This window comes from Myxine glutinosa, chromosome 1 (assembly GCF_964187855.1).
Source record: "Myxine glutinosa chromosome 1, kmMyxGlut1.1, whole genome shotgun sequence".
NCBI lineage: Eukaryota > Metazoa > Chordata > Myxini > Myxiniformes > Myxinidae > Myxine > Myxine glutinosa.
Genome location: NC_136261.1, coordinates 415,030,165 through 415,102,253, shown reverse-complemented (window position 1 = coordinate 415,102,253; position 72,089 = coordinate 415,030,165). Strand labels below are relative to the sequence as shown.

The window sequence follows — 72,089 nt, the reverse complement described above, 5'->3', positions numbered from 1 at the left end:
TTCACAATCAGGCCATGCTGACCCAGGCATTCGAAGAGCGTGCGGAGGTGGCGTAGGTGCTCTTCGCGGGACGCGCTGGCGATGAGGATATCGTCCAGGTAGACGTAGACAAAGTCCAAGTCGCGCAGGACGCTGTCCATCAGTCGCTGGAATGCCTGAGCCGCATTCTTCAGACCGAAGGGCATGCACAGGAACTCAAAGAGTCCGAATGGCGTGATGACCGCCGTCTTCGGGACGTCCTCCGGCCTGACGTGGACCTGATGGTAGCCGCGTATGAGGTCCACCTTCGAGAAGAAGGACATGCCCGCCAAACGGGCGGAAAAGTCCTGAATGTGGGGGACGGGGTAGCGGTCGGGAGTCGTGGCGTCATTGAGACGGCGATAGTCCCCGCACGGTCGCCATCCCCCGCCGGGCTTCGGCACGATGTGCAGCGGCGACGCCCAAGCGCTCTCTGAGCACCGAACGATGCCGAGTCGCTCCAGGGTAGCGAACACCGCTTTTGCCGCCGCCAGCTTCGTCGGCTCGAGGCGGCGTGCCCGGGCGTAGACCGGTGGCCCGACGGTGGGGATGTGATGGGCCACCCCGTGCTTAACAGCCCCCGCCGAGAAGGTGGGCCGCGTGAGGCCCGGGAAGCCGGCGAGGAGGCGGGTGAATGCGTCCGCTGCCGGAAGCGTACAGATCAACGTGGCCGGAACCGAACCGTTTGGCAAGCCGCTTGGCAAGCCGCTCGTTGAGCTGCTCGACGAGCTGGGCAACGCACAAGCGAGCGAGCTGAACGTCTCGGCCTGGACAAGATGTCTGCGCTTGACGTCGACCAGGAGCCCATTAGCGCACAGGAAGTCCGCGCCAAGCAGTGCCATGGGCACGTCGGCGGTGACGAACGTCCATCGGAAAACCTGCCCTCCGAACCGCAGAGAGAGGCAGCGTTTTCCGTACATACGGATGGGCGTCCCGTTCGCGGCAAGCAGCGCGGGGCCCCCACCCGCGGCATGCTTGTCTGACGTGCCAGCGGGAACGACACTCACCTGCGCTCCCGTGTCGCACAGGTAACGGCGCCCGGAGCGCGGTCTCGCCTGCGTGTCCGAAGTGGCGAAGTACTTGTCCACCTCGGCTGCCAATGCTCGGGGTTCCGTTAGCCCGGTCCCGGCCAACGCGAGGCGAACCTGCGCTGGAAGTTGGCGATGGAAAAGCACCCAGAATAGAGAACCGGGGGCTTCGTCGCCCAACAGTGACAGCATATGGTCCATTCGGACCGACGGGCGCGTGTCACCGAGCTCGGGGAGATCCAGGAGGCGGTCGGCCCGTGCGTCGTCCGTGAGGCCGAATGTGGCTAGGAGTAGCCGCTTGAGTGCCTCGTACTTGTGGCCGTCCGGTGGGTGGTGAAGGACGGACACAACTCGAGTGGCCGTGCCGGGCCCGAGGGAGGCGACGACGTGGCAATAACGCGTGTCATCGCCGGTGAGGCGCCGAAGCTGAAATTGGGCTTCGGCCTGGACGAACCAGACTTCGGCCTGAGCCTCCCAAAATTCGGGAAGTTTGATGAAGTTGGCCATGGCAATGGCGTCGCGTGTGGAAGGATCGCTCCGGCAGATCCAACGTCGAGGGGGTCACCAGTAAAGCACGGCATTACGCGCGCTGCTTGCGAGAAAGGAGGAAGCGGACAAGCGGTAACTTATAAGCGTCTTTATTTCAGGAGCTCACTGTAACACTAGCCCGCTCTGGGCTGCGCGCCCCGTGTATATCCTCAGGCCACGGCTACCCCTCGGGCGTGGCCCTCGCCCACTTGGTGCGCGGAATGATGTCACCACGCCAGTGGGCTTTTGTGTCCGCCACACTCTTCTCTTTAACTCCAGAGCTGTACGAAAAAAAGTCCCAGGACGACATTAACCACTAAAACTGTCTCAGCTGTCTTGAAGGTCGATGTTTGGTGAAGCACTGAAGCAGTCATGATTACATCACTCTACATTTAAATAATTATAAAATTATATCAGGGGCAGCTGCACTGACATTACATGACTTCATCGTGACATGTTGGTATGAAGGTAAAGATCGATATATTTTGTAATTTAAATTGCTGGAAAACGTTTGAAAACCTAAAATGTCCAACTACAAAGATCGAACCATTTAGAAAGTTTTCTCTGGGATTGAACTGTTTTCAGGATGTGGTTTTAATGGGATTTTTATATTATACGCTGATTTGATATAAAAATACGAATTTAATCCAAGGAATTTTTCAGATTGGGAAGAAGATGAAGATCCCCTCAATTGAGGTCTGGATGATAGATGGATCACCTGTTACCTGGGTTTGAATACCGAAGTGGTTTGTCCAAGATATGATACACAGGGTCTTGTAATATAGGGGAAAGACCATGAAAGGTATAGAGTGTATAAGGTTATTCAAAATGAATTCTTCTTCTTCTTCTTCTTTTATATGGAGCACATTTCTGCAGGTTTTACCATTTGCTGGGGGTGCAGGTGTGTCACTGATTCAGTGACCTCTGTAAGTCAGAGCGTTAATTTGTGATCCGTTCAGGGAGCTGGCGATCAGGAAAAGTTGATTTGTATTGATTTGAAATATTCCAAAGATAGTTAGTTCCGTAAGTTTTATAGTTGGGGTGCAGGAAACGACTTACCGACATCTCTCTGCTTTATTTAAACACACCTTTTTAAATGAAAATTCTGTGATGACGAATCTTTATTTAACCTTCATTCGGGTTTAATTCAGAGGATTGTAAGTAGATCAGGCCATAAACATTCTTCCTTATTCCAAAACAAACTTATTTTGGTGAACTTAGAACCCTTGTCACATCAACAAATCAACAATTTCACCTTTTATCAGATGGTCACCTGAAAAAAACTTATTCATTTCCCCTCACGTCTTGTACAGGTGAATGATCAACAACAGCACATGATAAATAATTCTGATGATAAACTCATTCCCAGAAATCTCACGTTTATGAGGAATATTCCGCTACGATGACGTAACAAGCTGCACAGAAATGGATAATTGTCAATCGGAAAGTTAAAAATATTCAGACCTCTACACGAGCCTTCGTCATATAAAACTAGCCCCATTGGGGACTGACGGTTATATCCCCATGCCCCACTCTACATATGGAAGGTGAAAAAGGCGACATTAAAACAACAAAGAGCAATCAGAGATCGCAGACCCTCGCCAAGATGTGTTTGCGAGGTGTATTTTGTGGGGTGTTTTTGTACATTCTTTCAATATTTTGTACAACCACACTTTCATCAGACACGCATGACACATGACATCCTCTTTACAAAACTGAATTCAGTATTGTATTTTGAATATATATTTTTTAATGAGGCTGTCCTCGGTCATTAGAGATCCCAGTGTCTTTCGCATCCACGGAGTCTTTTGGGTCATCAGGGTCCTGTGGCTCTTTTGGGTCCTTGGGGTCTATTTGGTCTTTTGTGTCATTGGGGTCTTTTGGATCGTCAGAGTCTTCAGGGTATTTTGGGTCTTTGTCGTTCCTCGGGGTCTTTTGGGTCCTTGGGGTCCTCTGGTTCTTCATGGTATTTGAGGAGCTTCAGGGTATGTTGGGGTCTTGGTGGTCTTGATGGGGACTTAAAGGTTCTTCAAAGGTCCAATGGGTCTCAGCAGTCCAAAGTGTCGAAAGGTACATTCCGATATTACATAATTAATAGACAGGATGCCACTGACTTCAAACAGTACGTAATTAATAGATATATTGAAAGCTCACATCGCTGGAAAAGATAACAAAGTGGTGCTTCTTCTTCTTCAAACAATAACTTCTGGCTGCCAGACCGTAAGACCAATCATATTGAAATTTTAAACATGTGTTCTGCTTTGCGACTACGTCATTATTTTGAAGTTTCACATCAATCAATGAAGCGGTTTAAGAGGTAGAACTTTAAAAATATTTTTACTCAATCAAATATGGCCACCAAACCATGTGACATATGAATTATTCAAGGGCAGCAGGGTATACGCAAGGGAATATATGTTTGAAGTTTCTGTTCGATCTGTTCAGCCATTCTGGAGGAGTGGCTTTTTACAGTTTTATTCTTCAAAAAATCATAGCCGCCAAACCATGTGACCTATGACGTCATGGTCACATAACGTTTTGTTTGTCATGGGTATACAATCATGCATGTCATGTTTTGCCTCAATCTGTTTGCCTGTTTCGGTGAAAAAGGGATTGTAGTGGTTTATAAGGCTTTGTGTTCAAACAAATATGGCGGCCAAACCATGCGACCGATGACGTAATAAATTTTTTTCTCCACAAATTTATCCCTAGATGATGCTCAAGAAATTTCATCTTGATCGGATAAAGTTTTGTACTTGTCGAATTATGACATCATAATGGAGGCACGTATGACATCATCATTAACATATTTTATTCCCCATGGAGAGTTCTTTAAAATGACAAATGTCTCAATTTTTTCTACGCAGCGCTTTCAGAGATATCGAGGTGCAAAGTTTTTCGGTTTTTCCAAGATGGTGCCCGTACCACTTGACCTTCACCCATACCCAGACATTTCTTCCATCTTCACTCCTGGAGAAGACATCATAATTATCATTGAAAAATTCTACAGGAGGATGCGCACCTGCAGTGAAAATTTCCTGTCAATCGGAGCAATGGTTGCAGAAAAAAATCTTTTATTCTGTGCAGACAAACAAACAAACAAACAAACAGACAGACTCAAATGCAATACCCTCTCCCCTGGCGATGGTAATTATATAGAAGAGAGAAATCTGATCAGCGACATGACCTCCATATAACCTCGTGTTCAACTGAGGAAAAAACACCTCTTTTCAGTAGGGGGTGGATTTGGATGAGGAGCACAACCCCATGAGACATTACTGGCCTGATGAATCATTCCAAATTTGATTCCATAATTGGTCAGGTAGTTTGTGAGAATAAGATTTTTTTTGTCAAATGTTAACGGATGGACGGACACGTATATATGGATGGATGGCCGGACATTGAGACCTATTATATGAGCTTATTTCAGAGAAATAACCAAAAATAATATGGATATAATACTAACAATAACCATTTTCACCGATTTACTCACCCTCAGTTCAGCATGAGCAATCTCCACACCAGCAATTTTGTGGTCCTGATGTTCTCCACCTGTGCACGTGACGCACATCAAGCTCTCATCATCCTTACAATAGAGTAGGATTGGTTTTCCGTGCTCAATGCATCTTAGTTACTCAATCTTCACTCCCGGATCCACGAGTTTGTGCCCTTTCTGTTGATGAGGCTTCAGGTGTTTGTCACAGCAGAGGATCTCACAAGGCACACACCTCTTGGCTGCCTCTCCATTACAAAGCTCACAGTAACTCTCACTGCCCCCTGATTTGATTCCTTCCTTAACATTCACATCACCATGTTCTGCATCTTGAACCTCAACCTCCAATCCAACCTTTCCCTCTTTCAACTTCATATTTTCGACCAAGTTGGCAACGATCACATTCTTCTTGAGCTTTGGTTTTTGTGGAAAATCCTCAAGGCAATTTGGACAAACATAACCTGTGTCTTCTTCCCTGTTCTCCCAGGATTTCTCTATACACACACGACAAAACGAGTGGCCGCATGGCAAACAAATGGGCTCCTTGCAGAGTTCAAAGCACACTGGGCATGTGAGTTCATTCAAAATAACTCCAATATCAAAAGAAGAAGAAGGAGGAGGAAGAAGAAGCCATTTCCTTGGGGTGAGAGAAGAGCGTGAAACAGGGTTGAATTGAAATCTGCAAATGGAGATTGATATTAATGAGAAAATTGTAAAGGACATAAAGAGCAAGTATACAGTCACGTGAAAAATAAGTACACCCGATGTAAAGTTTTGACTTTTTCAACATATTTCAACATACAGCTATTTGATCTTCATTTCAACAATATTGATAGATAAAGGTGATATAATATAACAAATATCATGAAACATTTACATTTTGTAGTCCATTGTATAATTTATATGAACATAAATGCAAATTTCGCATGTGGAAAAAGTAAGTACACCCTTGGCTCTAATAGGTGGTATTGCCCCCTTTGGCAGAAACAACCTCCTTCAACCAACCATCTTCGGTTGAACTTCAACTTTCCGACAGATAGCCTCACATTATCCTCAAGCACCCTCTGGTACAATGAATAAGTCATAGTGGATTCTATGATGGTGAGCTGCCCAGGCCCTGATGTGGCAAAGCTGGCCCAAACCGTAATATTTCCACCACCATGCTTTACAGCTGGTATCAGGTTCTTGTGGTCAAATGCTGTCTTTGGTTTTCACCAAACATGTCTTCTGGTGCTGTGGCCAAATAGCTATACCTTTGACTCATCTGTCCAGAGCATATTGTTCCAGAAGTGCTGGTCTTTGCCGAGGTGTTCATGGGCAAACTTTAGTCTGGCCCTGATGTTCTTTCTGGACAGCAAAGGGTTCCTCCTGGCACACCTCCCATGTAGATAAAATTTGTGCAGCCTCTTTCTAATGGTAGACTCGTGCACTTTGACATCAACAGTGGCACGAGCTACCTGTAGGTCCCGTGATGACATTCTGGGGTTCTTCGAGACTTCTTTCAGCGTCTTGCGGTCTGCTCTCGGGCTGAACTTGCTGGGGCGGCCTGGCCTGAACAAGTTGGCAGTTGTTTGGAATCTTCTCCACTTGTAGATGATCTTCCAGACAGTCGAATGATTGATTTCAAATTGTTTGGAGATCTTTTTAAATCCCTTCCCAGACTCGTAGGCATCTATAACCTTCTTTCTGAAGGTCTCAGAGAGCTCTTTTGATCGAGGCATGGTGACGCTGCACACTTCAAAAACAAAGAGCAAACCAAACTAAATGTCTGAGGTTTAAATAAGACAGTTTCCTCCAAGATTCTCTCTAACGATGTTCTAATCATTTGCACCTGAGCTGGTGCACCTGATTCTAATTTTAGGCATTTGAAGTAGTGATAAATGCCGGGGTGTACTCACTTTTTCCACATGCGAAATATGCATTTATGTTTATTTAAATTATACAATGGACGACAAAATGTCAATGTTTCATGATATTTGTTATATTATATCACCTTTATCTATCAATATTGTTGAAATGAAGATCAAATAGCTGTATGTTGAAATATGTTGAAAAAGTCAAAACTTTACATGGGGTGTACTTACTTTTTCACATGACTGTATACATGTATATTATTGCAGCCACAAATTCCGGGGATTGCTAAAAGGGGAAGCCTCGGTTCCCTCCCACCCCCCGGCCGACTGGGCCTGAGTCAATCGGGCACGGATAACTCCATGACCTGAGCAGTGCCAATCAATCTACCAGGTTCCCTGGGGTCCTCAGTCCAATTAATGTTTACATTTGGGTCACGTCATTTTCCAACCGGATCTCGCACCCTCGATATGCACTGCTCTTATCTTTTAAATCTTCATGAGATGCAGCTTTGCAAAAACTGCCAGTGCACATCGGATATGGACTGGAGCCAATTAATTAGTTGTGGTACAAAACCTCCCAGACTAACACCACAGGCGGACTGTGCTAGACCAACAGAAGAAAGGACCGGCACCGAGAGATCGGGAGAACAATCAACAATGAAGTGCTTAATTTATATGGATGAGGGGACCAGGGGGGAGGATATCACCAACAAAAGCCATTCAATGGTCCAAGCAGAATCAAAATGGACAAGGGATCAATAATGCATAAGGGATTAACTAGAATACTAGAAAGACACTCTTTCACATAACGACGTCAACCGATATGCCTCCGCCCAAAATATTACATCATTATACATACATGTACAAAGTTTGATTTAAATCCCTTCAGCTATTCTCAAGTTATCACATTTTTACCTAACATGACCTCAGAACTCTGAACTCTTGATGCTATAATTCCAATCAGTTCATCTTTGCATCATCATGCATACCTGTACCAAGTTTGACATGGATCCCTTAAGCCGTTCTAAAGTTATCGCGGTAATGAAATAATTGTAACTTAACATGACCTCTGATCTATGACCACTTGACCCCAAAATCAAACCAGTTTATCTTTGCATCATACTATAATTATACAAAGTTTGTTGAAAATCCCATGAGTGTTTGAGAAGTTAGCCTGGTAGTATAATTTTTTTACGTCAAGGGACATCTGACATTTGACCTTTGAACTCTTGACCCCAAAATATAATCAGTTGATCTTTACATGATACATACCTGTACCAAGTTTTAATTAGATCCCTTCAGCAGTTCTCAAGTGATAAATCTATTACAGACTTTGACCTTTGACCTCTTGACCCCAAAAATCAAATAAGTTAATCTTTGCATCATAACACATACTTGTACCAACTTTGGTCAGAATCCCATCACTGGTTCACAAGTTATCGCGGCAACATAAATTTTTACCTAACATGACCTCTGGCCTTTGACCTCATTGCGCCAAAATCTAATCAGTTCATCGATACGTTATTATACATACCAGAAATCAAGTTTGATTAAGATCCCTTCAGCCGTTCTCAAGTTATCGCGGTAATGAAAACCTATCACAGACAGATGGATGGACAGCTGGACGGACAGCCAGACGGACAACCTGAAAACATAATGCCAGACGGACAAGACAAGACTTCGTCGACGGAGGCATAAAAATGGACAAAGCACAGGGACAAAGAGCAGAGTTGTCCTGATCTACATCGTTTATACTCCTTACCTATATTCACAACACAAGGGCACAAATCAGACTCATCATGAGGAAGGGGAGATAAAGAAAACGAAGAGAGAGCAGTCGGGAAGGTGAGGGGTAAAGAGGAAGACTACTTCGTTGGGATGGGTGCTGAGGAGGTGCAGGTCTGGTGCAAGAAAGAAAATGGAAAGAGGTGCGTATATGGAGGGTCGTATGTTGTAATATGGTTATTGTATGTTGTAACATGGTTGTTGTATGTTGTAATATGGTTGTTGTATGTTGTAATATGGTTGTTGTATGTTGTAATATGGGTTGTTGCATGTTGTAATATGGTTGTTGTATGTTGTAATATGGTTGTTGTGTGTTGTAATATAGTTGTTGTATGTTGTAATATGGTTGTTGTATGTTGTAATATGGTTGTTGTATGTTGTAATATGGTTGTTGTATGTTGTAATATGGTTGTTGTATGTTGTAATATGGTTGTTGTATGCTGTAATATGGTTATGTATGTTGTAATATGGTTGTTGTATGATGTAATATGGTTGCTGTATGTTGTAATATGGTTGCTGCATGTTGTAATATGGTTGCTGCATGTGGTAATATGGGTGTCAACCTGTTTGGTTGACAGAAACTTTTCCACCTTGTCAGGAGGAAAGGACACAGAGTCCGGGAGCAGCTGGGTATGACCGGGTACGGTGGGTACAGAGAGGGATGGGTTTGGGACACAAGATTTAAAGGCAAACACAGAGTTGAGGCATTCAGCTTTTTCACGTGCGGAGTCAGCAGTGTAGCCGTTTGAGGAGAGGGAGGGGATGGAGGGGGAACAAACATCAGAAACAGATTTGACCAGATGCCACCAGGATTTGGAAGAGGGAGACAGATAAGAGAGTTCGGTCTTGAGAACGGAGAGATATTGGTTCCTGGCTCTCCTGAGGGTGGACACACACTTGTTTCGGGCGTTGTGAAAGGAAATGAGATTTCCTTCCATTGGATTTACTTTCCAGGAGACGAAAGCAAGTTGTTTCTGGGCAACAGCCTCACCACAAGATTCCGTGTACCATGGATGGGGGGAAGGGTATGACAACTGAAGATGAGATGGGATAAATCTGTGCATGAGAGAGAGCAATTTACTTTGGAAGAATTCCAGGATGAGTTGATTGCAGAGCCGGTAGAGATGGGAGACCAGTCCAGATGATTAATGGCTGCTTGAAGACCGTGCCAGTTGGCCTGGGTGAAATGCCAGACTCGTCGACGCTGAGGAGGCTCTCTGAGAATGGTCAGAGAGATGTCCACTTTAACAAGCACATGATCAGATGAGCCGATTGGAGCAGAAGAAGAGCAGGAGACATTTTCAGGGAAGTTAGTCATAACCAAGTCCAGAAGAGAAGATGCTCCGTTGACTGAGATCCGGGTCGGGAAATTGACAGATTGTGTCAGTCCCAGTGAGTCGCAGAAGTCCTTTGCTGAAAAGCCATGGCTGGTGAGAGAGGTACCCACACCCAGCCAACTGGCATGGTGACAATTGAAATCACCACATATGAGGAAGAGAGAGTTGGGATGGGTAGATAGAAGTTGGTCCATATTATCAGACAGCGAGATGTAGATGGAGTCATCACTGTTTGGTGGACAGTACAACACACATATGAACACAAGGTGGGAGCGAAGTGGAAGCCGTAGCCAAAGGTATTCCTGGGGGTGAGGTGGAGAGAGGGCAGTGCAGGGCGAGTGAGGAAGAGAGTTTTTTTTATAAAGATAGCAACCCCACCTCCAGGACGAGGAAGGTAGGCCATTGTAAACACGTAAACTTAATGAATACATATATTAATTCGTGTTAACTGCATTCTATGAAATTAATAACAATTCTTTAGGCTCGCGTTCGAGGCAGGCATTCAGCTCAAGCTGTGATGCAATGTAGTTTACAACCATGCAGCAAAGTAAGCTCGATTATGAATCGAGAGATATATAGTCCTTTGTTAGCCTGATATTGCATAAATAGTATACTTTTATATGATACGACTTTTCATACGACACCTATATACACATATGTATTAAAAAGATTTAAAATATAGAACTTATAACTATGATGTATAACCTTCACTGATTTGAACTTTCTCCAACCCTGTTTTTCTCTTTGAAGATTGAGAAAGAACCGATGTCTCCATGCATGCTATCTGAAAGAGCAGTCGGCTTCGTTTATTTTGTAAGATGTTAGAAATCTCTGTTTTCTCGATGACTTGACATTTTAATGGTGACCGTGACAGGATACTAAAGAATAAAGAATCGACATCGACATCATTCGGAACGTCTCCACAGAAATTAAAACCTTTGGGTCCATCGCGAGATTTTTACTTCCCATTGCAACATGCTTGATGTTAGTTGAGCCATTGATGCTACAATATATAGCATGATATTTAGAGAAGGTATGAACAAATGAGTACAAACTTGGTGGTCGATTTGGATCGATGATTAAAAACAAGCTGATTAGCTTTTTGTTAAGATCCAGATGCAGATCTGGCCTTTCAGCAGGATATCCATTTTTTTGTCCAGCAGGATATCTCGAAACTGTTGTGGACAGATTCGGCCGTATTTGGTGGACATTTTGGGTTTTTGACAAGGAATAAATTATTTGATTTTCGTGAAGTTCCGGATACGAGATTTTTTCTTTTAATTTAAGTGACTTCACCATTGAGATAGTGCTAAATAAGATTTATGGCATGATATTTCAAAAGGTTGGGGGCAGCGTATGATAAAATTTGGTGGATCAGTTGGTTGGTTGACAACAACAAGCAGATTCGATGTTGGTTCAGGTCCGAATCCAGATGCTGCCTATCAGTGGGATCGAAAACGTAAACACCACGTAGCGGCGGTATGTTCTACCGAGTGCTGTTTTTTCCTTATTCCGATGATTTCAAACAAATTTTAAACCTGATGTTCTGAGCAAAGGCCCAACAAAGGGAATTGAACTTCTCTGAACAGCTGTGGTTTGCTTGGAACAAAAGTGAAGAGTAAATTTTTCCTCCCACAATCAAACTGTAATGGACTATTTTGTACGTACCACAATCTGCTCCCTTCCTGGTACTTGATGTTTACACTCATCAATCGGTTATTGAACCCTTTACTCTGTGTACCAGCCCAGAAGACGGTGTACTTCACGAAGAGTGGGCAAGCTATCGCCGGCATCCTGACCAAATTACACATTCCTGTTAAAACCCACGAGCAGTGGTGTCGTGATGGGGGGGGGGGGGGGAGGAGGAGGGGAGAGAGGAAGGAGGAGGACGAGAGGGAGGAGGAGGAGGAGGGGGTGAGGAGGAGGAGGAGGAGGGGGGGAAGAGGAGGAGGAGGGGGGGGAGGCGGAGAAGAGGTGGCGACTGCACCAGGTGCGAAGTGGATGTGGTGCCAAATTACACCCTCAAAAAACCGTTTAAATGCTCCATTTGTTTGTATTGTTCATAAATTACGAGCAGAAGTACCCGGCATTGCTGGGCAGGGATTAGGGGGGGGGTTGGAGGGGAAGGGGGAGGGGGGAGGGGTTAGGGGAATGGGGGGAAGGTGGAGGGGGTAAGGGGAGGGGAGGGGTGGGGAAGGGAGGAGGGGAGGAGGAGGGAGGCGTTCAACCCGTTTCTGCGTTAAGTGTGATGCCGAACAGGAAGGAGACGAAGCCGTACTACCAACTTCGTACACTTCCGGAATTGTTTGATTTATTTGTGTTCAAATGTCTGGTGATTGTTTTGTATTTATTTATGCGATTGTGTACTTGTATATAACTGTCATTAATTTTAAAAAGCTTCGGCACTGTTGAGCGCTTTTTTTTTTAACTCCACGAAAACTATCTATTTGTTTTCAATTCTTTTTTCCTAATTCCTATTTCTATCACCCCGCACAGATGTCCGTGAAGTTAACATCCTTTACCCTTTGCCCTTTACCCTTTACCCTTTATCCTTTACCCTATATCCTTCATCCTTTACACTTCATCCTTTACCCCTTTACCCGATTCAAAGTTAGGGTTGTACCATTACAAAATGGAGGGTGTTGTGGATTTATTTGTACAAAAGGCAGATGCGGATGCGTAAATAGGTTAATTATGGACTATGGTAATCGGATAATGGTTCGAATCCTGTAAAGGCCTGAATCAGTCAATGGTTCGAATGCGGTAAACGTTTGAATAGGGTAAAGGATCGAATCTGGTAAACGTTTGAATAGGGTAAAGGTTCGAATCTGGTAAACGTTTGAATCGGTCAATGGTTCGAATCCGGTAAATGTTTGAAAAGGGTAAAGGTTTCTTATCCGGTAAATGGTTGAATCAGGTAAAGGTTTGAATCGGGCAAACGATTGAATCGGGTAAAGGGTAAAGACGGACATCTCTCACAGTAAATAAATCCGTATTATGGTGTTAGTAATTATCGGGCTACCTGCTGCGTAGATCTCTTGTCTTGTATAATGAGGTTTAATAATCATGCACTTGATAACATGGAGGTCGCCAATTGGCCCAAATGATGGACGGGTGCAACTGTTGGACCTTTGTTATGTAATTACGTCGATCAAATCTAGATATCTCATGGTGTATGTCCTAATCAGCAAGGCCAGGATCACATGTCAAGTGAGTTCTTTAACTTCGTTTCCTTCCTCTGCTGCACTGTCATCAGCTAGAGTCAATGGGCCATAGAAACACCACACTATGCTGCATATAAATACCACACCATGCTGCATATAAATACCACACCTTGCTGCATATAAATACCACACCATGCTCCATAGAAATACCACACTCTGCTGCATCGAAGCACCACACCATGCTGCATAAAAATACCTCACCATGCTGCATATAAATACCACACCATGCTCCTTAGAAATACCAAACTATGCTGCATCGAAGCACCACACCTCGCTGCATAAAAATACCTCACCATGCTGCATATAAATACCACATCTTGCTGCATTGAAATACCACACTATGCTGCATAGAAATACCACACCATGCTACATATAAATAGCACACCATGCTGCATAGAAATACCACACCATGTTGCATAAAGATACCACACCATGCTGCATAGAAATACCACACCTTGCTGCATAGAAATACCACACCTTGCTGCATTGAAATACCACACTGTGCTGCATAGAAATACCACACTATGCTGCATATAAATACCAAACCATGCTGCACATAAATACCACACCATGCTGCATAGAAATACCACACCATGCTGCATAGAAATACCACACCATGCTGCATAGAAATACCACACCATGCTGCATAGAAATACCACACTATGCTGCATATAAATACCAAACCATGCTGCACATAAATACCACACCATGCTGCATAGAAATACCACACCATGCTGCATAGAAATACCACACCATGCTGCATAGAAATACCGCACCATGCTGCGTGCCTGTTTGATGTCGTTTTTGTTAACTACTTTGTAGCATACCTGCCTGCTCTGCTGCTTTAGCATTCATTTACCTTTCACCAAGCCCAGGTCTGCTTGGACCAGGGCAGGTATTACACGTTCGTGTCATTATTGGCAAATGAGATTAATATTATTATTATTGTTGATATTATTAGTATTAATAAATGCTTTGTTACAATGTTATCATTGTTTTTGGTCGTTATTTATTTTGTAATAGGAATACCATGTCATGGAAGAACCTATTAAACTGCTCTGTGCACCTGAACATGGCGCGTGTTCAGAAACACAGGAATTCTTCCGGGTTCTTTGTAATTAATAAGCTGAATCATCTCAGGAGATCATAATCTAAATATATTCTCATTTTGAACAGGTACGGGGCTCTGCTGCTGAATTTGCTGGGGAAGCTTAAGCTCTTTCATATGGCCCCCCAATAGGAATTTCTGACTATGTCACTACCTGCAGGGGCGATATGTTTGAGCTTCGCTCCAAGCGCCACAAACCATCACAACGCCGCTGTCCACGAGGCACTCCTGTAAATAAGGTGAAGGTGTGGTGCGGGGCACACACGTTGAACAAAGGTAGGCCACAACGCTTTGGTTAATATCGAGCTCTTTATTACTTGCTCACTCATCCGCACTGCTGTGCGCGCGGCAGCGAGCCCGCGTATATATCTCGAAGCCACGCCCTACCTGGGGCGTGGCCGCCACCCACTGGTGTGCAGCATTATGTCGCTGCGCCAGCGAGCCATCGTGTCCGCCACACGCGCCCCCCCCCCCCCCCAGAATTCCCGCGCACCTGAAGGGTCAGTTTGCGGGGAAATCGGCTGACCCGGCCGAAGCGCCCACGGGCGGCTGGCGGCGTCGGGGATGCCGGGATGCCATCTGGGATGCCTCTGGCGGCATCTGGAATGGGTGCAGGACGCAGGACAGGGGGGTGGCGTGACGGCGGGGTTGGGTGGAGCCGGGGGTCCGCCCGCCGGGGGGCAGTCCCGACGCGGGGGCAGAGCCGCTGGCGGGGGGTGGTCCAAGTTGAGGTGGGCCAGCTTGAGGCAGTCCACAGACACGTGGTCAGGAGTACCGCCGATGTCCAGGGTGAAATGCTTCACCCCGGTCTCCAGCACGCGGAAGGGCCCGTCGTACGGGGGCCGCAGCGGTGTCCGGTGGGCGTCGTGGTGGACAAACACGTACTCCGGCGTGCGAAGCTCCGGGGCGACGTGCGTTGGCGGGCAACCGTGGTGCGCCGTCGGCACCGGGGTGAACCTCCGGGCGGTCTCCTGCAGGGCGGAGCGCTGCTGCGCCACGGACCATGGTGCTGTGGAGTGGGGAGGAACTCGCCCGGCACCCGCAGCGGTTGTCCGAAGACTAACTCCGCCGCGGAGGCGCGCAGGTCGTTCTTGGGCGCCATCCTGAGGCCAAGCAGGACCCAGGGGAGCCTGTCGACCCAGCCGCCATCGTGGAGGCTGGCCCAGAGCGCGGTCTTCATGGCACGATGGAAGCGCTCACACAGGCCGTTGGCCTGTGGGTGGTAGGCCGTGGTGCGATGCAGCTGGATGCCAAGCCCCCGCGCCACCGCCCCCCAGAGCTCCGAGGTGAACTGGGGGCCACGGTCGGACGAGATGCACGAGGGGGCGCCGAACCGGGCAACCCAAGTGGTGATGAATGCCTGCGCGATGTCCGCCGCCGTCGTTGCTGCCAAAGGCACGGCCTCCGGCCACTGGGTGGTGTGGTCCACCATGGTGAGGACGTGGGTGAAACCCCGCGAGGGGGGCAGAGGTCCCACCAAGTCCACGTGAACATGGTCGAACCGACGTTCGGGCACCGTAAACGGGGCCAGCGGGGCATGGGTGTGGCGGTGAACCTTCACGCGCTGGCACGCGAGGCACGTCCTGGCCCAATCACGGACGGCCTTCCGGAGGCAATGCCAGATTAACTTGTCGGCGACCAGCTTTTGGGAGGCCTTCGTGCCCGGGTGGGACAGGCCGTGGATGGCGTCAAAAACACGGCGCTGCCAGCCATCGGGCACGATGGGGCGAGGCCGGCCGAGGGAGACGTCGCACAAGAGGGCCATGCCCGCACCGTCGAACAGCACCTCGGCGACGCGGAGGCCTGTGACGGCGGTCCGAAAAGCCTGGATGGTGGGGTCGGCGGACTAGTCCGCCGCCATCCGGGCATAGTCGATCCCGAGGTGGACCGCATGGGCGACGGACCGGGAAAGGCAATCCGCCACTGGGTTGTCCTTCCCCGTGACGTGCCGGATGTCTGTCGTGTACTCGGACACGGCCGAGAGGTGACGCTGCTGCCGGGCCGACCACGGCTCGGCGACCTTGGCCATCGCAAAAACCAGGGGCTTATGGTCGACGAAGGCCGCGAATGGGCGTCCCTCGAGCAGATGGCGGAAGTGACGGACCGCCAGGTGGAGCCCGAGCAGCTCGCGGTCGAAGGTACTGTACCGCCGTTCGTGCAGGCGGAGCCGCCGGCTAAAGAACGCCAGCGGCTGCCAAGCTCCCTTCACCCATTGCTCGTGCACCGCGCCCACCGCGTAGTCCGACGCGTCGGTGGTGAGGGCGATCGGTGCATCGGGCGCCGGGTGCGCGAGCATGGTGGCATTAGCCAAGGCGAGCTTCGCGCCCGCGAATGCCGTGTCCATCGGCTCGGTCCAGGCAACGTCGCCTTTGCCCGGCTTCCCCCGGAGGGCCTCATGCATGGGGCACAGGAGCTGGGCGATGCGGGGCAGGAAACGGTGATAAAAGTTCACCATGCCCAGGAACTCCTGGAGCCCCTTGATCATGCGGGGGTGCGGGAAACCCCTGACCGCCTCCACCTTGGCCGGTAAGGGGTTGGCCCCGTGCCTAGTGACGCGGTGCCCCAAAAAGTCGATTTCGGTGACACCGAACCGGCACTTGGCGGGGTTCACGATCACGCCATGCCGGCCCAGGCATTCGAAGAGCATGCGGAGATGGCGGAGGTGCTCCTCACGGGACGCGCTTGCGACGAGGATGTCGTCCAGGTAGACGAACACGAAATCCAAGTCGCGCAAGACGCTGTCCATCAGCCGCTGGAATGCTTGGGCCGCATTCTTCAACCCGAAGGACATCCGCAGAAACTCGAAGAGGCCGAATGGTGTAATGACGGCCGTCTTCGGTATGTCCTCAGTTCTGACGGGGACCTGGTGGTATTCGCGGATGAGGTCCACCTTGAAGAAGAGGGACATTTTCGCCAACCGGGCGGAAAAGTCTTGGATGTGAGGGACCGGGTAGCAGTCGGGGGTGGTAGCATCATTGAGGCGGCGGTAGTCTCCGCACAGCCGCCACCCGCCGCCGGGCTTGGGCACAATGTGTAGCGGCAATGCCCACGCGCTGTTGGAGCGCCGGGCGATGCCCAGTCGCTCCAGCGTGGTGAACACCCCTGCGCCACGGTGAGCTTTGCCGGGTCAAGGCGGCGTGCCCGGGCATAGAACGGTGGCACGACGGTGGGGATGTGATGCTCCACCCCGTGCTTGACGGCCACCACCGAGAAAGTGGGCTGCGTGAGGGCCGGGAAACTGGCGGGGAGGCGGGTGAACTCGTCCGCTGCCGGAAGTGTGCAGACCAACCCTGCCGGGACCGAACCGCTCAGCAAGCCGCTTGCCGAGCCGCTCGGTGAGCCGCCCAGGGAGCTGCTCAATGAACTGCTCAGCGCGCAAGCAAGCGAGCTGAAGCTTTCGGCTTGGACAAGGCGCCTGTGCCTCACGTCCACCAACAGACCATGTGCACAGAGGAAGTCCGCTCCGAGTAGGCCCATGGGGACACTAGCGGTAACGAACGACCACTGAAAGCACTGCCCTCCGAACTGCAGCGAGAGACAGTGCTTTCCGAACGTACGGATGGGCGTGCCGTTAGCGGCAAGCAAAGCGGGGCCCCGGCCCTCAGCTCGCTTGTCGGATGCGGAGGCAGGGAGAATGCTCACCTGTGCTCCCGTGTCGCACAGGAAGCGACGACCCGAGGAGGTGTCTGTTATGAACAGAAGGCTGCCCATATGGCCGACGCTCATGGGAGGAAGCGAGCGCCGGCCTGTCCATTTCCCGACCTGCCAAAAGTACAAGGCGGGCGACAGGACCTGGCCTTGCGGCCGAACCTGGCATGGAAACGGCACCAGGTCTGGCCCGGTGGTGGTTGTCGTGCCGGTTGTGACGACGGTGGTGGGCGGGGCGTGGCGGTAGCCACGCACGGATCCGCCAAACGCACGCCGTGCTCGGAAGGATCCGAACGCCATGCCACGTGGCGATCCGCCAAACCTACGCCGTGCTCGGAAGGATCCGAACGCCATTCCACGCGGCAATCCGAACCACACACGCCGTGCGTGGCACCAGGTTCCACGACGGCCGTGCTATATGCCGGCCACGCATCGTGGGCTGCGAAGAACTTGTCCGCCTCCCTGGCTAGGGCGCGCGGTTCGGTTATGGTTGAACCGGCCAGCGCGAGCCGTACCTGGATAGGTAGCTGGAGGAGGAAGAGAGCACGGAAGAGGAAATCTGCGTGACCGTCACCGAGCAGGGACAGCATGTAATCCATGCGGGCGGACGGTCGTGTGTCGCCGAGGACGGGAAGGTCCAAAAGACGGTCGGCGCGGTCAGCCTCTGTGAGGCCAAACGTGTCGAGGAGCAGTCGCTTGAGCGCCGCGTACTTGCCATCGTCCGGCGGATGCCGGAGGAAGGACACGACTCGGGCGGCCGTACCGGATCCAAGGGCAGCGACCACGTAAAAGTACCTCATGTCGTCCGCCGTGATGCCCCGGAGCTGGAATTGGGCCTCGGCCTGAAGAAACCAGGTGTCGGCCTGCACTTCCCAGAACTCCGGTAGCTTGATCGCGACCGCGTTGATGGCCATTGCGTATTCGGGGGTTCAACTACGGTTGAACCAGTTGGAGGTCACCAGTGTGGTGCGGGGCACACACGTTGAACAAAGGTAGGCCACAACGCTTTGGTTAATATCGAGCTCTTTATTACTTGCTCACTCATCCGCACTGCCGTGCGCGCGGCAGCGAGCCCGCGTATATATCTCGAGGCCACGCCCTACCTGGGGCGTGGCCGCCACCCACTGGTGCGCGGAATTATGTCGCTGCGCCAGCGAGCCATCGTGTCCGCCACAAAGGTGCGACGAGCATTTTTTAGATTATCGGGAACACATGACACCAGAATAGTTCCACCGACATATAGGTGGGGGCGGAGTGACGTCACTTCCGCTTAGTAACGGCGTCACGTGCCCTAGAGCGATGAAAACAATCACGCCGTGCGCTTGCAGTGTGTGTGCTTTGTGTTTGCAGACTTGCGCAGGAAAGTGCTAGATTTTGTGTTGTTGCAACGGTTTAACTTACAACTTTCGTCACATAATACTGGCCACTTACATCAGCATGTCTTACAACTATTTTGACAATCTTCCAAGCGAAGCTAAAGAGAGATACGAGACCAAATTATCGGCAATTGGCCTTGCAATTTGTCCGTACCGGATACCGGCAAGTGCGTGGATCAACGACCCGACGGCCTGGCCGGATGTTCAGTTCGCGGATGTGTGCATGTACCTCACGAGCACACCAGGTATGAAAGTACATCGGGGTACTTTCACCCTCTGACACCTGACAACCAAACGGCCGATGAAAGCAAACACGTGTAGCAATGTGTGCGTACATGTTTATACATGCATGATACACACAACAGTTACTTACTTATATTTTCAGTAGCTGTGATGTAATGAAAATACTAACTGAAGTTGAAAGTAATAGTTTATATTTATACTTACCCAGCCGGCGTGATTGCGCGTGGTGTGATTGTTTTCATCGCTCTAGGGCACGTGACGCCGTTACTAAGCGGAAGTGACGTCACTCTGCCCCCACCCATTACGTCATCGTACACAAACCAACGTGATAAAACGTCATCACGACATGGAGTATTAAGGTGTGATTGAAAACCCGATCCACACCAGGTAACCCGGTTTATAACGCTTGTCCCATCATTTCTGAGTCGATTCCTCGAGCGAAGCGAAGGTCTCGAGCGAAAGACCATTGTTGGATACCTGGTTTAAACGTGTACACCAGACAATGGCTGAAGTGTAACATTGGAGTCCCGATTCCCTGTCCTTGTATAACTCCATTATGTTCGATCGAACGAACTCGATAACAATCGGTGAACTTGATCTGGTCTCCCAGGAGGAATGTCTTGGGGGTTGTCGGTGGATTGTGTCGTCATAATGCGCTGTGACCTCACAGACGGGTGTTTCCACAGTTCGTTTCACGACTCGATAACAATCAGTAAACGTGGTCTTGTATCCCAGGAGGAATGTCTTGGGGGTTGTCGGTGGAATCTTTACCTTATTACAATTTACCTGGACATTGATACAGTGTTCGCTCGTTTATGAAGAACAAGCGTTCGATTTGAACACCTGGAAGCACCTGCATAGGTAAGAAAAGGGGATTGGTATGAGGGAGAGCAATGGGAATGTCATGTACTTCACCTGGACATTTACCCTCGTGGCTAAAATGAGCCTTCTTTACGGACGATATTGAACATGTCCGGGTTCAAATCCAGACCCAGCTATAAACTGCCGTCCAGGTGTTTCAGGGTGTGGGAATAATTTGTGTTCTCCTCTAATTAATTGTGAGTAATTGCGAAACACGTAAACAAAACCGAATACCTGTATCGATTATTATGAATGTTTAATTGTCCTGGAGAGATGATTTTACCTTCAAGTGAAATTACCTTCAGTGCAAGAACTCCATGTTATTAATAACCAAAAATACCTGTTCAGAGATTGTACCAAAGAAGGTATTTTATCTCTCCCAAGGGAATGTGCTCATTCTGGGTTATGATTACCTGGACTCCGCTTGGACCATTAATCGCATTCCTTATCCCAAAAATCTGAAATTGCATGCACATGATCTATGACCTATTTGTATTGAAATATTAAATTTACGGCATCATAGGTCACATGGTTTGGTAGCCATATTGGATTGAAGGAAAATATTAAATAATTATATCTCTGAAACTACCTACCCTATCAATGCGAAATTTTACAAACATCATCTAACACCATTGTTGCATATAGTTTGAAAATGATAACATTGTAATCATGTGGTTTGGCAGCCATCTTGGATAGAAAAACGAACATTATCCGATCAATACGAAACTTCACAAACCTGATCCCCGACCCATACATATACAGAGTGTACATTTTAAAGGTCATATGTCATGTGGTGCAGCAGCCATATTAGCTTGAAAGCCGATATTAAATATATATATTTTATGATTTTAATTAAAATTAATTTAAAATTTTTTAATTATAAATGTAATCATAAATTATATACATTAAATGATATAAATTATATAAATATTAGAATTTTTATTATAATAAAAAACTCAGGGTGGGGAGGGGTGGATGCTAGAGATCGCCAAACCCTCCTCTTCAGGTGGGGAGTAGTGGAGATGCTCGAGATCGCCTTAACCTCCTCTTCGGTGGGGGTAGGGGGGAAGAGATGCTAGAGATCGCCTTACCCTCCTCTTTGGGAGATGCTAGAGATTGCCTTACCCTCCTCTTAGGATGGGGGAGGGAGATGCTAGATATCGCCTTACCCTCCTCTTCGGGTGGGGGTGGGGATGCTAGAGATTGCCTTACCCTCCTCTTAGGGTGGGGCTAGGGGGGGGGGGTTGGGGGTGGGAGATGCTGGTGAATGACTTACCCTCCTCTTCGGGAGGTGGGAGGAGAAGGAGATGCTAGATATCGCCTTATCCTCCTCTTAGGGCGGAAGGAGGAGGGTGGGGGAGATGCTAGAGATCGCCTTACCCTCCTCCTCAGGCGGGGGTGGGGGAGGGGGGAGGAGATGCTCGATATCGCCTTACCCTCCTCCTCGGGCGGGGAGGGGGAGGTCATGCTCCAAATCGCCTTACCCTCCTGTTGGGCAGAGAGGAGGGAGAGGGACATGCTGATGTTTCTTTTCAACATGCGATGTTTAAACAAATTTCTGTCCTCACCTCTAATCCTTCCCAGGGAAACTCATTTCCTTCACTGCATTAATGTATTATTTATTGCAAATAATCCATCGGACATAATCCATAACTGTGTTTATTGTAATCCTCTGTGTTGTTTATTTTTGTGCACCCGTCATTTTGACAGACGCTCCCCCGAGTTGGTATCGTAAAGGAGAAAATAAAAATAAATATGTGCTGTTCGTGTCGTCTCGTAGATCTACCAGGATTTCGGTTTCGGTGTTTCCAAGAACAGTCGGATCGAGGATCACAATCGAGGAGGAGCGGGAAGGGACGGGGCGGGAAGAGGCGTGGCAGGCCTGGGAGGGGCGGGACGGGACGGTGTGGGGAGGCAAGGGGAGTGGCAGGCTGGGAGGGAGGGGCGGCACGGCGTGAGAGGCGGGTGGCACTCCGTCGGGCGCGGCATTCTGGAAAGAGTTCTGATGTTCTCTCGTTCACTACGAGGTCAATATAAGCGGTTCTGTGCAACTACAAACTTCGTGCCAAGTCGACGATTGAAAAACAACTGAACTAAAAGTAATTATTCTCATGCGCCGTGAACGGGAGTGGTAAAATGGCCGATCTGTGGCTTCAGTTCTTTATCTGACGCCAATCGGCCAATGAGCCATCAACTACCACGTGGTGGATCGGTGATTACGAGGAGGAAGAAGAAGAATGATTTGCGTTCTCAGGTAGGATTCAATAACAACGAAAACCTCCGGGTGATCTTGTAAACCTTGAATTGCAACTGTGACGAAGATCCCCGTGATCGGATCGTATCGATCCGTGTCCTTTTTGGTTTCTTGTCCGTGTCCTTTTTTGGTTTCGTGTCCGTGGCCTTTTGTCCTCCGTGCTCCGCTCCGTGGCCTTTTCCACAAACAGTGATCGCTTCGGGTCTTCTGAGGAAAAGGTTAGTTCGGAATTTCTCATTTTATTATTAATACTGAGAAAGATATTCGATAAAACGATTATTTGAAGTGATTCTTCATAATATTAATAGAGAGATCGGGCGAACATTGTGATTATACATAACACGATATGACAGAGTTGTGGATGGATTATAACGAAACTAGGGGGATGAGGTGGGTGGTTAAGAAGAAGAAGAAGCTCATTCGATTTAGGTTCAGGTCCGAATCCAGATCCGGTCTATCACTGGATACAAAACGTCACCTGTTTATCCTGTCGGAGGTTTGTGCGATACCGAGTGTCGGTCTACTTCGTTACCTGTGAAACTAATCCTGGTGTTGGCTTCATGTTTAATGTGGCGGGTTTAAGATGTTAGGGTCACGCCATTAAAATAACACCAGGTGGGTTTACTCAGCGCGTCGTCCCTTTGAAGTCGGCAAAATGAGTACCAGCCTCCCGGAAACAGGGGGCACTGCATCAGGGGGGGGGGGGGGGTGCGAAACTGGAAGTGGGTTGTTTCTCAGGGAAACAGGTTTCAGGTCACGTGACATAAATCATCAATTTTCAAACAATTCACTTCATGTATATTTATATATACATTGGGGAAAATGCCAGGGGCATAGAAAAGACCCCTTTATTTGGTATGTGCATGTGAAATCGGGGGTGCCGGGGGGGGGGGCGGGGGTGGGGGAAATGTCAATAACTCCCAAGTTCCAAGAATAAGAACCAAGTTCCATAGGAGGAACCCTATAAAAGCTCTATAAAGAGCTGAGCTCTATAAAAGTTCATATAATGGGGCCGACATCTGGCAAATAAAATACATTTACTTCTTCATGCAGCTGTGTGAATCAAATTGGCATTTTTCCCAAGAATGTCCCATTCTTTTCTATACTTTGCCACATGGCACATATCATATAAAGGGGCCTTTTCTATGCCCCTGGCATTTTTGCCAAGAATGCCCCTTCTTGTAACATGCATTAGAAAGGAGGCAGTTATGATAGGATATGATGGATGTTTAAGATAATGAAGGGTATAGACAAAATAAGTGCAGAATAATTATTCAGCAGAGACAATGACAGGATCAGGTGCCGTAGCCTAGAAAAGAAAATAAGAGATCACGGCGAGGTCACGTCTTTTCGAAGCTGCTCCATGCGCTCACGCTTTCGAAGCTAAGTGATATTTCTCAATTGTGTTTTTGTCGAGACTGTATCTATCTTTCGGTGTATGTACCTACAGCGTATCTTTTGGAAAATTTTCGGTGCTAATTTTTCGTTCATGTATACACAATCGTCGGTTAATGGTATCGAGTGTTCTGCGGCCTAGTACTCGTAGGCTTAGACTACCGTACCGTCTCGGACCTTGTGGTTTGTTTTTCTCTCAGCGATTCGTCGAATGCGCTGAAATTATTTTCGTTCTCTGTTTCGTACCAGTCGTTCACCCCGTACCTCCTTGTTTAACATCTGTACTCACAAAAACAAACAAATAAAAAACCCAAAATTTTTTTTCCTTCCCAAGTCTTATTCGTTTATTTGTTCTTTTTGTTCGTTCGTTCTTCGTTCGCGATCACGCGGTTAGAAATGTATAATCTCTCCCCTGAACAACTATTTTCTCTCATATATTATAACACCCTTTTCTTCTTTTCCTACAAAAGGATGCTTTCGTCTTGCTCACCAAATCTATTCATTCCAAAAAATATATATAATACCATCTCTTACAGTTCCTCCTTTCTACATTCCATAAACTATCCAGAACTCCATCCCTCCTCCAGTGTCCTCAAACGTATTTTTGACTCGAAGGTCTCACTCATTTTGCAAAAAATGTTCGTTTCCCATGAATCGTACACTTTTCAAAATCCAATCTCACCCCTCCCCTCCAAATCCTCCCCATCACCCATCCCTTTCAAATCTCCCCCCTTGCCCCTTCCCTCCCCTCCCTCCTAAACTCCCCCCACACCCCTCCCCTCCGAGACTCTCCCTCGCTCCTCCCCTCCTAGACTCCCCTCTCACCCCTCCTCCTCAAAGCATCCTCCCTGCTTCTTCCTCCTTCCAACTTTCACCTTCATCTCCCCAAACCTCCTGCCTTGCTCTTCCCCCTCCTCAAATAACACCTCACTGTGCCTCACCCAATCTCCATCAAACCTTTTGTCTGCCCCATTCTTCCCTTTCTCCAAGCTATTCTGAAATCTCTGACACACCTTCAACAGCTCTCCCTACCTCTTCCTCCTCTTCCACATCTTACCCTACCCCTCCCCCCCCCCTGTTCTGGACCCGATGCTTCCCCTTCCTCTTCATTAACGGTATGGACCTCAAACATCCGGGGCCTTCGCTCAAACTTGACTGACCTCTCCACACAGGTTGCTTCTGACAAACCAGATGTGATCTGCTTAACAGAAACTTTCCTCCTTCATGATGTCTCTGATGCCTTGGTATCTCTCCCAGGTTACTCCCTCCTCCGGTATGATAGATCTGAGCCTCGTCCTGGAGGTGGGGTTGCTATCTTTATAAAAAACTCTCTTCCTCACTCACCCTCCACTGCCCTCTCTCCACCTCACCCCCAGGAATACCTTTGGCTACGGCTTCCCCTTCGCTCCCACCTTTTGTTCATATGTGTGTTGTACCGTCCACCAATCAGCGATGACTCCATCTACATCTCACTGTCTGATAATATGGACCAACTTCTATCTACCCATCCCAACTCTCTCTTCCTCATATGTGGTGATTTCAATTGTCACCATGCCAGTTGGCTGGGTGTGGGTACCTCTCTCACCAGCCATGGCTCTTCAGCAAAGGACTTCTGCGACTCACTGGGACTGACACAATCTGTCAATTTCCCGACCCGGATCTCAGTCAACGGAGCATCTTCTCTTCTGGATTTGGTTATGACAAACATCCCTGAAAATGTCTGCTGCTCTTCTTCTGCTCCAATCGGCTCATCTGATCATGTGCTTGTCAAAGTGGACATCTCTCTGACCATTCTCAGAGAGCCTCCTCAGCGTCGACGAGTCTGGCATTTCACTCAGGCCAACTGGCACGGTCTTCAAGCAGCCATCAATCATCTGGACTGGTCTCCCATCTCTACCGCCTCTGACATCAACTCATCCTGGGAATTCTTTCAAAGTAAATTGCTCTCTCTCATGCACAGATTTATACCATCTCGTCTTCAGTTGTCATACCCTTCCTCCCGTCCATGGTACATGGAATCTTGTGGTGAGGCTGTTGCCCTGAAACAACTTGCTTTCGTCTCCTGGAAAGCAAATCCAACGGAAGGAAATCTCATTTCCTTTCACAAAGCCCGAAACAAGTGTGTTTCCACCCTCAGGAGAGCCAGGAAACAATATCTCACCATTCTCAAGACCGAACTCTCTTATCTGTCTCCCTCTTCCAAATCCTGGTGGTGTCTGGTCCAAATCTGTTTCTGGTGTTTGTTCCCCCTCCATCCCCTCCCTCACCTCAAACGGCTTAACGGCTGACTCCGCACGTGAAAAACTGAATGACTCAACTCTGTGTTTGCCTCTAAATCTTGTGTCCCAAACCCATTCCTCTCTGTACCCACCATACTCAGTCGTACCCAGCTGCTCCTGGACTCTGTGTCCTTTCCTACTGACAAGGTGGAAAAGTTTCTGTCAACCCTCGACTCTGATTCTGCAACTGGTCCTGACGGCATCCGCCCACGGGTCCTAAAATCATGTTCTTCTGCTCTTTCACTCCCTCTTTCTGTTCTCTTCACCCTCTCTTTTGCTCAAGGTCATCTGCCATCTGCTTGGAAATCAGCAAACATCACCGCTTTGCACAAAAAAGGTGCAAAAACAGATCCCAGCAACTACAGACCAATCAGCCTTCTCCCAATTATCAGCAGTCATGGAATCCATCATTGCTTCAGATGTTAAATCTTTCCTCTTCTCCAATGGCTTGATCTCTGATCATCAATTTGGTTTCAGACCTGGTCACTCCACTCTGGACATGCTGCTTCTGCTTTCTCAAAAATGGATGGAGGTCCTAAACGCCAAACAGGAAATTAGAGCTGTCTCCCTTGACATTTCACGTGCCTTCGATACGGTCTGGCACCCTGCTCTGCTCTCCAAACTCTCCTCCTTTGGTATCCATGGAAATCTCCACGCATGGCTGGCGGACTTCCTCTCTGGTCGTAGTCAACGTGTGGCCCTGAATGGGTTTCTCTCATCTCCTCTTCCTGTTCAGTCTGGAGTTCCCCAAGGTAGTGTTCTGGGCCCTGTGCTTTTTCTGGTCTTCATCAATGATCTCTCCGACTCTCTTGAAAATCCTCTCTATCTCTTTGCTGACGACTCTACTCTCTGTCGCTCCATTCCTCATCCCTCAGATCGGCAGTCTGCAGCCTCCTCACTCTCTGCAGACCTGGACAAAATCACAGACTGGTCAAACAAGTGGAACATGTCTTTCAATCCTGACAAATCTCACACTCTTACAATGTCTCTCCAAAAGGACCGACTGGACAACCCTCCCATCTACTTTCTCAACAATCCTCTCCAAGAAGTTCTGTCGCTCAAGCTTTTGGGTCTCACTATCTGCCATGATCTTTCTTGGGAAAACCACATTTCCAAGCTGGCCTCCAAAGCCAGTCGCCGACTGGGCATCCTCCGTCGTGCGAAGTCCTTCCTTGGCACACCTGAGCTCCTCACCACATACAAGGCTTTCATCCACAGCTCAATGGAATACTGTTCCCCCCTCTGGGCTGGTGCTCCTGCCTCACACCTTGCTCGGCTTCACGCTGTTGAGGCCAAAGCTTTCAGAATCATTGGAATCTCCTGCGATGTAGTCAATGCCGAGGGCCTTTCACTCACTCACCGCAGGCAGGTTGGTGGTCTTTCTGTCTTCTACCGACTCCTCTCCGGCCTTGCTCCCCCAGCTCTCTCTGTGCTCTGTCCCCCCAATATTCCTTCAGGTCGCACAAGATCTGCCTGCAACCCTCTTATGGTTAAACTGCCAAAGTCTAGGCTCCCTGCTCACCTTCACTCTTTCATTCCCCTTTTCTCCCGCCTCTGGAACAAACTCCCCCACTCCCTTCAATCCCACTCCTCCCTCCAGGTCTTTAAAACAGCTGTTCACCACCATCTCTTATCTTCCCCCATCGAAAACCTTGATCTTTTCTACCCCCGGTAATTCACCCCAGAGTCCTTGCAGTGTTCATATGTTTTAATCCTCTCCCACCTCCCCCCAAGTCCTCCCGATGTCCCTGCTCTCAAATGTTGTGTTTGTGTCCTTCCCCTTCTTCCCCCTCTCTTTTGTGTCCTCCCCCCTCTCTCCCCATCTTGTCTGCCGCTCCCCTTGTTTTTTGTGTTTTGTGTGTCGGTTTGTCTTTTTGTGTGATTAATGTTTGCTCTTTCACGAGCCTCGATCTTGTATACAAAAAAAAAAAAAAAAAAAAAGTTAATACGGTGGTAAGGTAATAGTCAGGCAGCTTAGCAAATGGATATGGATGTTCTGGACAAAAACGCAAAATTTTCCCCACATGCTCCCCATTGCTTTCGCTTTCCATGTTTGGTAGGAACCACTTCCTCTGAATGCATGATTTTTTTGCAGTATTTTCAGTGACTATGGTACATTAACAGCATTCCATTTTAATTTTTTTTTTCAAGTTTGATGTTTGGTTTCTTTTTTGTGTTAATAAAAATCGTCTGTTGCTTTTCTAAATGGTATAGTTGTATTGCTTGACCCAGAAAATGTCTGTTTATACATGAATATTGTGATCGTAAGTGGCTTAGAAGTTGAGATATTGGAAGATATAGGTATTTATGTAATGGCTATCTTGAAAATCCAAGATGGCCGCCATATTGTATTCAAAGGAAGTGGTTCCTATCAAAAATGGAAAGCTAAGGTAACGGGTAACATGTGGGAAAAATTGGCGCTTTTGTCCGGAACGTCCATATCCATCTCAAATCCAGTCCTAAGCTGCCTGATGATAAGGCTCTTTCACTCAGAGAGTCATTAATGCATGGTATGGGCTCTTAGAAAGGCAGTGACAACAAAACCAATAGATAAGTTTAAATTAGGATTAGATAGGTACCTGGAAGCTTTAGAGATAGAGGAGTATCGGGATATTGGCAAGACGTTTGTGTCTCGAGTATGGATTCGGTGATTGTGTGCATCTGATTGAAGTGGAGTGTCGTGTCTGCGGGGGGTCTCGTCAAGGGGTGGTGTGTGGTGGATGTTGTGTGTTTGTCATCCAAGAACCGCCATCGCCTGAACATATCCCCTCCCCTCTCCCGCCCTGCACCCACCTCTGAAAAAATAACAAAAGATTGCTTTTTCCATTTTTTAAAATTCAAACAATTAAAATAATTGTACTTCCCCATATGTATTTGACGCGCTTGGGATATCCCTGGTCGTGCCACATCATGTCATCCACATTCCTCCCCTTATTCCCCCAATGAAATTGCATCGTTTTGGCGGGTAAACTTGGTCTGGTGTTGATGTGGCGCAGAATAATGAGCCGAATGGTCTCCTCTAGTTTACTCTGGGTTTATTTTTGTCTCAGTATATAAAAACTCACATTCATTAGATCATGATTGAAAAGAAAACATACAAAATGGGACACAACACGGTGAACAAACTGGATGTGAAAGCCCGCATTTATTGGATAAAAATGGATTGGATTGACAACAGAAATAACTCACAAAAATTCCAAACAGAGGAAAGAAAATAACATGTATAACTTTTCTATGATTAACATAAGCATTGTATCCTTGGCAGGTCATCGGTGAAATGGAGAGCTTCTTGGAATGGCTCAAGTCCCGAGGCCTGAGAGCAGAAACAGCACAAGCAGTGATCGATAAGCTTGGAATTGAGGATCAGAAGGTTATTCGAGCTTGTACTGAGTCGGATCCATTGCGGACCGAGATCCTCTCTCTCTCCAAAGAGAAATTACAATTTGCAATGTATGCTGACTTCTGTAAATTTATGAATTCTTTTTCGAAGCCGCAATATGTCCAGATTGCGGGGTCTTCTCTGTTGGGAAGTATTTTCGTCAACTTGGAGAATGTTATTCGGGAACTTTCCAGTTTCTGTGAAAAGATTTTTGGATCCCAAAATGTGCAGCTGGAAAATGTACCTAGTTTCTCTGGAATCAGGATCGGTGATGTCTGCAGCCTACGCTCTCAGGATGATGGGCCAAGACCCACGTCTGGTATGTGACTTTTTTAAAAGACAACATTGCATGATAAAAAATAATATCTTGATCTTCCACCATTGTTTTTTTTTTGTATTCTTTTAACTTCGGTAATCTCTTTTGGTGCAGTTTTGTTTTGTCAAATAAGAATGGGTTTTTTTATGTGGGGTGCAAGGTAAATCTTAGCTCACCTGGAACATATTTCCGGGGAGCATATGGGATGGCGCGTCATCAGTCTGTCCTTAGACACTTGCAACTTCTTCTCCGAAACTGATGATGCTATTGTGACCAAACTTGGCTCAGATTATATTTTGTGTGTATGAACTCAAATTTGTTCACTGCATGAATAAACATCGAGGTCTCAGGGGGTCTACCGGGGGTCAAAGTAGGTCCAGGTTTGACCTACCCCAGCCCTCCAAATTAGAACTACACAAACTATTTCGAAGAAACTTGACCGCAACCTTCATTACCGGTGATGTACCAAAGTTTGTTTATGGCATTTGAAAAATCAGGGTCTAATGCCACTATTTCTTTTCTTTTTTGGAAATTGCAATACATTTATGGGTGTTCCATGTTAATCGGAGCATTTAAGTTATCTGCATGTAGGAAGTAGTTTGTTCCCTCTCTTTAGCCACGGACAGGCTTAACATTATTACTGTTGTTGTTGTATAGCCCTGGATATTTCTCTTGAACAAGCCCGCTGCATGGAGACAGGCGATCAATCTCTCAGGAGTGACCCACAGATTCCCCACATCCAATATGATGTACCCCCACCTTCTCCTATCCTTGTTTAAACAGTGATTTCGTATTGAACAGTAATTAAACATCGTATAATTCTTTATATCTTGTTAATACTTGGTTGAACAATGTGAACGTTAAAAAAAACAGGAAAAAAAACTTTCCTTTGAAAAGAAACTCAAACCCACTGGTCGATTAAACAAACAAAAGGTGGAAATTGCTTTTTTCCAACAACAATTTGGTCTTTCTTTAGAAAAAAGAATTATTTAATTCTGAAATGTTTATTTAAACCTAAATCAAGGTTTGAGTTGTAATTAACTAAATTTCATTAACTGCAGTTTGGACATCGCACATCTATGTGCAGTATTGGGTAAAATCTCTTACCTTCTCTTGTCCACCATCTCTCATCTTCTCTCATCCACCATTTCTTATCTCCTTTTATCCACCATCTCTTATCTTCTCTCATCCACCATTTCTTATCTTCTCTTATCCACCATTTCTTATCTTCTCTTATCTTCTCTAATCCACCATCTCTTATCTTCTCTCATCCACCATTTCTTATCTTATCTTATCTGCCATCTCTTATCTTTTCTGATCCACCATCTCTTATCTTCTCTTATCCACCATCTTTTATTCTCTCTTATCCACCATTTCTTATCTTCTCTTATCCACCATCTCTTATCTTCTCTTTTCCACCATCTCTTATCTTCTCTTATCCACCATCTCTTATCTTCTCTTATCCACCATCTCTTATCTTCTCTTATCCACCATCTCTTATCTTCTCTTATCCACCATCTCTTATCTTCTCTTATCCGCCATCTCTTATCTTCCTTTATCCATCATCTCTTATCTTCCCTTATCCACCATCTCTTATCTTCTCGTATCCACCATCTTTTATTGTCTCTTATCCACCATTTCTTATCTTCTCTTATCCACCATGTCTTATCTTCTCTTATCCACCATTTCTTATCTTCCCTTATCCACCATCTCTTATTGTCTCTTATCCACCATCTCTTATCTTCTCTTATCCACCATCTCTTATATTCTCTTATCCACCATTTCTTATCTTCCCTTATCCACCATCTCTTATTGTCTCTTATCCACCATCTATTGTCTCTTATCCACCATCTCTTATCTTCTCTTATCCACCATCTCTTATCTTCTGTTATCCAAAACCATGATCTTTTAAAACCCTGCTAATACAACCCAAATCCAGATTTTTCAAATTCCATTTTTCTTTCCTGAAAGTTCGAGTTGTGTCCATTTGTTTTTTATACCGTTTTCCACCCCTCCTCCCTCCACAGATCTACCACTGTCCCTGTTCTCTGCTGTTGTTGTGTTCCCTCTCTCTCCGCCTCTTGTCTACCACTCCCTTTATTATATGTTTGATGTGTTTTCTGTTTCTGTCTTTATGCTTTATGTTTTGCTCTTACACGAGCCTTGATTTTGTATACAAACAAGACCGGAATCTAACAGCGGCGTAGCTGGGCTTGTAAAATATTATCAACCACAAACACATATGATTACCTTTTGTAACAGTCACTAATGCTGTCCATAACATTAAACAGAGATTTGAAGGCATCCTGACATCCGTGAGGTAAGTTTTACTTACAGAACTCAGCGAAGATCTACTGTACTCTATATACCCCCACAAGGGTTAGGTAAATAACATGACCCTTCCTGACGGGCCTATAAGTACTGTGTCGTTGGAAGATCCGTAAAGTCTAAGCTTTCGATATTTGATAATAATCATTTTAACAATCGGTTTGTTTGTGTTTCACAGTGAATGAAAAACGTCAAGGTAGAGCATGGTGATTGTGATATATGACAGGTTTGACGATATGTTCGGCTTGAACGGCATATAAATCAAAATAGCGGTGTTTGGAGAGTCAGTTGCCATACTGCCGTAATGACATCACCCTGTCATGTAACCAGATCCTCAGCTCTGATTGATATATGTTTGAGGGGACATACATACTTATTTGAGGAGACATACACCAAACAATTAAACTTTTTTTCTGCCCCTCGGACAAGGTCGCAGACGATCTGAAAGAAAGGCAAAATAAAAATCTGAGAAAAAACGTTTCATGAATTTTACCATCAACCGACACCTCTTTTGTTTTTACTACACGTGCTACAATTATTTTGTTGCCATATTACTGTGTAATGAGCTCAATCGACCAATCATCTGTCCATGTACTTTTGTGTACATGATATTTCAACAACCATTGAACATTTAGCTTTCATATTGCAGATATCTATCCCTCATGTCATTATCTCAACCTGATTAGATAACGGCTGTGATTGGCTAAATGTTGGTGACATGGAGTTGGCATGCCCAGCCTGACCCTTGCCAAGAAACTGCTTCTGCAGCACCAACACTATTTAACAGAGCATGCCACATCAAATGTGGTATTTTCAAAAAGGCATTCAAAGTAGCCTCCTCGTAAGTTTTGGAGCTCGCTGTCTGATTAGCAATGTCTTATTTTGATATATGTGCTGGGAGGTGGTAGCAGTAAAGATGTGGACTAAATGTCCTGTAACGGTGTAGTGATTCTGTTGATATTTAGATAATCATTTTCCTCGACTGAATAAATGTCTTATTTGCCTGATTTATATTTGGAATTTTTAACCTCTGTGTCCTGCAAAAGACTGACACTGAGTTGTATGCAGGTGATGTCTATCCTGTGAATGTGGAATGCACACAAAACAACAACGATTCTTCTGTTTCAGAAGCTATGAGATATGCTTCTGTAAAGGAAGAGTCAGATGTTCCTTTGACAAATGGCAGTGCTGCCTGTTCTGCAACTGGTGAGTTCCTTAATTGATAGATACATCAAGTAGGAGTACAAGATGAAGCTAGATGAACCACAGTTGTTCCCAAACCTGTCAGTCAATCAGAACCATACAGGTGCTAATTCCTCCCTGACACTGTCACAACTCTTTTTGTCCCAATTCCTCAACCCATCACCACCTCGCCTTTTGTTCTTCTTCTCCTCATCCTGCCCACTCTCCTTGCTCTTCTGCAATCTGACACACTGTCAACAGCTCTCCCTACCTCCCCCTCTCTTGTACCTGATGTTCCCTCTTCTTTAATGGTATGGACCTCAAACATTTGCGGCATTTGCTCAGACCTGAATGATTTCTCCATACAGGTTGCTTCTAACAAACCCAACTTGATCTGCTTAACAGAAACCTTCCTCCTTCAAGACATCTCTGACTCCTTAGTATCTCTCCCTGATTACTCCCTCCTCTGGTATGATAGACCTGAGCCTTGTCCTGGTGGCAGAGTTGCTCTCTATATGAGAACTGTATTCCTCACTCTCCCTGCACTGCCCTCTCTCCACCACACCCCAGGAGTTTCTCCGTCCTCCAAATTCTTGTGGCATCTGGTAAAATCTGTTTCTGGTGTTTGTTCCCCTTCCATCCCTTCCCTTACCTCAAACGGCCACACACCTGACGCTGCACGAGAAAAAGCTGAATGCCTCAACTTTGTGCTACCTCAAAATCTGGTGTCCCAAACCCATCTCTCTCTATACCCACCTTACCCAGTCATACCCAGTTGCTCCTGGACTCTGTATCCTTCTCTCCTGACAAGGCGAAGTTTCTGTCAAACCTCGACTGATTCTGCAACTGGACCAGACGGCATCAGCCAATGGGTCCTAAAATCCTGCTCTGCTGTGCTATCATGCCCTCTCTCTGTTCTCTTCACCCTTTTTTTTTTTGCTCAAGGTCATCTGCCATCAGCTTGGAAATCAACCAACATTACCACTTCACACAAAAAGGTGCAAAAACAGATCCTTGCAACGACAGACCAACCAGCCTCCTCCCAATCATCAACAAGATCATGGGATCCATCATTGCATCTGATATTAAATCCTTTCTCTTCTCCAATGGCTTGATCTCTGATAATCAATTTGGATCCAGACCAGGCCACTCTACTATGGACATGCTGCTTCTGCTGTCTCAACAATAGGTGGAGATCCTCAATGCCAAATACGAAATCAGCGCTGTCTCCCTTGACATATCCCGTGCCTTTGATATGGTTTGGCACCCCGCCCTGCTCACCAAACTCTCTTCTTATGGTATCCATGGAAATCTCCACGCATGGCTTGCGGACTTCCTCTCCTGTCATCGTCAACATGTGGTCCTCAATGGAATTCTCTCATCTCCATTTCCTGTCCAGGCTGAAGTTCCTCAGGGCAGTGTTCTGGGCCCTGTGATTTTTCTGTTCTGCATCAATGATCTCTATGACTCTCTGGAAAATCCTCTCTATCTCTTTGCTGATGACTTCACTGTCTGCCGCTCCATATCTCATCCCTCAGATCGGAAGGCAGAAGCTTCTTCACTCTCTGCATACCTGGACAAAATCAACTGGTCAAACAAGTTGAACATGTCATTCAATCCTGGAAAAACTCACACTCTCACCTTGTCTCTCCAAAAAGACGGTCTGGAAAACCCTCTGTCACTCAAGATTTTGGGTCTCGTTATCTGCCATTATCTTTCCTGGGGAAAAAACATTTTCAACTGGCCTCCAAACGCAGTGGCTGACTGAGTATCTCCATCATGAGAAGTCCTTTCTTGGCACCACTGAACCTCTCACCACATACAAAGCTTTCATCCACAGCTTGATGTAGCACTGCTCTCCCCTCTGGGCTGGTGCTTCTGACTCACACCCAGCTCAGCTTCATGCTGTAGAAAACAAAACATTTAGATTCATTGGTATCTCCCATGATGAAGGTGATCCTTTCACACTCACCACAGGCAGGTTGGTGGTCTTTCTGTCTTCTACCGACTCCTCTCCAGCCGAACTCCCCCTGCTCTGTCTGTGTTCTGTCCCCCAAATATTCCTTCAGGACAGAGAAGATCTGCCAGCAACCCTCTTCTGGTGGAACTGCCTAAATCAAGACTGTCTATTCACCTTCACTCTTTCATTCCCCTTTTCTCTTGCCTTTGGAACAAACTCCCACACTCTCTTCAATCCCACTCCTCCCTCCATGTCTTTAAAACAGCTATTCTCCACCATCTTTTATCATCCCCTATCCAAGACCTTGATCTTTTCTACCCCTGTTAATTCACTCCAGATCTCCCTTTTTCAAATTCCGACTCCTCGCCTGAAAGTCCGAATAGTGTCCATTATTTTTATGGCTCCCCCATCTCCTCCCCCCCCCATCCCCTCTCCCTTCCACAGATCTCCTGATGTCCCTACTCTTCTGTTGGTTGTGTGCTTCCATTTCTCCTCCTACTCTTGTCTCCAGCTCCCTTTATCATATGGTTTATGTGTCTCTGTTCATGTTTTTGTGTCTTATGTGTTAGCTCTTGCACGATCCTCGACTTTTGAAACAATAAAATAAAATATTGTCCACCCTCTTGGAAATTCTGATCATGTCGCCGTCGAAGTTCAGGTTTCTTATTCTTCACCATCAACTGTTGTTCATCGTGTCCATTGGACTGTCTTTCAATATAGAAAGGCCTACTGGGATTCCTTGCGTTCTTTTCTTGCCGGTGTTCACTGGAACTCAATCCCTGGTCATGCCACATCGTCCCTGGTCAATGGACTTACTTCTCCGATTGATGAAGTCAACCTCTTTGCTTCTAAGCATTTTGCTGCAAACTCCACACTTGAAGACCACGGACAAACAATGCCCGTTTGTCCTTACCATATTGACACCAGGCTTTCCACTATCATCAGCACACCCAGGAAAGTTGCTAATATTATTCAAAGGCCTGACATTTCAAAATCTACTGCACCAGATATAATCCCTACAATTGCTTTGAATATGTGTTCACTTGAACTATGTTCTGTTCTCTCAAAACTGTATTGCTTGTGTATGTTAAAGTCTGTTTTTCCACTGAGCTGGAAGCAGGCTTCTGTCGTCCCTGTCTTTAAAGGCTACAGTGAGTAATCAGATCCTTCTAACTATCGGCCTGTTAACCTTCTTCCTGTTATCAGCAAATCTTTGAATCCTTGACAGAACAACTCATTACACATCCTGAAACCCACAACCTCCTAACTGATGTTCAGTATGGCTTTAGACAGTCATGGTCTACTGGTGATGTTCTACCTTAATCATTGAACATGTGAGTAGGGCTTTGGATCATGGTGGAGAAGCCAGGGTTGTTGCTCTCGACATCTCGAAGGCTGAAATCATCTGGCATTTCTGGAAAATTGCTTGATATAATCACTGACATCCTTGCAAATCGTCAAATCTCTGTGGTACATGAGGGACAGTAATCCCCTATCCATAATACGAATGCGAGTCCTCAGGGGTCTGTCTGTGTTACGTCCAATATTGTTCATGTTATATATCAATGATCTGCCTGATTGTATTCTTTCTCAGTTATGCATTTACGCAGATGACTCAACACAATATACTACCTACCCAGGAACCTTGTCTCCTCTTACCTGTGACCAGGGGTATCGAGAGCCAGCACGGGCCCCAAGGCAAATAACCTCGGGTGCCCCTCACCCCCACTATTTCTCTCTTTTATATCCTTTTGAGGAAATTTCTTTAATTAATACCAAAAAACTTTTTAAAAAACAAATGGTCATTTTTATTTAGCCGTTTGATCAAAAATATAGGAGAAAGCGGGACGTTTGGATCGTTTGAGTCAATTCGCACCCTCGACTGTCGAACACCATTTCTCCCTAAGATTGGCAAAAACATACGTGAGAAGATGGTTAATATTTCTTTGTAGTGCACATTTCTGTGCACTACATTTTGTAGTGCACAAACAGATTTCTTTGTAGTGCACATTTGTAGTGCACAATATTCCTACAGGTCGCACAAGATCTGCCAGCAACCCTCTTATGGTTAACCTGCCAAAATCAAGACTCTCTGCTCACCTTCACTCTTTCATTCCTCTTTTCTCCCACGTCTGGAACAAACTCTCACACTCCCTTCAATCCCACTCCTCCCTCCAGGTCTTTAAAACAGCTATTCTCCACCATCTTTTATCATCCCCTATCCAAGATCATGGCAGATAGTGAGACCCAAAAGCTTGAGTGACAGAACTTCTTGGAGAGGATTGTTGAGAAAGTAGATGGGAGGGTTTTCCATTCGGTCTTTTTGGAGAGACATAGTAAGAGTGTGAGATTTGTCAGGATTGAAAGACATGTTCCACTTGTTTGACCATTCTGTGATTTTGTCCAGGACTGCAGAGAGTGAGGAGGCGGCAGACTGCCGATCTGAGGCATGAGGAATGGAGCGGCAGAGAGTGGAGTCATCAGCAAAGAGATAGAGAGGATTTTCCAGAGAGTCGGAGAGATCATTGATGAAGACCAGAAATAGCACAGGGCCCAGAACACTACCTTGGGGAACTCCAGCCAGAACAGGAAGGGGAGATGCGAGAAATCCATTCAGGGCCACATGTTGACTACGACCAGAGAGGAAGTCCGCAAGCCATGCATGGAGATTTCCATGGATACGATAGGAGGAGAGTTTGGTGAGCAGAGCTGGGTGCCAGACCGTATTGAAGGCACGTGATATGTCAAGGGAGGCAGCTCTGATTTCCTGTTTGGCATTGAGGACCTCCATCCATTATTGAGACAGCAGAAGCAACATGCCCAGAGTAGAGTGACCAGGTCTGAAACCAAATTGATGATCAGAGATCAAGCCATTGGAGAAGAGTAAGGATTTGATATCCGAGGCAATGATGGATTCCATGACTTTGCTGATAATTGGGAGCAGGCTGATTGGTCTGTAGTTGCAAGGACCTGTTTTTGCACCTGTTTTGTGTAAAGCGGTAATGTTTGCTGATTTCCAAGATGCTGGCAGATGAGCTTGAGCAAAAGATAGGGTGAAAAGCACAGAGAGAGGATGAGATAGAGTGGCAGAGCAGGATTTTAGGACCCGTGGGCTGATGCCGCCTGGTCCAGTTGCAGAATCAGAGTCGAGGTTTGACAAAAACTTCTCCACCTTGTCATGAGAGAAGGACACAGAGTCCAGTAGCAGTTGGTTTCGACTGAGTAAGGTGGGAACAGAGAGAGATGGGTTTGGGACACAAGATTTTGAGGCAAACACAGAGTTGAGGCTTTGGGATTTGTCACGTGTGGTGTCAACTGTGTGGCTATTTGAGGTAAGTGAGGGGATGGAGGGGGAACAAACACCAGAAATGGATTTGACCAGATGCCACCAGGATTTGGAGGAAGGAGACAGGTTTGAGAGTTAATTCTTGAGAGTGGAGAGATGGGGCTTCCTGGCACTCTTGAGGGTGGACACACACTTGTTCCGAGCTTGGTGGAAGGAACTGAGATTTCCTTCAGTTGAATTTGCCTTCCTAGAGGCAAAGGCAAGTTGTTTTAGGGCAATTGCCTCACCACAAGATTCAGTGTACCATGGACGGGAGGAAGGGTAAGACAGCTGAAGAAAAGATGGGATAAATCTGTGCATGAGAGACAGCAGTTTGCTTTGGAAGAATTCCCAGGAAGAATTGATGTAAGAGGCAGTAGAGATGGGAGACCAGTCCAGATGATTTATGGCTGCTTGTAGACCGTGCCAGTCAGCCTGAGTGAAATGCCAGGCTTGTCGGCGCTGAGGAGGCTCTTTGAGAATGGCCAGAGGGATGTCCACTTTAACAAGCACATGATCAGAAGAACCGATTGGGGCAGAAGAAGAGCAGCAGACATTTGCAGGGAAGTTTGTCATAACCAAGTCTAGAAGAGAAGATACTCCATTGACTGAGATCCGGGTCGGGAAATTGACAGATTGTGTCAGTCCCAATGAGTCGCAGAAGTCCTTTGCTGAGGTGCCATGTCTGGTAAGAAAGGAACCCACACCCAGCCAGCTGGCATGATGACAGTTGAAGTCGCCACATATGAGGAAGAGAGAGTTTGGATGAGTTGATAGAAGTTGGTCCATCTTGTCAGACAGTGAAATGTAAATGGAGTCATCAGTGTTTGGAGGACGGTACAGAACACATAAGAACAAAAGGTGGGAGCGGAGAGGAAGCCGTAGCCAGAGGTACTCCTGCGGGTGGGGTGGAGAGAGGGCAGTGCAAGGAGAGTGAGGAAGAGAGTTTTTGATAAAGATAGCAACCCCACCACCAAGACGAGGCTCAGGTCTGTCATACCGGAGGAGGGAGTAACCAGGAAGAGATATTATGGAATCAGAGACATCTTGAAGGAGGAAAGTTTCTGTTAAGCAGATGAAGTCTGGATTGTCAGAAGCAACCTGAATGGAGAGATCAATCAGGCTTGAGCGAAGGCCCCAGATGTTTGAGGTCCATACCATTAATGAGGAGAGAGGGGGAGCATCGGGTGCAGGACAGGGGAGGGGAGGGGTAGGGTCAGATGAAGGATGAGCGGGGGAGGTAGGGAGAGCAGTTGATAGTGTGTCAGAGATTACAGAAGAGTTACAAGAAAGGGAAGGATGAGGAGGATGAAACGTTTGATGGTGATGGGATGAGGCACAGTGAGGGGTTGTTTGAGGGGGGCAGAGGAAAGTAGAAGGTTGGGGGAGGTGGAGGTATGAGATAGAAGGGAAACGAACTGGAGAGGAGGCAGCTTTGAGGAGGACGGAGTAGGCGGGAGAATTGGAGAGGGATGGTCGGGGGGGGGGGGGGGAGATTTGAAGGGGAGGGGTTGGGGGGGAGTTTTGAAGGGGAGGGGGGAGTTTAGGAGGGGAGGGGCAAGGGGGGAGTTTAGGAGGGGAGGGGAGGGGCAAGGGGGAGATTTGGAGGGGACAAAGACGAAGAGTAGATGTTAAAACGTTAGACAAAGAGTAGATGTTCGGGGAAGAAGGGAAAAATCTAAGAACCAAGCAAAAACAGCGAAGGAAGGAACTGAAGTGAACAATCTTCGATGGGGGAAGCCTCAGACTGCAAGGCCGCACACGCGGAACAAACAAATGATTAATTTTTGAAAGATTAACACTGAGAATCTTCCTCGGGACACACTATACTATAGACCTATAGTGACAATAGGTACACACACCGAAAGATAAATACAGTTTCGACAAAAATACAATTGTGAACAGTTACTTAACTTCGAAAAGTGGAGAATGTGTACAGCTTCGAAAAACCGTGCCATCACCGGCAGGATCTCGCGACATCGCCCTATTTATAGTAAGACTTGTAAGGTATTCTTCTATTTATTTTTCCCCGCAAGGCATCATTCTGGAACAGCTTACCTGCATCCTGCTTTTCCCTCTATCTCAACCTACCTCAATTCAAGAGGAATGTCAATAGATTCCTCCTTTCTGTCTAATTTTGTTTTTTGTATACAGAGTCGAGGCTCGTGAAAGAGCTAACATTTATCAAACAAACAAATCAAACAAACAAGCAAACAAAGTATATAAAAAGGGGAGCGGTTGACAAGATGTGGAGAGAAGGGGAGGAAGCACACAAACACAACATTTGAGAGCAGGGACATCGGGGGATGTGTGGGAGAGAGAGGGCTTGGGGGGAGGCAGGATACGTATAAAACGCAAGGACACCAAGGACTTCCAGGAAAGAAGTTGGTATTTAAAAAAAGTGGATTTGGGGTTAAATTAGCGGGGGTAGAAAAGATCAAGGTTTTGGATTGGGGAAGATAAGAGATGGTGGTGAACAGCTGTTTTAAAGACGTGGAGGGAGGAGTGGGATTGAAGAGTGAGGGAGTTTGTTCCAGAGGCGAGAGGAATGAAGGAGTGAAGGTGAGCAGAGAGTCTTGATTTTGGCAGTTTAACCATAAGAGGGTTGCAGGCAGATCTTGTGCGACCTGTAGGAATATTTGGGGGAGGGAGCCCAGAGAGAGCTGGGGGAGCAAGGCTAGAGAGGAGTCGGTAGAAGACGGAAAGACCACCAACCTGCCTGCGGTGAGTAAGTGAAAGGCCCTCGGCGATAGCGTCATCGCGGGAGATTCCAATGATTCTGAACGCTTTGGTTTCAACAGCGTGAAGACGAGCTAGGTGTGAGGCAGGAGCACCAGCCCAGAGGGGATAGCAGTACTCCATTGAGCTGTGGATGAAAGCCTTGTATGTGGTGAGGAGCTCAGGTGTGCCAAGGAAGGACTTCGCACGACGGAGGATGCCCAGTCGGCGACTGGCTTTGGAGGCCAGCTTGGAAATGTGGTTTTCCCAGGAAAGATCATGGCAGATAGTGAGACCCAAAAGCTTGAGTGACAGAACTTCTTGGAGAGGATTATTCAGAAAGTAGATGGGAGGGTTGTCCAGTCGGTCTTTTCGGAGAGACATCGTAAGAGTGTGAGATTTGTCAGGATTGAAAGACATGTTCCACTGGTTTGCCCAGTCTGTGATTTTGTCCAGGTCTGCAGAGAGTGAGGAGGCTGCAGACTGCCAATCTGAGGGATGAGGAATGGAGCGGCAGAGAGTGGAGTCATCAGCAAAGAGATAGAGAGGATTTTCAAGAGAGTCAGAGAGATCATTGATGAAGACCAGAAAAAGCACAGGGCCCAGAACACTGCCTTGGGGAACTCCAGCCTGAACAGGAAGAGGAGATGAGAGAAACCCATTCAGGGCCACAGGTTGACTACGACTAGAGAGGAAGTCCGCCAGCCATGCATGGAGATTTCCATGGATACCAAAGGAGGAGAGTTTGGTGAGCAGAGCGGGGTGCCAGACCGTATCGAAGGCACATATGTCGAGGGAGACAGCTCTAATTTCCTGTTTGGCATTGAGGACCTCCATCCATTGTTGAGACAGCAGAAGCAGCATGTCCAGATTAGAGTGACCTGGTCTGAAACCAAATTGATGATCAGAGGTCAAGCCATTGGAGAAGAGGAAAGATTTCATATCCGAAGCAATGATGGATTCCATGACTTTGCTGATAATTGGGAGAAGGCTGATTGGTCTGTAGTTGCTAGGATCTGTTTTTGCACCTTTGTTGTGTAAAGCGGTGATGTTGGCTGATTTCCAAGCAGTTGGCAGTTGACCTTGAGCAAAAGAGAGGGTGAAGAGAACAGAGAGAGGGAGAGAAAGAGCGGAAGAACAGGATTTTAGGACCCGTGGGCTGATGCCGTCAGGTCCAGTTGCAGAATCAGAGTCTAGGGTTGACAGAAACTTTTCCAACTTCTCAGGAGGAAAGGACACGGAGTCCAGGAGCAGCTGGGTACGACTGGGTATGGTGGGTACAGAGAGGGATGGGTTTGGGACACAAGATTTAGAGGCAAACACAGAGTTGAGGCATTCAGCTTTTTCACGTGCGGATTCAGCTGTGTAGCCGTTTGAGGTAAGGGAGGGGATGGAGGGGGAACAAACACCAGAAACAGATTTGACCAGACGCCACCAGGATTTGGAAGAGGGAGACAGATAAGAGAGTTCGGTCTTGAGAACGGAGAGATATTGTTTCCTGGCTCTCCTGAGGGTGGACACACACTTGTTTTGGGATTTGTGAAAGGAAATGAGATTTCCTTCCGTTGGATTTGCTTTCCAGGAGACAAAGGCAAGTTGTTTCTGGGCAACAGCCTCACCACAAGATTCCGTGTACCATGGACGGGAGGAAGGGCATGACAACTGAAGACGAGATGGGATAAATCTGTGCATGAGAGAGAGCAATTTACTCTGGAAGAATTCCCAGGATGAGTTGATGTCAGAGGCGGTAGAGATGGGAGACCAGTCCAGATGATTGATGGCTGCTTGAAGACCGTACCAGTTGGCCTGAGTGAAATGCCAGACTCGTCGATGCTGAGCAGGCTCCCTGAGAATGGTCAGAGAGATGTTCACCTTAACAAGCACATGATCAGATGAGCTGATTGGAGCAGAAGAAGAGCAGCAGACATTTTCAGGGAAGTTAGTCATAACCAAGTCTAGAAGAGAAGATGCTCCGTTCACTGAGATCCGGGTCGGGAAATTGACAGATTGTGTCAGTCCCAGTGAGTCGCAGAAGTCCTTTGCTGAGGAGCCATGGCTGGTGAGAGAGGTACCCACACCCAGCCAACTGGCATGGTGACAATTGAAATCACCACATATGAGGAAGAGAGAGTTGGGATGAGTAGATAGAAGTTGGTCCATATTATCAGACAGCGAGATGTAGATGGAGTCATCACTGTTTGGTGGACGGTACAACACACATATGAACAAGAGGTGGGAGCGAAAGGGAAGCCGTAGCCAGAAGTATTCCTGGGGGTGAGGTGGAGAGAGTGCAGTGCAGGGCGAGTGAGGAAGAGAGTGTTTGATAAAGATAGCAACCCCACCTCCAGGACGAGGCTCAGGTCTATCATACCGGAGGAGGGAGTAACCCGGGAGAGATACTAAGGAATCAGAGACATCATGAAGGACGAAAGTTTCTGTTCAGCAGATCATGTCTGGTTTGTCAGAAGCAACCTGTATGGAGAGATCAGTTAAGTTTGAACGAAGGCCCCGGATGTTTGAGGTCCATACCGTTAATGAAGTGGAAGGGGGAGCATCGGATACAGAACAGGGGGGAGGAGGGGTAGGGTAAGATGTGGAAGAGGTGGAAGAGGTAGGGAGAGCTGTTGAAGGTGTGTCAGAGATTTCAGAATAGCTCGGAGAAAGGGAAGGATGGGGCGGACAAAAGGTTTGAAGGTGATTGGGTGAGGCACAATGAGGTGTTATTTGAGGAAGGGGAAGAGCGTGGCAGAAGGTTGGGGGAGATGGAGGTGAGAGTTGGAAGGGGGAAGAAGTGGAGAGGATGCTTTGAGGAGGAGGGGTGAGAGGGGGAAAATTGAGAAGAAATGAGGGTGGGGAGATTTGAAGGGGAGGGGTGAGGGGGGAGTTTTGGAGGGGAGGGGTGAGGGGGAGTCTTGGAGGGGAGGGGTGTGGGGGGAGTTTAGGAGGGAAGGGGCAAGGGGGGAGATTTGCAAGGGATGGGTGATGGGGAGGATTTGGAGGGGAGGGGCAAGGGGGAAGATTTGAAAGGGATGGGTGATGGGGAAGATTTGGAGGGGAGGGGTGATGGGGAAGATTTGGAGGGGAGGGTTTATGGGGAAGATTTGGAGGGGATGGGTTATGGGGAAGATTTGGAGGGGAGGGGTGAGATTGGATTTTAGAAAGTGTACGATTAATGGGAAACGAACATTTATTGCAAAATGAGTTTCTTGTGACCTTCTAGTCAAAAATATGTTTAAGGACGCTGGAGGGAGGATGGAGTGCAGGAGAGTTTAGGGAATGTAGAAAAGAGGCACTGCAAGAGATGGATTTTTTTTTTGGGATGAATAGATTTGGGGAGCAAGTCGAAAGCAACCTTTTAAAAAAGAAGAAGAAAATGGTGTTACAATATACGACAGAATACAGAACTTGAGGGGAAAGTTTAAACATTTTAAAGTTTAACAGTGAAAACTATCTGGGGAAATGGGGGAGAAACACGTGGTCGAAGAACGAACGAACGAATAAACGAATGAGAACAACGAATAAGAACAGAGAAGGAAATGTTTTTCTGGGGTTTTTTTGAGTTGAGATTTTAAACAAGGAAGTAGGCTATGGGGTGAAAAGACTGGGAAAAACAGAGAACTAAAGTTATTGGAGCACAAACGATGGACCGCCGAGAGAAAAACAAAGCCTCAAGGTTGTACACTGTACAAGGCCTCAGAAGACACGACACGAATTAACACGATTTTCTATACAGGTATGAAAGATTTACACCGAGAATCTTCCTCGGGACACACTATATGTACACACACCATAAAATAAATACAGTTATAACGAAAACACAAATGGGAACAATTACTTGACTTCAATTTCGATGGAGAGCATGGACAGCTGCGAATAAACAAAACCTCACCAGCAAGACCGGAAGCGGAAGCGATATCTCTACTTTCCCTTGTGTAGGCCCCACCTCAAGTGGGCTTGAAGGCTTTGCAGCAGGTGATAACTCATAAAAATAAATATGGATGTGCATTGAGAGTAGGTAACCCAATTATCACTGCCAAATCGTTTGGCACCAAAAGAAAACACGTTTGTAAAAGAGTGAGAACCCTGCATCCGGAACAATTGATGTCAGGAGTGAGAATCGAATCTGGGGCCCTTTCAGCAGCACCACAAAAAGTGTAAGGAGTGTCGGGTGAAATTGTACTTAAAAGAGTTATACAGCTACGTCAAGCCAAGGTAAGCAGGACGTGGTGGGCCTACTTGAGGTAGGATATGGAGGAGCTAATTGCCTAGGAAGCTGTAAATGAATGTAACATTGTGGGAGAAGGACCAGGAGGGATAGCAGTGGAGGTGCCGATGGCGATCGAGGACCCAACCCTCACCAGCTCCTGGAAAAGGCAACACTGATGGCACAGAATAGTGGGTCGCCATTACCATCGTGGTCCGGCAGCGACCAGGTGATGTTGTTGATTAGTCAACTAATGGCACAGATGACGATGAAAATGGAGGAGGGACAACGTGGCTGGCATAAGGCATGACATGCATGTGGGGCAGGCAGAGGTAAAGGCTTATATGAAGGCTATGGGCAATGAGATAGCTGGAACGCTCGAGCCTGTGTGGGTAGAGGTGACTGAGCATGTGGATGGTGTCCGGAACGAGATGGGGGCAGGTGAGGCTAGAATGATGCAGGACATAGATGGGATAAAAGAAGAGGTGAATGGACTTAAAGAAGGAAAAAAGGACTTGCAGAGGGGCAAAAAGAACTGAACAGCAAATTAAAAGAAATAGAGGATCTAAAGCCAGCTCAGAAGGGCAAGTAGGAAAGAATGTAAAATGGGCCGTGATGACCGAACACAGAGGATATAATAAATGGGATGAATGACAGAGACAAAAGAACGGAAAATGAAAGAAAGAATGGAAGACACTAAAGTAATCTTAGAAGAAGAACTAAAGGGGGAAAAGATGGAAATAATAAAGATAAAAATGAAATGAAATGGATAAAGGCAAATAAGAATGATTAGAGACAAGCGAGAGGGCAAATAATGTTAAGGATGAGATCATGGAATGTGTAGAAACAATGTGTAAATATTGGGATAACGCATGGCAGGTGGCTTTGGATCTGGGGTTCCTTGGAGTGCCGAGCCTGAGTGTAATGGAGTGTGTGCCACGAGCATGCAGAGTGGAGTGTATGAGCGAGAGTATGGGTCGTGCACCGACTCAGATGGGGGTAACCGTTGGCTTGACTGAGGGGAGGGCTGAGCCTCCTGAGTGGGAAATATTTTAAATGCTGGGATGTTCTGGTCCTGTGCACGGGAGATTAAAAAGAACAGGTTTGTAATCAATACCGGTCCAAGGGAGGTCACATTTCAAGGCACTGCATGTCACTGTGTGTTAACGGTCCATGTCGGGCAAAACTCCCGTATGCAGATGATTGGAAAAAATTTTTTCCAAGGAATGATGTGCGTCTGAGTGTGCACGGCACAAATGGTGCACCCGACATGAATGGCAAATTCAACAACGGGATCTCCGCCGGAAGACCCAATGTAAAGTATTGAGTGAGATTGACTGTGGAGTGAATCGTGTGAATAAATGGTGTGCGAGAGATCATGAGACGGCCGGTGTGTGTAAGTTTGTGTTCGCTGGTCCGCGAGACGATTTGGGGATGTACCGGATGTACCTCGGTGCGGGAGTGGGCATGGTGAAGGTTACGAGGCTGCCCGTATGTGTATGACGTCTGCGGAGGTTTTGCACATGAGCATTGGATGTGGAGAACACGTAGGAAAATCTGCCGAATGTCAGTGCGAACATTTAAATTAATTGGCAAGTTACAGATGTGCCGCCAACCTTTCCCACAGAGGGGGACTTACAAAGGAAAGAATATTTAGAGAGGAAGCGGCTTAAAAGCTGGAACACCAGAGCAATCGCTGCTGTTTGAACGTGTTGAGCATCCGTGGAGAAGCTGCCTACCTGTTCATGCCATGGAAGGATCGCCTGCCGAGATCAATTGTGTTGCCAGGTTTGGCGGTCTCAATCGGTGTCAGTAGTTGCTCAACATCCCGTCAGGCCGCGAACCTCTCCACGGCATGGCGATCTGCAGGTCCAAAGGTCGGGGAGAGTCCGAGAAGTCCCACTCATGACGCACCCCAAACCCCGCGTTTGCAACAATATTTTCACTCTATCTGCTGCTTGGGAGTCAAACAAAATTGAAAATCATTCCAAACAGGAGAATTGCTGTTTATAATGACATCATAAAGTAGACTAACAAAAGGCACAAATAAGCAATCTAAATGTTAGATAGAGTGATGTAATAGACAGTGTGGAACGCCAGTAATTTCCAGAAATTTTTGGAAATGAATTTTACAATCTTGATTTTATTTCAATTGAATTCAATACTTAAACACTGTTGAACACAAATCGCCTTCTTGTTACTTACACTATACTCCAGTTTAGCGGTACTTGGACATGTTAAATAGGGTGGTGTAAAGGGGTGATGTAGAAGAATGCTTCAATGGTGCTTAACATCCGGAATTTTTATTTTAAACAATCTTAAACTTCATTATTATATTTAAATGGAAGTACAGTGAAACCTAGACTTACGAGTGCACCAACTTACGAGTTTTCCGAGATACGAGCCGTCGCTCGGGCGGTTTATTGCTTTGAGATGCGAGCCGAGATCTGAGTTACGAGCTTACGCCACCCGCCACCAGGTGGGTTCCGGTCACGTGGTTATCTTGCCGTGCAAGCATTTCTGCCGTATATAGCTGCTGTTTTGTTTTCGCATGTTGGTTATTTTGGAGCTTACGCCACCCGCCACCAGGTGGGTTCCGGTCACGTGGTTATCTTGCCGTGCAAGCATTTCTGCCGTATATAGCTGCTGTTTTGTTTTCGCATGTTGGTTATTTTGGAGCTTACGCCACCCGCCACCAGGTGGGTTCCGGTCACGTGGTTATCTTGCCATGCAAGCATTTCTGCCGTATATAGCTGCTGTTTTGTTTTCGCATGTTGGTTATTTTGGAAAATTTCTTAGTTTTAACCATGGGGCCTAATAAATTGAGTGCCAAGGGCAGTACTGAGAAGAAGAAGAGGATGATGTGCTTGGATATAAAACACGCAATCGTCGAACAACATGAGCGAGGTGTGCGTGTTGTCGACTTGGCGAGGCGGATGTGAAGGCAGCTGAAGATTTTATTATAACTTTTGCCGAACTGATAGAAGCTGAACGATACATCCCCCAGCAAATCTTCAACTGTGACGAGACAGGGCTCTTCTGGAAAAAGATGCCGAGGAGGACGTATATAACGGCAGAGGAGAAGAGCATGCCAGGCCACAACTTGTTCAGAGTGCCGGCGATAGCTCGCCTTCTCTTTGTGGAAAACACGGTGAGATCCTTAACATCCAACAACTAATGGGACGCAAACGGGGCGCCCAGTTTAGCGGTACACACATTGATGAATCACCCTGCCTGTGATTCACCCATGACAGGTTATAGCTGGGTCGGGATTCAAACCCAGGCTGGACAGTTTAGAGACAAGTGTGCGTACCTCCAGTCCAGGCCATCCTGCCAACTTGTATGCTGCATACAGGTGAAACATAAAGCGCGAGATATTTTTATATATACTGTATATTTAAAAAAAAATTGGTGTGGTTTTTGGCGGGCTGGAACGGATTAATAGCATTTCAATGCATTTTAATGGGGAAATTTAATTTGAGAAACGAGCAAATTGAGTTACGAGCTCGGTCACAGAACGAATTAAACTCGTAAGTCAAGGTTTCACTGTATATATTTAATGGTATAACATATTCTTTGAACTCTCAAGATGGTTCTCAGTCTCATTTCCCTGCAAAAGACACGCTTATTTGTACACAGGTGATGTCTATCCTGTAAATGTGGAAGGCAGACAACACAACAACGATTCATCTGTCACAGAAGATTCAAAATGTGCTTCTGCAAAGGAAGGTTCAGATGATATTCACATGACAAACGGAAGTGCTTCTTATTTTGCAACTCGTGAGTGGAAATGTAAAAAATGAACATACAATCTTTTGTGGTGATAATTTTTTTTTTTTTTGGAAAAGAGTTAAATATTTAGCATTTTGATTTTGAACCCAAAAAATAAATGTGTTCTTTGTTTCTGTAGAACAATCCAGAAGGAATATGGGACAAATGAGGTCCAATCGCAGCTTGACAGTGAAGAAGAAGCATTTTTTGAAGAAACAATCACGACATCAAGACTCACTTCCTATAAAATACAGGTTCATGTCTGGTCCTCGCAACACCAAGATTAATATTAAATTAAACAAACACAAAAAGGTTGTAGAAAGGCAAATACATTATAAGTGTAATATGTGCAGAATGGATTTTGCTTCAACGAGTAACATCAAAATACACATGAGGATCCACACTGGAAAACACCCCCACAAGTGTTCTGTCTGTGATAAAGGTTTCTTGACAAAAAGCAATTTGATTAATCATTTGAAGATGCATACAGGAGAGCGACCCCACAAATGCTCGATATGTGATAAAGGTTTCTCTCATAAAGGCCATTTGAAATCACATATGAGGATCCATACAGGAGAGCATCCTTTCACATGCTCGATATGTGATAAAGGTTTCTCTCATAACTGCAGTTTGAAATTACATATGAGGATACATACAGGAGAGCAACCTTACAAATGCTCGATATGTGATAAATGTTTCTCGCAAAAAGCCAGTTTGAAATTACATCTGATGATCCATGCAGGAGAGCGACCTTACAAATGCTCGATATGTGATAAATGTTTCTCTCAAAAAGGCAATTTGAAATCACATGTGAGGGTCCATACAGGAGTACGACCTCACAAATGCTCGATATGTGATAAAGGTTTCTCTCAAAAAGGCGATTTGAAATCACATATCAGGATCCATACAGGAGAGCGACCTTACAAATGCTCAATATGTGATAAAGGTTTCTCTCAAAAAGGCCATTTGAAATCACATATGAGGATCCATACAGGAGAGCATCCTTTCACATGCTCGATATGTGATAAAGGTTTCTCTGAAAAAGGCAGTTTGAAATCACATATCAGGATCCATACAGGAGAGCGACCTTACAAATGCTCGGTATGTGATAAAGGTTTCCTGACAAAAAGCAATTTGAAATCACATATGAGGACCCATACAGGTGAGCAACCTTACAAATGCTCGATATGTAATAAAGGTTTCTCTCATCGTAACAGTTTGAAATCACATATGAAGATCCATACAGGAGTGCTGAAATATGAAATACTGGGATATGAACAATTAGGTTAAGAGGATTTAGAAATTGAAGAAACCGGAAAATGTACCAGTGATTGTCGGAGCAACAGGGAATCTGGATGATCATTTTTTACCCTAATTGAGTCCTTAAAAAAACGTTCTGGGGAATATCACGACAAATAAGTTACAGGTGGAGGCTGTCAGAGGTTCAGTGAGGATTCTAAAACGAGCCCTTGGAACAAAGCTATGAGAATTGAGTTTGACAAACTGGTTCATGAATAATGATACTTTACCATAAAAGGAGGTGGAGGTTTTGAGTTCTGTGAGAACTCCCCCCGAACTCCTAAAACTCGCATACGGAGATAACGACCAATGAGGGCATCCATACAAATGTTATATTTGTGACAAGGATTTTATTTCTAAACGGAGCTTGAACTTCCATAGTGCAACCTATGCTGGAGAGCTCGCATAAAAAGTGCTCTGTCCATGGGAAAAGTTTTGCTGATAAAGGTTTGTTAAATTCACATTGCATTTCCAATACTGGGATGTACGTGTCCCCCTTGTAAGCGATCCTCAGCAGTAGGCAAGGTATTCATTGAACCAGTAAGGAGAAGCCTATCGTGAAAGCATACAGTCCTTTGCGCATATACGTTGTAAGCACAACTTCTCAGAGTACCATCTGTAACCCCTCACAACCAGCCAGCACTCCTGAACCCGTTGATGAAAGCCATGCGGCTGGCTATCACCAGAATGTCCACAACAATGACTGTACATTTGTGCCAAAAGACAACAAGAATCTCAAAATTCTAACCCCATCTGCATCCTCAATCTAAGTTAAAAGAAAATTACAGCTTAAGAAAAATGTCATTTATTAATCTGGTTCTCCATATTCTCAAAATAGAGAACTGTTGAAAAATTGATGCCAAAAACTCAAATGGTAAAATAACTTCATCTCTCAATCTGATCTTGGATCTCATTGTGTTTCTTTCAGGGTCTCCCTTAGGTTGCCAGTTTGTAATTCTTGTCTCTGTCCTTGCCATGTATCCAGCCAACTTCCATTTGAGTTTTTTGATTGTGACCAGTGTTTAGCAAATTTGTTTTCTATCTGATTTAGTTGTTTTTCTTGTCCCTTTTTGGTTATGCTCAGACAGCATCTTTCCATGGCAGATTGAACATCAATTTTTACTCGATCTTTGCTGTCGTCCATGTTTCATTGTCATGTGTGATATGGAGAGATCACTGTTGTTGTAAAATTGTTTATCAGAAGAAGACTCCTGCTGACGTTTTTTCATGAAACTTGAATTTGTGAAGGGTTTCGCAATAAAGAGAGTTCCTCAAAGCACAAATGCAGTGTCTGTGTTATTGTGAATACGTCATGGAACATTCTGATTAATTTATCAGTCAGGCGAGAGTTTGGAGTTGTCCATATCCCCATCAATAATCCTGACAAACCGAGAGTTGTTCACCAAACCAGTTGAAAGCCTTGCATAGCATTTACCATCATGACATGACTGCACTTTATGCCATCAATGATTGCTGCCAAGCAGCTCGGTTACACAGGTCCCAATGTCAAAGGCCACACAGCTGGTTGCTGCCACATTTTTCTCAACATCAATGGTAATGCATTGTTAATGGAGGAAATCCTTTGAACACAGACTTCCAAAGAAGAGAAGAGGGGAACGAACCCCTCCCCCACCACTCCCCAAAAGCTTGAGATTCAAGTCGATGTGGCCACTGACCAGACCAAGCAGTAAGAATTATTTCAAAAATAAAAAATTCCAAAAACAGATCCTGGCAACTACAGACCAATCAGTCTGCTCCCAATCATCAGCAAGGTCATGGAATCCATCACCACTTCTGACAAATCCTTCCTCTTCTCCAATGGTTTGATCTCTGATCATCAATATGGATTCAGACCAGGCCACTCTACTCTGGACATGCTGCTTCTACTGTCTCAACAATGGATGGGTGTCCTCAACGTGAGACAGGAAATCAGAGCCGTCTCCCTTGACATATCTAGTGTCTTCAATACGGTCTGGCACCTCGGCCTGCTCACCAAACTTATGGAATCCATGGAAATTTCCACGCATGTCTCACAGATTTTCTCCTGTCAAATTAAACGTGGGTCTTGTCTAAGATTAACCACTTCAAAATAGGTTCAAAACTGGATTTATTCGTTATACAGTGACAGCATCCAAATAATAATAAAATGAAAAATCGGTCAGAGACCGAGGACTTGCCGGAATTTACTTTTTTATCGGCCATTCAGGACAAATATGGCGGCTGAACCACGTAACCTATAACGTCATTATTAACATACCTTATTCCTCATGGAGAGTTCTTTACAATGAGCCATGTCTCAATTTTTTCTATTCAGCACTTTTGGAGATATGGAGGTGCAAATTTTTTCGGTTTTTCCAAGATGGCGTCCGAACCACGTGACCGATGACGTCATCATTAACATATTTTATTCCCCATGGAGAGTTCTTTACAATGAGCCATGTCTCAATTTTTTCTGTTCAGCACTTTTGGATATGGAGGTGCAAATTTTTTCGGTTTTTCCAAGATGGCGGCCGAACCACATGAACGATGACGTCATCATTTGGGCACAGTATATTAGAGGGCAAGACAAATACGTGTGCAAAGTTTGGCGCTTCTACATGCAACGGTGTGGACATAGTGCTGCAAACAGACAAACAGACAGACAAACAGATGAAAAATTGGTCAGAGACCGAGGACTTGCCGGGAATTTACTTTTTTATAGGCCAATTAGGACAAATATGGCGGCTGAACCACTTGACCGATGACGTCATCATTAACATATTTTATTCCCCATGGAGAGTTCTTTACAATGAGCCATGTCTCAATTTTTTCTGTTCAGCACTTTCGGAGATATAGAGGTGCAAAGTTTTTCCAAGATGGCGGCCGAACCACGTGACCGATGTCGTCATCATTAACATATTTTATTCCCCATGGAGAGTTCTTTCCAATGAGCCATGTCTCAATTTTTTCTGTTCAGCACTTTCGGAGATATGGAGGTGCAAAATTTTTCGGTTTTTCCAAGATGGCGGCAGCACCACCGGACTGATGACGTCATCATTAAAATATTTTATACCCCATGGAGAGTTCTTTCCAATGAGCCATGTCTCAATTTTTTCTATTCAGCATTTTCAGAGATATAGAGGTGCAAAAATTTTTCAAGATGGCGGCCGAACCACGTGAACAACGACATCATCAATTGGGCACAGTCTATTCCCGGGCAAGACCAATATGTGTGCATAGTTTGGTGAATCTATGTGCAACGGTGTAGATGACACAGACAGACAAACAAACAGACAGACAAAACTGCAAACAGACAGACAAACAGATGAAAAATCGGTCAGAGACCGAGGACTTGCCAGAATTTACTTTTTTATCGGCCATTTCGGACAAATATGGCGGCCGAACCACGTGACCGATGACGTCATCATTAACATATTTTATTCCCCATGGAGAGTTCTTTACAATGAGCCATGTCTCAATTTTTTCTATTCAGCACATTTGGAGATATGGAGGTGCTACGTTTTTCGGTTTTTCCAAGATGGCGGCCGAACCACGTGACCTATGACATCATCATTAACATATTTTATTCCCCATGGAAAGTTCTTTACAACGAGCCATGTCTCAATTTTTTCTATTCAGCACTTTCGGAGATATGGTGGTGCTACGTTTTTCGGTTTTTCCAAGATGGCGGCCGAACCACGTAAAGGATGACGTCATCATTAAGATATTTCATTCCCCATGGAGAGTTCTTTACAATGAGCCATGTCTCAATTTGTTTTATTCAGCACTTTCGGAGATATGGAGGTGCAAAGTTTTTCGGTTTTTCCAAGATGGCGGCTGAACCACGTGACCTATGACGTCATTATTAACATAGTTTTTATTCACCATGGAGAGTTGTTTTCAATGAGCCATCTCTGAATTTTTTCTATTCAGCACTTTTGGAGATGTGGAGGTGCAAAGTTTTTCGGTTTTTCCAAGATGGCGGCCGAACCACGTGACTGATGACGTCATCATTAACATATTTTATTCCCCATGGAGAGTTTATACAATAAGCCATGTTTCAATTTTTTCTATTCAGCACTTTTGGAGATATGGAGGTGCAAATTTTTTCGGTTTTTCCAAGATGGCGGCCGAACCACGTGACCGATGACGTCATCAACTGGGCAAAGTCTATTCCAGGGCAAGACAAATACGTCTGCAAAGTTTGGTGATTCTACGTGCAACGGTGTAGACGTAGTGCTGCAAACAGACAGACAGACAAACAGACAGATGAAAAATCGGTCAGAGACCGAGGACTTGCCGGAATGTACTTTTTTCTCAGCCATTTAGGACAAATATGGCGGCCGAACCACGTCACCGATGACGTCATCATTAACATATTGTTACGGATCTCAACGTCGGCCTTTTCCCCTTACCAAGGGGGGTTACCTCCTTGTCTGTTACTGACCGACGTGAGTCCTGGAAATCCCAACGCTCCTTCCAGTCGGGAGCAGCCAGGGTAATTGGTCAATGAAAAGTCCCAAGGACCTGAGTGCCACTCCTGACCGTGAAACAGGGAAGGGACTCCCGCTCGAACCACGGTTTTAGATGGACTAGTTGCCGAGCGGTTTTAGCAACCCGAAGTTCGAGCCGTTTAGCAAAGACTAACCCGATCCTGAGCGTTGGCCACAATCGCACCACAGGTACTCAATGGGGGAAATCACAAAGACGATCGAATGTGAATGAAAGAAGGCAAAGGTAAGGAGGAACAAATATTTATTATTACTATACAAAACTAAAGGAGAAGAAAGGAAATAAAGTAATTTACAGGCAGATAGACACAGTGCAACTTAACTATACAGGCTTACTTATACCCAGGGACAAGACACACAAAACAAACTCATGTACACGAATGGGATGGAATGGGAAGGATGGTATGGGAAGGCAGAGAAGGGTCCAGGCAGATGTTCGGCGTCGAGGTCCGGCGCCAAGCGCGCGCTCCGATCCACGCTTTGGGGTCGAGGCGAAACCCGGCAAACAGCTCCGCTCCGGGCTGGCAGCGAGGAGCCGGCAGCTCCACGTATTCGGCTTCACACCGGCAGCTTTCTCAGGCGTACTCTGCCTCACGCGCGTCCTCTGACTCATGCGTTTCCGACGTTCTCTCAACACTCCACAGAATCTGCCTCTGGTCCAGCGCACCTCCCTCAAAACTCGCTCTCTCCTCTGGCCCCTTACGCATCTCTCTCGGTGGGGCTGAGGCAATGGGTTTTATAACCCCGCCCTCTTGAGCCATACCCACTCATCCTTGGTTGGTCAGCAAGGGCTTTCCTGACTCTACCTTCTGATGAAGATGGGCGGGCAACGCCCTTCTTCTCCGGGCTGACCGCGTGCGTAATGGAGGCAAATGCAGTTGGCAATGGAGGCTTTGGGGAATTTGAAAAGGGGATCTATCTTATTTCATTTGATGCAACGCAAATGAACTAGTGGAAAAAACAGAGCCTTATACTGACATAGAATAAAGAGATAACTATTTCGAAGGTCCTATGATTTTCTACATGTATGTGATGGACTAGCTAAAGGGATGACCTTTGACCTTTACACAAATGGAGGTATTTACAAAGAATTATTACATTATTTACAAGGGGTATATTTACAAAGACAGGATTCTCAAATCCGTTACACTGCCCCCTTCTTCCTCCAGGCACGTCCCGGGCCTATAAAACTTTACTTAATGTGACACGCAGGTGTAATTTCCCTCTACAATTAATCTGACCCTGAGTGCAACAGCTTTAAAACACAAATAAATATGTCCCTCTATTTGCGTTGCACCCTGCCTGACAGATTCATGCCCACAGTTAACCAAATTACGGAATTGGTTTTCAAACTACACATTTACGGTGGGGAGCAATATTTACAAGTGACGTTAATTGTATTTACACTGCAACCCAGGAGCTGTTATTTTTCTTTTTCGGAAACAAAAAAAAGAAAATTCCTGTGGGAGGGAGGAGACAGCATGCACTGCATCGACGCACCAGCATCAATAAACACCAAAGCACCATAAAGCACCAATCAAAGAGCACAGTCACGCACCAACCAGTGCACAGTCATCACAATAATAAAACAAACACACTGATGATCTGGATCTTCTCAGCTCCTGCTCTGCTGGCCGATGTTCTTCCTGATGTTGTATTTCTTGTTCTTCTTGCTTGCTGCCTATTTGCAAAGATAAAAAGGCACACAACGCGTCCATCTTTTTTATTTATGGCCAACAGGGGCCGACTATGGGTGGTTCACCTGTAGGCTTGGTGCCACCTCACCGAGGTCCACAAGCAAGATCTTCCTCTGGCCAACCTGGCCGGTCCTAGGAGAGGGGCCATGCCCCAACCTGTGGGGTCCATGAGTGGTGCTCGGTCACAGACATGTGGTCCATATGGTGGTGCTCGGCCACAACAACGTGGTCCATAGAGTGGTGCGTGGATGCAGGCAGCTAGTTGCGGGGATTCGGGCACACAGACGCGGCCTCCCGCACGCTCCCCCTCAGTGCCCAGAGAGCACGATCCATGGGTCGGGGAAGGAAGACAAAGCCGCAGAGTTAGCGAGGGCAAGGGCGCAAGGGTACACATCAAACAAGGCAATGCAGAACGAGGTGCGCACGGAGAGCGAAGTGAGAAAGCTCGTCCCTACCCTATGTCACCCCCCGCCCCCTGTCACCTACTCCACCCTTGCCCTTACCCATATTTACAACAATTTACAATTTGTCTCTACCGTCACATCTTCCCCATATCTCCTAATACCAAATTCGTCGTCACAATCCCACTAACCAAATTTGCCATGAATTCAAATTTCTCATCAATTCCTCTTAAGGAGGAAGAGATGGAACATCAGCACAATGTCACACCCACGTCATGATGCGTCTCACATTTCCAAAACATCTGCACAAAGATAAAACAACAAACCATGGCACGGTGTGGAGTCCTGTCATCTCAGGTGAGGGGATGCAGATGGTGCGAGGAGATTTCAATCCTAACTACTTCCTAAATGACTTTAACACACTTTGCACTACTTGGGGTCTTTCCCTGCCAATCCATTAGCTATCTTATTATATGCGGTTCTAAAAACCAATTCCCATTGACCAAACTGAGGTGCTCATCAATATGGGGTCTCACTCCCCCGGTTCAACTCCCTGTGCCTTTGCACAATTTCGGGACTGAGTCGTGTGGCTCCCCTAACAGGTCTACTTACCTGTGCGCCTCCGCCACTGAAGTTGCCACCCGAGCTTACCGAGCTCCTCACCCTACCTATCTACATGGGGAAGGCCCTCCCTGGCGCTTACACCCTCGGTGCCCTCTCTGGCACTGGGCTACCCGAGTCCTTCCTCTGGATCCTCGGGCCCCATTGAACTCTACCGGCTCCCAGAGCCCACCTGCGGCCTCACCTGGCCGACATCCTAACAGTGGCGGAGCGCTCAACCAACCATCCCTCTAACAGGCCACACGCCCAGTCTTTTCGACATCACTAATGCACCCATCCAAACACCATTCTTCTACACGCACCACAGATGCCAATATCCAACCACAATTTACCTATACCCTCTACCTAACTCTTAAACTACCCTCCCCGGGTATTCGTGATGGGGGTCCATCCTCCCCATACACTCCCTTCGCACCAACCACTCCACTCCACATTTTCCACCATACTCACTCCACACCATCCATTCCACACTTCATGTATTCCATACCATTTATTCCTCACAACCATTCTCACCTGAATTTGCACACCTTTGCAATCACACCTGGTGCCACCTGCATCCTCCTTCCTCCCAGGCTTCTTCATTCATTCAATACACTCACAATCACCTCACACATTTCACAATACGCTACTGAATAGACTGCCAACACACACACACACGGCACCATTCACGAGCATTGCCTCATTTGCTCAACATGCTCACCCGCAAAAACTTCCATACCAATTCCTCATCCAATAAACCACAAACACACTGCATCATCTGATCTACCTGGTTTCCTTCTAACTTGGTGCTCCCCGTCTTCCCTTTAAACTAAGCACATACCACGTCATTAAAAACCATTCTAACCTCTCTACGTCCCCGACTACCTGTACAATGTCGCTACTTACCTCTACCATTACCTATTGTCATTTTTCTAGATCCCTATACATTATCCAAACCCTCCCTGGCTTGGTTTTCACTGCCATAACCCCATAACTAGTGCTCATGTGCCTGGGATGTGAGGGATGGTGGATTTGCCATCCCACCACCTCGGGCATCTTCCATTATCAATTTTGCCCATCCAATTTTCTGCAAATCAAAATTTGCCATTCACCTGCCAATCATATTTACCAATCATCAAATTTTGCCAATCATTACTGCCAATCATTTTCCCTATTCCCAATTTCGAATCCAAAACACTATCATCATCACAGTCTGCTATATCTGAGCCTCTCGGTACGTCTTAAATCATTAAAACTTGGCTTCGCAAAGCCGAGCAATGAATTTGGGTGGTTTGGTCGCCTGCAGGTTGAGTCCGTCCGGCATTTACGATTCTGGGGAGGCGGCACGCTCGGCCCGAGATTCCACGCACCATCTCGGCGCGGAACCTTGCGGTCTCCGGCCCGATGACTGAAGCTCACCCGGTCGGAACCCCGTCCCCGCTAGGGGGCGAAGGTCCGACCTGGCCCCCCACCCCCGGAATCGCGCCGATCGCCGCTCTGACGCAGCACCGACCATTCAGTGCGGCCCGAATCGCGCACGATGCTCCGAAGAGCAACGCGCTTAGGGTCCCGGCCGGTCCTCGCTGCAAACAAAGCGCACCACGCACGGAGTGCTCACGTCGGCTATCCGTCGCCCTGAACGCTGCCCCGGTCAACGTCAATGCCTCCCGGACATGCTCACACCACTCATTCTGTTTGTTGCTCATACATCCCATGCACTTCGTCAATTCCACCACCGTACTCCCTGTTACACACCACACCTCTCACGCACCTTCTTGCGCACACTCGCCGTTCGCACACTTCCTTAACACACCTCCTCGTGCACCATCTTGCGCACATTCTCCCGGTATGTACTCCGTACCACTCATGGGGGTGCACTCTTGCATCCACCCACTCACGCGCTTCAGTGGGCTCTCCCGCACCCGCGCCACAACCAACTCAGGTGTGCGTTCTCGCACACGCTCGACCATTCCAGGTGTGCATTCTCGCACCCGCTCCACCACCAACTCACTCTCCGTGTCACACTCCGTACACTCTGTTTCACACAGACCCTCCGACGTGTATTCGCTCTCGCACTCGGTATCACCCTCATCACCGCACGTACACTCTCTATCGCTCTCACTCTCTGTGTCACATTCATTCTCACTTCCACACTCTGTGACACATTCACTCTCCAACGCACACTTTTTCCTCACACGCGTGCCATTTTCTCTCACACAGTGCCCAACGGACCTCCCACAAACGCCCGCGGTACGCTGGGATCCCAAGCGCACGAAAATTATTTCCTCGCCAAACACTCTCCTGCAAAACCTCTTAGCACCATATACAGCACGACTCACCTTTGGGATCCTCCTCTCCACACGCACCTGCAAATCTTTATAAGGATTAGCAAGTACGGCATCAGGATGTGAACTTAGACTTTGTGCAATTTCCATTCCTCCCTTCTGCTGGTGCTTTTCTACCAAGTCCGTCTCTCCAATCCCAATTTCAACTATAACCAATTTGTTCATTTCTTTCTCGTCGACGACCGCTGGCTTTATTAAAATTTTCTCTACTTCGGCGGTCACCGGCTTTCCCAAACCCCGGTTCGCGATTTCTACCCCGGTCCACCCAGCTGTGCTTTGCTCCGACTCGCTCAACCAGCGCTTCTCAATCCACGTTACCTCATCATGCACCCCTGCAACCCCTTCGCTCAACCTGCAGTTAACCTCCCTCTCGGCTTCCCTTACCTCATGTGCGGCTTGCCCCCTCGCCAACCCCTCATTAATTTATTTGGCTTGGCCAATTATGCCCCCCAGTTTGTCCCCTAATCGGCTTCCGAATCCCTCCAATTTGCTTCCTAACTTGTTTCCTACTCCCCCCACTTTGCTGTTTAATCCCTTACATTTGTTGTCTAAACCCTCTAATTTGTTGTCTAAACCCTCTAATTTGGCTCCTAGCCCCCCGATTTGATTTCCCATGTCATTCCTCAATTCATTTCTCAATCCCATATTCCCCATTAGTATGGCTGCATTAATCTGCGCCATGAGGTCCCGCACATCCATTCCCCCTATTTGTGCAGCGGGCGCGGCTACTGCGGCCATGTGCGAGCCGCCACCATTTTGTGCGCCTTCAACCTCGTGTGCGAGGCCGCCATCTTGTGCGCCTGAACCCTCCGCAACTGCATTCATATTGCTTTCCTCCCGCATTACTCCCACCTCTTTGTGGTCCTGGGCTGCTTCTAACTCCTCTTCTAACTCCCCAACCGGCATCCGGTCACCTTGATCATCCATGGCACGACTTAAATTTAGATGTTATAATAAAATTTCGGCCGCTCGTAATTTCGACCAAATTTCTAGATGGATTAAAAATTTGGTTCGGGTCCAAATCTCACTCCCATACACCAATTGTTATGGCCAATAGCACAATTGGTGTCCAAAATTTGGTCTAAATAAATTTAGTCCCAGGTTCCAGATCCCACTCCTGGCACCAATTGTTACGGATCTCAATGTCGGCCTTTTCCCCTTACCAAGGGGGGTTAGCCCCTTGTCTGTTACTGACCGACGTGAGTCCTGGAAATCCCAACGCTCCTTCCGGTCGGGAGCAGCCATGGTAATTGGTCAATGAAAAGTCCTAAGGACCTGAGTGCCACTCCTGACCGCAAAGCAGGGAAGGGACTCCCGCTCGAACCACGGTTTTAGATGGACTAGTTGCCGAGCGGTTTTAGCAACCCGAAGTTCGAGCCGTTTAGCAAAGACTAACCCGATCCTGAGCATTGGCCACAATCGCACCACAGGTACTCAATGGGGGAAATCAGAAAGACGATCGGATGTGAATGAAAGAAGGCAAAGGTAAGGAGGAACAAATATTTATTATTACTATACAAACCTAGAGGAGAAGAAAGGAAATAAAGTAATTTACAGGCAGATAGACACAGTGCAACTTAACTATACAGGCTTACTTATACCCAGGGACAAGACACACAAAACAAACTCATGTACACGAATGGGATGGAATGGGAAGGATGGTATGGGAAGGCAGAGAAGGGTCCAGGCAGATGGTAGGCATCGAGGCCCGACTCCAAGCGCGCGCTCCGATCCACGCTTTGGGGTCGAGGTGAAACCCGGCAAACAGCTCCGCACCGGGCTGGCAGCGAGGAGCCGGCAGCTCCACGTATTCGGCTTCACACCGGCAGCTTTCTCAGGCGTACTCTGCCTCACGCGCGTCCTCTGACTCATGCGTTTCCGATGTTCTCTCAACACTCCACAGAATCTGCCTCTGGTCCAGCGCACCTTCCTCAAAACTCGCTCTCTCCTCTGGCCCCTTACGCATCTCTCTCGGTGGGGGCTGAGGCAACGGCTTTTATAACCCCGCCCTCTTGAGCCATACCCACTCATCCTTGGTTGGTCGGCAAGGGCTTTCCTGGCTCCACCTTCTGATGATAATGGGCGGGCAACGCCCTTCTTCTCCGGGCTGACCACCTGCGTAATGGAGGCAAATGCAATTGGCAATGGAGGCTTTGGTGAATTTGAAAAGGGGATCCATCTTATTTCATTTGATGCAACGCAAATGAACTAGTGGAAAAAACAGAGCCTTATACTGACATAGAATAAAGAGATAACTATTTAGAAGGTCCTATGATTTTCTACATGTATGTGATGGACTAGCTAAAGGGACGACTTTTGACCTTTACACAAATGGAGGTATTTACAAAGAATCATTACATTATTTACAAGGGGGTATATTTACAAAGACAGGATTCTCAAATCCGTCACAATATTTTATTCCCCATGTAGAGTTCTTTACAATGAGCCATGTCTCAATTTTTTCTATTCAGCACTTTCGGAGATATGGATGTGTAAAGTATTTCGGTTTTTCCAAGATGGCGGCCGAACCACGTGACTGATGACGTCATCATTTGGGCACAGTATATTAGAGGGCAAGACCAATTTGTGTGCAAAGTTGGCGATTCCACGTGCAACGGTGTAGACGTAGTGCTGCAAACAGACAAACAGACAAACAGACAGATGAAAAATCGGTCAGAGACCGAGGACTTGCCGGAATGTACTTTTTTATCGGCCATTTAGGACAAATATGGCGGCTGAACCACGCGACCGATGACGTCATCATTAACATATTTTATTCCCCATGGAGAGTTCTTTGCAATGAGCCATGTCTCAATTCTTTCTATTCAGCACTTTCGGAGATACGGAGGTGCTAGTTTTTTCGGTTTTTCCATGATGGCGGCCGAGCCACGTGACTGATGACGTCATCATTAACATATTTTATTCCCCATGGAGAGATCTTTACAATGAGCCATGTCGCAATTTTTTCTATTCAGCACTTTTGGAGATATGGAGGTGCAAATGTTTTCGGTTTTTCCAAGATGGCGGCCGAACCACGTGACCGATGACGTCATCATTAACACATTTTATTCCCCATGGAGAGTTCTTTCCAATGAGCCATGTCTCAAGTTTTTCTATTCAGCACTTTCGGAGATATGGAGGTGCAAAAAAAATATTCTGCACCATTGGGAGATGGGGCCAAAAACGATGCACAGAAGGATATCTCAAAAAGTTGTGGACAGATTCGGACGAAACTTGGTGGACAGGTTGGGTGTGATGAGGCAGAATCGATGTGATTTTGGTGAAGATGTGGACATGGATTCGGCTACAATAATTATTTAATTTCCTCAGTGATTCTTCACCATTGAGAGATCAAACCAAAAGCGATATATAACATGATATTTAAAAACTTATGGTGAAGGAGCTCGGGCTCCCACGTTGATCGGAAGAATGGACGCGACAAAAAGCTGGAATTCGTCCGAGTTGCTTTATTCAAACAAAACACTCAGGTACTCTGAAAACCCGTTTATCGGGCAGCAATATATATACACACATTATCCCGGAGCGTTTGCCCAGGAAAGGCGAGAGGGGGCGTGGCCGAGCGTCCTGGCTGCGGCCTGGCAAGTTGAGGGCGAGCCTGCCCGGGCCTGCCCGGGCATGCCCGGGCGTCCCTTCCGAGGCCTGGCAAGTTGAGCGCGGGCCTGCCCGGGCGTCCTGGACGAGCCCGGCATGGTGATCGCTCCGCGTCCTTGATAGGTGCAAAGCGATTGTGAAAACCCAGCGGTAGCCGCTACACACGTCCCCCCAGAATCGACTTGCACCGGCAGGGTCAATTTGAGGGGGGTCCTGATGACCCGGCCGAAGTGACCCCTGGCGGGTCGTGGGGGGGGGGTCCGGTGTGGTGGTGGGCGGTCGAGTGGGGGGCACCGTGGACGGGGGGCGGCCTCGCCGCGGCGGAAGGGCCACCAGTGGTGGTTGGTCGACGTCCACGTGCGCTGGCTTGAGGCGGTCCACCGCAATCCGGTCCAACCTGCCGCTGATGTCGATGACGAACGACTTGTCGTCCTGTCGCAGGACCCGGAAGGGCCCGTCGTACGGCGGCCGGAGTGGCCCCCGATGTGCGTCGTGATGCACAAAAACATACTCCGCTGTGCGAAGTGCTGGGGGGACGTAGGACTGGGGGTCACCGTGGTGGGATGTTGGCACGGGGGCAAACCATCGGGCGGCCTCCTGGAGGTCTGAGCGCTGGTGAGCTGTGGACCAGGGACTGGTAGCATCGGGCACGAATTCGCCCGGGACGCGTAGCGCCTGGCCGTAGACAAGCTCAGCAGTGGATGCCTGGAGGTCCTCCTTGGGGGCCGTGCGGAGGCCCAAAAGGACCCACGGCAGCCGGTTGGCCCAACCGCCGTCTTGAAGGCCGGCCATGAGCGCGGCCTTCATGGAGCGGTGGAATCGCTCGCACAACCCATTTGCTTGGGGGTGGTAGGCCATAGTACGGTGGAGCTTGACCCCCAGGTTGCGGGCGACCGCGCCCCACAGCTCGGAGGTGAACTGTGGTCCGCGGTCTGACGAGATGTCCACCGGTGCGCTGAAGCGGGCGACCCAGGTGGCGATGAAAGCCTGCGCCACGTCGGCGGTGGTGGTGGAGATGAGGGGAATGGCCTCCGGCCACCTGGTGGTCCTGTCCACCATGGTGAGCAGGTGTGTGAACCCCCGTGACGGGGGGAGGGGGCCCACCAGATCCACGTTGACGTGGTCGAAACGTCGTTCGGGCACGGTGAAAGGTGCCAGCGGGGCCTGGGTGTGTCGGAGGACCTTGGCCCGTTGGCAGGCTGTGCAGGTGCTGGTCCAATCGCGGACGTCCCGACGAAGGCCGTGCCAGACGAATTGCGCTGACACCAGCTTCTGGGAAGCTTTCCGGCCCGGGTGGGAAAGGCCGTGGAGGGAGGCGAAGATGCGGCGTTGCCAGGTGACAGGCACGATGGGGCGAGGCTGGCCTTGGGAGACGTCGCAGAGCAGGACAGTGTCCGCGAAGGGGATGTCGGCCAGGCGGAGGCCCGTGTCCGCCGCCTGGAGGGCTTGCACCGTGGTGTCGGTGGTTTGGTCCGCCGCCATAAGAGCGAAGTCCACGCCCAGGTGGACCGCGTTCGCGCTGGCCCGGGAAAGACAGTCGGCCACGGTGTTGTTTTTGCCGGCGACGTGCCGGATGTCCGTGGTAAACTCCGACATGGCGGAGAGGTGGCGCTGTTGTCGGGCCGACCACGGCTCCGTGACCTTGGCCATTGCGTAAACCAACGGCTTGTGGTCGACGAACGCCGTGAAAGGTCGGCCCTCCAGGAGGTGGCGGAAATGGCGGATGGCCACGTGTAGACCGAGGAGCTCATGGTCAAACGTGCTGTATTTGAGCTCGTTCGGCCGGAGCTGCCGGCTGAAAAAAGCGAGTGGCTGCCAAACCCCGTTCACCCATTGCTCATGTACGGCGCCCAACGCGTAGTCGGAGGCATCCGTGGTGAGGGCGATGGGAGCGTTGAGCACCGGGTGAGCGAGCAGTGCTGCGTCGGCGAGGGCCCGCATTGAGCTTTGGAAGGCCGCGTCCATTGCTGCGGACCAGGCGATGTCGTGCTTGGCCGACTTGCCCCGGAGGGCTTCATAGAGGGGCCGCATGAGTTGAGCAGCGCGGGGCACGAAGCGGTGATAAAAATTCACCATTCCCAGGAATTCCTGCAGGCCCTTTATGGTGCGGGGACGCGGGAACGTGGTGATGGCCTCGACCTTGGTTGGCAGCGGCACGGCCCCGTTCTTGGTGATGTGGTGGCCCAAAAAATCAACGGCCGTCGTGCCGAAGTGGCATTTGGCCGGGTTGACGATGAGGCCGTGCTCGCTGAGGCGCCCGAACAGTGTTCTGAGGTGGAGGAGGTGCTCGGCCCGGGACGTGCTGGCGACGAGGATGTCGTCCAGGTAAACGAAAAGGAACGGCAGGTCACGCAGCATGCCGTCCATCAAGCGCTGGAACGCCTGAGCCGCGTTATTGAGACCAAACAGCATCCGTAAGAATTCGAATAAGCCGAACGGCCTGATGACTGCCATTTTAGGGACGTCGGCCGCCCTGACAGGTACCTGGTGATATCCCCGTATGAGATCAATTTTCGAAAAAATGACCCGTCCCGCCAGACGGGCGGAGAAGTCTTGGATGTGCGGGATCAGATACCTGTTGGGGGTGGTAGCGTCGTTAAGGTGGCGGTAGTCGCCACATCGGTGCCAGCCGCAGTGGCGAGGCCCACACGCTATCGGAGCGCCGCACGATGCCGAGGTGCTCCAACGCGTCGAATTCGGCCTTCGCCACGGCGAGCTTGGCTGGGTCGAGGCGGCGGGCCCTGGCGTAGACCGGCGGGCCCGTGGTTGGTATGTGGTGCTCGATCCCATGCCGTACTGTGACGGCCGAAAACGTCGGCCGCGTGAGGGCCGGGAACTCCGTGAGCAGGCGAGCAAACTCGTTCGCCGCCGGGAGGGCGCATGCCAGCTCGGTCGGCGCGGAGCTGCTCAATGTGCATACCAGGGAGCTGAAGGTTTCGGCGTTGATTAAACGACGCCGTTGGACGTCCACCAGCAGTCCGTGTGTGCAGAGGAAGTCGGCGCCTAGCAGAGCCATGGGCACGTTTGCGGTTAAAAACGTCCAAGCAAAGCGTTGGCCGCCGAAGTAGAGGGTGACGTTGCACGGGCTGAAGGTGCGGATGGCCGATCCGTTGGCCGCAACCAAGGAGGGGCCGCAAACCGCGGACTGCCTGTCCTGGTCAGAGGCGTGTATGACGCTCAGTTGGGCGCCGGTGTCGCACAGGAAGCGCCGTCCGGACGCTTTATCCGTGATGAACAGTAAGTTGCCCGTGTGGCCGGCGCACATGGCTGGTAATGAACGCCAGCTCGGCCGTTTCCCGGCCTGCCGAAGGTGCATGGGGGTCGGCATGTCCGGGCCTTCTGTCCGAACCTGGCATGATAGTAACACCACGCTTGGTCAGGTGGAGGCCCCGGTCATCGTGCTGGAGGTGGTCAGCTCAGTGTAGCGGCCGCCAATTGCGTCGGCAGTTCGGTCGTCGACCGTGCCGGGTGCTCGGGCACCATGGATGTTGCGTCGGACGGCGGTGGGCCCCAGGTCGCTGCTGCGATGCGCTGGCCTGCGGCGGAGATCTTGTCGGCTTCCCTGGCAAGGGCACGGGGATCCGTGATCATCGTCCTTGCCAGGGCGAGGCGTACCGGGCTAGGCAGCTGACGGAGGAACAGCTCCCGGAACAGGAATGCCGGAGAGTGCTCGCCAAGCAGCGAAAGCATGTAGTCCATTCGCTCGGACGGGCGCGTGTCGCCGAGCTCGGGCAGGTCGAGCAGGCGCCGTGCGCGTTCCGCCGATGGGAGGGCGAAAGCGTCGAGGAGAAGCTTTTTGATCGCGCCGTATTTGTCAGCGGCTGGCGGGCTCTCGAGGAGGCTCAGGGCGCGGGCCGTGGTGGCTGAACCGAGCGCTGCTACCACATGGTGGAAGCGGGTGTCGTCGGCCGTGATGCCTCGCAGGGCGAACAGGGAGTCCGCCTGTGCGAACCAAACCGCCACGTGAGCCTCCCAGAAGGTAGGCAGTTTAAGGGCCACTGCCGTGTCCATGTCGGTAGGTCACCAATGAAGGAGCTCGGTCTCCCACGTCGATCGGAATAATGGACGCGACAAAAAGCTGGAATTCGTCCGAGTTGCTTTATTCAAACAAAACACTCAGGTACTCTGAAAAGCCCGTTTATCGGGCAGCAATATATATATACACACATTATCCCAGAGCGTTTGCCCAGGAAAGGCGAGAGGGGGCGTGGCCGAGCGTCCTGGCTGCGGCCTGGCAAGTTGAGGGCGAGCCTGCCCGGGCCTGCCCGGGCATGCCCGGGTGTCCCGACCGAGGCCTGGCAAGTTGAGCACGGGCCTGCCCGGGCGTCCTGGACGAGCCCGGCATAGTGATCGCTCCGCGTCCTTGATAGGTGCAAGGCGATTGTGAAAACCCAGCGGTAGCCGCTACAATGGATGAGTTATGACTAAACTAGGTGGATGAGTTGGTTCGGTGACAAGAAGAAGCCGATTCGATTTTGGGTCAGGTCCGAATCCAGATCTGGTCTATCAGTGCATACAAACATAAACTGTTTAGCCTGGCGTGGGCGTTCTTCCAGGTGCCGTTCTCGTTCATCATATTTTGGATAACGCATCCTCGGGCTCTGGCATTATACATGGAAACGCAAATCGATTACACCCCGCCCCGGACGAGGCAAAACGCTGGTGCACGTGACGCCGGAAATGACGTTGCTGACACCACCCAGTCGTAGCTGTGGTGACGCCAGAAAGGACGTTACTGAGACACTCGGTCTTAACCCTGGTGGAGCTCCGTACTGAAGCACGCGAGGAAATTGTGAGACTGCAGCCAAGAGGCTGGCTTGTCATCGACTGCTGAAAAGGGGTTTCCTGCAATAAAGTGTCTTCAATGAGGTAAATTTACTTAACCTCAACAGTTAACGAAGCACACCTGTAAAGAAATGATCTGCAATGATGACGCCTCAGAAATGGTTTTATATACACATTCACCTTATAAGTTAAAAAAGATGCGATTACAAATCTCCCCTCACCCTCCCCACAACCCCTCCACCCTCTCCCCCCCTCCCCCACACTCCGCTTGGTCACTTGCATAATATTTAGCCATATTTACCCATATTTACGGGCATAACATTCACCCATAATTCATATTTACCCATAAAATATATTTACCCAAAATCATATTTACCCCTGCTATCGAAGGTGGGTGGAGGATGTGTTATGTGTCTGTGTCTGTGTCTGTGTTACCCATGTCTGTCTGTCTGTTTGTCTGTGAACAAGATATCTCAAAAAGTTGTGGGCGGATTTGGACGGAATCTATCGGAGAGGTAGCATTTGTCATATGTGACAAGGACGAAACGATTCGATTTTGGTGAAGATCCGGATCCGGCTGCTATCATTTTTTAAGTGATTCTTCACCATTGGGAGATAGGGCCAAAAACGATACATAGCGGGATATCTCAAAATGTTGTCGACAGATTTGGACGAAACTTGGTGGACTGGTTGGGTGTCTGACAAGAAAGAAGTGATTCAATTTTGATGACGTTTCGAATCCGGATCCGGATCAGATAATTTTAAAGTGATTTTTCACCATTGAGTTGTCGGGCTAAAATCGATATATAACACGATATCTCTCCGGGCCTTCTGTCCGAACCTGGCATGATAGTAACACCACGCTTGGTCAGGTGGAGGCCCCGGTCATCGTGCTGGAGGTGGTCAGCTCAGTGTAGCGGCCGCCAATTGCGTCGGCAGTTCGGTCGTCGACCGTGCCGGGTGCTCGGGCGCCATGGATGTTGCGTCGGATGGCGGTGGGCCCCAGGTCGCTGCTGCGATGCGCTGGCCTGCGGCGGAGATCTTGTCGGCTTCCCTGGCAAGGGCACGGGGATCCGTGATCATCGTCCTTGCCAGGGCGAGGCGTACCGGGCTAGGCAGCTGACGGAGGAACAGCTCCCGGAACAGGAATGCCGGAGAGTGCTCGCCAAGCAGCGAAAGCATGTAGTCCATTCGCTCGGACGGGCGCGTGTCGCCGAGCTCGGGCAGGTCGAGCAGGCGCCGTGCGCGTTCCGCCGATGGGAGGGCGAAAGCGTCGAGGAGAAGCTTTTTGATCGCGCCGTATTTGTCAGCGGCTGGCGGGCTCTCGAGGAGGCTCAGGGCGCGGGCCGTGGTGGCTGAACCGAGCGCTGCTACCACATGGTGGAAGCGGGTGTCGTCGGCCGTGATGCCTCGCAGGGCGAACAGGGAGTCCGCCTGTGCGAACCAAACCGCCACGTGAGCCTCCCAGAAGGTAGGCAGTTTAAGGGCCACTGCCGTGTCCATGTCGGTAGGTCACCAATGAAGGAGCTCGGTCTCCCACGTCGATCGGAAGAATGGACGCGACAAAAAGCTGGAATTCGTCCGAGTTGCTTTATTCAAACAAAACACTCAGGTACTCTGAAAAGCCCGTTTATCGGGCAGCAATATATATATATACACACATTATCCCAGAGCGTTTGCCCAGGAAAGGCGAGAGGGGGCGTGGCCGAGCGTCCTGGCTGCGGCCTGGCAAGTTGAGGGCGAGCCTGCCCGGGCCTGCCCGGGCATGCCCGGGTGTCCCGACCGAGGCCTGGCAAGTTGAGCACGGGCCTGCCCGGGCGTCCTGGACGAGCCCGGCATAGTGATCGCTCCGCGTCCTTGATAGGTGCAAGGCGATTGTGAAAACCCAGCGGTAGCCGCTACAATGGATGAGTTATGACTAAACTAGGTGGATGAGTTGGTTCGGTGACAAGAAGAAGCCGATTCGATTTTGGGTCAGGTCCGAATCCAGATCTGGTCTATCAGTGCATACAAACATAAACTGTTTAGCCTGGCGTGGGCGTTCTTCCAGGTGCCGTTCTCGTTCATCATATTTTGGATAACGCATCCTCGGGCTCTGGCATTATACATGGAAACGCAAATCGATTACACCCCGCCCCGGACGAGGCAAAACGCTGGTGCACGTGACGCCGGAAATGACGTTGCTGACACCACCCAGTCGTAGCTGTGGTGACGCCAGAAAGGTCGTTACTGAGACACTCGGTCTTAACCCTGGTGGAGCACGCGAGTACCCTGGTACCCTGGTGGAGTACTGAAGCACGCGAGGAAATTGTGAGACTGCAGCCAAGAGGCTGGCTTGTCATCGACTGCTGAAAAGGGGTTTCCTGCAATAAAGTGTCTTCAATGAGGTAAATTTACTTAACCTCAACAGTTAACGAAGCACACCTGTAAAGAAATGATCTGCAATGATGACGCCTCAGAAATGGTTTTATATACACATTCACCTTATAAGTTAAAAAAGATGCGATTACAAATCTCCCCTCACCCTCCCCACAACCCCTCCACCCTCTCCCCCCCTCCCCCACACTCCGCTTGGTCACTTGCATAATATTTAGCCATATTTACCCATATTTACGGGCATAACATTCACCCATAATTCATATTTACCCATAAAATATATTTACCCAAAATCATATTTACCCCTGCTATCGAAGGTGGGTGGAGGATGTGTTATGTGTCTGTGTCTGTGTCTGTGTTACCCATGTCTGTCTGTCTGTTTGTCTGTGAACAAGATATCTCAAAAAGTTGTGGGCGGATTTGGACGGAATCTATCGGAGAGGTAGCATTTGTCATATGTGACAAGGACGAAACGATTCGATTTTGGTGAAGATCCGGATCCGGCTGCTATCATTTTTTAAGTGATTCTTCACCATTGGGAGATAGGGCCAAAAACGATACATAGCGGGATATCTCAAAATGTTGTCGACAGATTTGGACGAAACTTGGTGGACTGGTTGGGTGTCTGACAAGAAAGAAGTGATTCAATTTTGATGACGTTTCGAATCCGGATCCGGATCAGATAATTTTAAAGTGATTTTTCACCATTGAGTTGTCGGGCTAAAATCGATATATAACACGATATCTCATTGCCCGCCGATGTCACTCTCCGAAGTATTATTTGTGCACATTTACCTCAGAAGTGCATTTGTACACAATGCACGCGGTGCAGCATCAGCGGACGCCAAAGGATATGTTGTCCATCGCCCCC

At 48.0% G+C, this 72,089-nt stretch overlaps 1 protein-coding gene across 2 annotated transcripts; it reads left to right on the top strand.

Annotated features, from left to right (window-relative positions):
• The first annotated feature begins 22,436 nt into the window (after positions 1-22,436).
• LOC137419045 (uncharacterized) lies at positions 22,437-52,195 on the top strand. Of its 2 annotated transcripts, XM_078770559.1 has the most exons (6): positions 22,706-22,756; positions 22,947-22,974; positions 29,696-30,128; positions 33,522-33,659; positions 49,482-49,622; positions 49,753-52,195. In XM_078770559.1, exons 1-6 carry the CDS (start codon positions 22,740-22,742, stop codon positions 50,901-50,903), a joined length of 1,908 nt encoding a protein of 635 aa, XP_078626685.1. In that variant the 5' UTR covers positions 22,706-22,739; the 3' UTR covers positions 50,904-52,195. The 2 variants fall into 2 exon arrangements, with proteins under 2 accessions (XP_078626684.1, XP_078626685.1); XM_078770558.1 differs by lacking the exon at positions 22,947-22,974 and having other exon boundaries at positions 22,437-22,756.
• Positions 52,196-72,089: the final 19,894 nt, after the last annotated feature.

Bases quoted from the DNA above. Each gene is read 5' to 3' on its own strand.
- LOC137419045 (XM_078770558.1), top strand. From the start codon at position 22,685: ATGAGCCATCAACTACCACGTGGTGGATCGGTGATTACGAGGAGGAAG. The intron at 22,757-29,695 runs GTAGGATTCAAT...TATCCTTGGCAG, and splicing joins AGAATGATTTGCGTTCTCAG to GTCATCGGTGAAATGGAGAG. The intron at 49,623-49,752 runs GTGAGTGGAAAT...TTGTTTCTGTAG, and splicing joins TGCTTCTTATTTTGCAACTC to AACAATCCAGAAGGAATATG.